This window comes from Cupressus sempervirens, chromosome 10 (assembly GCF_028749045.1).
Source record: "Cupressus sempervirens isolate cs-2001-9-10 chromosome 10, ASM2874904v1, whole genome shotgun sequence".
NCBI lineage: Eukaryota > Viridiplantae > Streptophyta > Pinopsida > Cupressales > Cupressaceae > Cupressus > Cupressus sempervirens.
The window spans coordinates 806436617-806508705 of record NC_143127.1 but is presented as its reverse complement, the minus strand read 5'-3'; the positions used below and the strand labels follow the sequence as shown (position 1 = coordinate 806508705).

At 34.9% G+C, this 72089-nt stretch overlaps 1 protein-coding gene across 1 annotated transcript; it reads left to right on the top strand.

Annotated features, from left to right (window-relative positions):
* Window positions 1-48647: 48647 nt before the first annotated feature.
* LOC149536377 (jacalin-related lectin 19-like) lies at window positions 48648-61676 on the top strand. The gene is made up of 4 exons (XM_089805611.1): window positions 48648-48734; window positions 60215-60255; window positions 60435-60909; window positions 61042-61676. Exons 3-4 carry the CDS (start codon window positions 60805-60807, stop codon window positions 61303-61305), a joined length of 369 nt encoding a protein of 122 aa, XP_089661737.1. The 5' UTR covers window positions 48648-48734; window positions 60215-60255; window positions 60435-60804; the 3' UTR covers window positions 61306-61676.
* The last annotated feature ends 10413 nt before the right edge of the window (window positions 61677-72089 follow it).

The window sequence follows — 72089 nt, the reverse complement described above, 5'->3', positions numbered from 1 at the left end:
GTATGTGAACCAAGTAAAGATTATAGTTTATCTTAGTTATGCTCATAAGTTAAGGTTATATATGCATGACCAAGTGTTTTTGCCACTCATGTCAAAGGGGGAGATTATTGATCTCATTTTGGTTTTGATGTATGAGTGACAATACACTTAAGTCATTTTCTTAATAGTACTTAGTGCATGCCGAGTAAGTAGTGTATGTTAAACATAAGTTGTCAGATAATATATAGTATGTGCTGAGTAGACAGTTAGTGCCAAGTCACTTCAATAATGAGCAAGTTAATACATGTTGAGTGATTCATATGTCGAGTGAATAGTGGATGTCAAGTCATTCAAAGGCCATGTTACAACATTGAAGATCTAGTGGATGTTGAGCATCAGATGATTCAAGTGCTGAGTAAATAATTTTGGACATAGTTGTTTGTAATGGGACAAACTCCTAAGTAAACCATTTTTGGGCCGACTTAAGATTTGTTTTGTGATTCTAGATGATAATTAAAAATCTATATTAAGATCCCTATTTATTGCATGTTGAAAATAGGTTGATACAAGTATGAGAATGTGTTTTAATCATTATTTTGTCACTGATGTCAAACCTGCTACTTGTTGGCAAGACAATTGTTTAGTTGATTTGAGTACTATCATTTATTTGATTGATGAAGAGGATTTGATCAAATGAGATAACAAAAGCACATAGAGAAAAGGTTGAGTTATGGTATGAAAAAGAAGTACACAAATTAGTTAAGATAGTATTGATATAGTGCATTGATTATCTACTTAAGGTTGCAAAGGATGGATACATTGACAAAGTCTAGAAAAACAAATAAGAAGAATTGAGTCTGCCAAGCTTGATTGAGTGTATAGTAGGTACCAAGAAAAGTCAAAGTTTAGTGTACGCTGAGTGATATAGTGTAATCTAAGTAAAGTTTAGTTGATGTCAAGACCTAGTAAACTTTAGTGTTTGCTGAGTTATCTAATGGATGATGAGTGGAAGAATAGTATGGAAGCTTAGTGAAACCATATTGATGTCGAGTGCCAGTATTCATGTTAAATCATGAATTTGACAAATCTAAGCCAACTATTTTGTTATCTTAAATTTTGTGAAGTGTTTGGAAGATAACTATGATAAGTTGGTGGCACAAAATTCATGGTAAACTATTTTGAGGTGAATTTAAAGAGGTTTGAAGGTGATCTTTCTAGAAGGGACTAAAAGAAAAAGATGGGTAGATTCATTCAATCCTACCTAACCCTAAAATGAATGATAGAGGATGAATAGAAAAAATCTTAATTTTCTATTTATAGAGATGGCTGGTTAGAAACAAGGTTGGTCAATGTTTGAGAACCTAAGCTAGAAAAGAGGTCTAAGGTATTACCTCATTTAGAGACCAAACATAAGAGATTAATATTGGCAAGCAAAGTAAGGAGGCTTAAGTGTATGAATTCTTGAAGGGTGAACAAGCTATCAAAGTTGAAGTGTGTGAAAGCCAAGTAGAATGGAGGACTGAGACACAGATCTATAATTTGCAAGTGAGTTGTAATTTGTTATCAGATCAATCCTTATTGTTACTTTCTAATCATTATACCAGTCTAGGGTAAATCCTTTGGATTAAGGTTGACCTAACAGTCATTTGTATATCCTTTAACTAGGTGACATTCCAAGTGAATGATCTAAAGTCCTCTAACAAGGCTCACTACTAATAGGGTGATTGAAATCCTTTAACTAGGTCACATTTAATAGTGTGTATTGTATCCTTTAATAGGGTTGGCCTTTCATAGGGAATCACTTTAGAATTGTGAGAATGAGTAGCATGTTATTGGTTGGTTTTTCTAAATTAGGTTTCCACATTGAATCATTGTGTCAAATGTGTTATTGAATATGTTATGTTTCATTCTTGCATTTCTGCAAAGTTGATTTGATAGTAACCTACAAAGTTTAAGTGATTGTATGATCTAATAGATGCATGCATGAATATGTTTTATGAATATTGGTTCACTAAACTATGAAAATTTTTATTTGTACATCTAGACCTTGGATAACTAATTCACCCACCTCTTAGTTATTCTAAATAATTCTAATAATTGGTATTTGAGCCATCTACTTAAAAGGACTAGTTTGAAGGTACTAGAAGCAAAAGATCAAGATGTTAGAAACGGAGGTACCCAAGCTTAATAGGGAAAACTTTCCTACATGGAAAAGTCTAATGAAGCTACACCTATGAGGTCTTGGAGACCATGCAAACTCTACCATCACCAATGAGCATGTTGATCCTGCTCGAGCCCTAACTATTGAAGATCTAAAAAATAAGAAAGAACATAATTAGGCAATGTTGGAGATTGCCTCTACCCTAAGCTATGCTAAGTTCGATGACATCAAGGGTTGTGATAGTGTAAAGAAGATATGGGATGATCTTCACACCATCCATGGAGGTGATGCAAATGTTTTGAGAGCCAAATCTAAAAGTCTTAGAGGTAAGTTTGATGATATGAGAATGCAAGAAGGTGAGAATGTTGCTCAATATTGGTCTAGGATAAAGGATGTTGTTAATGCTATAAGAGGATCTACTAGTATTAAGAAAATTTTTGAGAATATTATCTCTCATCTATGCTATTAGAGTTTCTACAATACAAGAACTATGATGTATACCATGTTCTAATCTAACTCTTGAAGGGTTGGTGGCTAGGCTCACTGCTTTCAAGCTATCTAATTTTGACAACTTCAAATGTGAAAATGTTGAATCTACTTTCAAAGCTAATTTGTCATTGAAGGAACCTAATGAGAAGAAGAAGAAGAAAAAGGAAAAATATGTTTCCAATGATAGTGGTATAGATGATGATGTAGAACAACTTCAAGCACTACTAGCAAGGATATTTCACAAAGATAAAGGAAAATTCAAAGGTAAGTTACCTATCATGTGTTTTAATTACAATGAGGTTGGTCATATTGTTGCTAGATGTCCACAGAAGAATAACTCTAGAGGTGAAGACAAGTACACAAGTAGAAGAGATGAAGACAATAAAGATTACAAAGACAAAGGAAATAAATCTTGCTACATTGCAGAAGAGGAAACCAAAGATGGATATGACTATCATGATGATGAAGTGGTGTATGTTACAATGAAGGATGATTTTCATGAGGATGAGGCAACTACTCTAGTGTCTTGTATAAACAAGAATGACAGATGGATCATTGATAGTGGGTGTTCACATCACATGAGTAGAGATAAAAGTAAGTTCATTACCTTGAATTATTATGATGGAAATAGTGTAAGGTTTGATAACAATGCACCTTTTCTGATAAAAGGAAAAGGTTCTATCAAACTCACAAAATATATTTTATGTGAAAATGCGTATTATGTTGAAGGACTTAACTACAACTTTTTGAGTGTGTCACAATTGAATAGTTCAGGTTGCAAGGTTGAGTTTGAGAACAAGAGATGAGATATATGATAATGATGGAAAACTAATGGGAAAAGGTGATCAAACTAGAGTTAATCTATTCTACCTTGATATGGATGATGCTACTTGTCTAGTTGTAGAATATGATGATGTACGGTAATGGAACAAGAGGTTGTGTCATGTTAATTTTCATAACTTGGTTAGTATCAGTAACATGAGAAGAGTTAGAGGTTTGCCTAAGTTGAAGAAACTTGACAATATAATTTGCAAACAATGTCAATTTGGAAAAATGAAAAAGTCTAGTTTTAAGAGTAACACTCATACCTCTAAAGGAATTTTGGAGATTGTTTATACTAACTTGTGTGGACCAATTGATGTGCAAAGATACAAAGGTGATAAGTACATTATGCTATTTGTTGATGGTTATTCTAGTACGATGACAATTATGTTTCTGAAATATAAATTTGATGCTTTCCAAATGTTTAAGTGGTACTTGGCAAGAGTTGAGAAGGAAATGGGTAAAACTATAAAATGTTTGAGAACTAATAGAGGAGGAGAATTTACAGCAAATGAGTTTTAAGATTTTTTGTAATGACAGGGGAATCAAAAGACAAACATCTACCCCTAGGAGCCCTCCACAAAATGGAATTGTTGAAAGGAGGACCATATCTATAATGGACATGCTAGGACACTCATGATGGAGAAGAATGTTGCTTTGAAATACTAGAGAGAGGATGTAAGTACAACTATCTATACCTTGAACTACGTGCAAGTCAAGAAAGGTACTCATTCAACACCTTTTGAATTGGTACGAATACTCACCCAATGTAAAATATTTTAAGGTATTTGGAAGAAAGTGTTATATTCTCCAAGATTTTAGGAATGGTAAATTAGATGAAAAAAGTGAAGAAGGCATATTCCTTGACTATTTGACAATAAATAAAGCTTATAAATGTTTAAATACTAACACTAACAAAGTTGTAAAAAGTGCAAATGCAAAATTTGATGAATATACAGAAGCACATGAGGCTAAACCTATGAAGGAACCAAAGGAATACAAATCTTTTGTATACTTTTATGAAGGTATGTCTGTTGATGAAGAAGTTGTAAATCAAGTTGTAAATCAACATCAAGTTTCAGTGACTACTGAGTCACATACAATGAATGTCGAGTTGCATTTAGGAACTGAGCTATAGTCAAGTGTTGAGTTACAAAATGAAGTTGAGGCACATTTTGATTATGATATTAGTGTACATGAAAGAGATGTTGAATTAAATGATAGAGAAGTACATAGTGATTCATAAGTTGATAGACCAAATGAGGAAAATAGAGCAGAACCAAGATTGTCAAAGTATGTCAAAAAACATCACCCTATTGCACAAATTATTGGAGACAAAGATGCAAGACCAATGACAAGAAATAAGTTTAGAATTGATACATGTTTTCTTAGAATATATGAACCTAAAATAGTGAAATATTCTTTAAACAATGTGGACTGGAGTAAAGCAATGAAAGAAGAGATTGAATAAATTGAGAAGAATAAGACATGAACTCTAGTTCCTAGACCAGAAGATAAAAATGTGATTGGCACCAAGTGGGTGTACAAAAATAAGTTAGATGAAAATGGTGAAGTCACAAGAAATAAGGCAAGATTATTTTGTGAGGGGTATGCACAAAAAGAAGGGATAGACTATGTAGAAACATTTGCTCCTAATGCAAGATTGAAAGGAGTAAGAACCCTCCCTGCTTACTCTACATACAAAGGTTTCAAAGTTTATCACATGGATATTAAATGTACATTTCTGAATGGTCTATTAGAAGAAGAGGTCTATATAGAACAACCATAAGGATTTGTTGATGCTAACAAAAAAAACATAGTATGTAGACTACATAAACTTTTATATGGTTTGAAGGCAAGCGCCAAGAGCATGTTATGAAAGGCTTCACAATTATCTTGTGAAGATTGGATTTGAGAGGATTGATGATAATAGCAATTTGTGATTAAAGATAGAAAAAGGAAAAGGTATTTTACTATCTAAATTATTTTTTATGATATCATATTTGAAGGTCGGGATACCTAATGTAAAGCTTTTACAAATGAAATGAAGAAAGAATTTGAGATGTTTATGTTTGGAGAGATCAAGTTCTTTGTGGGTATGTATGTACATCAAATGAAATATGGTATATACATCACCTAGTCAAAATATGTAAAGGAGATATTAAAAAAAATTAGATTGGAAGATTCCAAGCCAGTAAGCACACCTATGGTGATAGGACACAAATTGTCAAAGAATGATGATTCAGCTGAGGTGAATCAAACATTATACAGGTCTATGATTGACAAATTGCAATATGTAGTACATGACAGATCTAGTATTGCACTATATGTTGGGATAGTTGCAAGATTCTGTTGGAAAATGAAGATGGTGTAACTGAGAGGGGAGGGGTGAATCAGTTACCACAAAAACATTTTCAAAAGTCCCAAAGATGCCTTAAACTTAGTTGTTGCTGCTACAAAAATCACTGCTTAAAACTTGATAGGTGTTTAGTTAATTTATGAAGCATTTACTGAAATAAGCAACTATGCAAAAGAAAGTAATCATTAACACAGTAGACACCAGATTTACGTGAAAACCCAATATGAGAAAAACCACCAGCAACTAGTCACCAATTTTCACTCTTCTGAAGTGAGCCCTGTTAGGAGCCAACCCTGTTAAAGGTTACAAAACACACTGTTAGGTGTGACCTTGTTAGAGGATTTAATCACCCTGTTAGGAGTGGCCTTGTAAGAGGTCTTTTTGAACAATTCAACTGAATTGCCACCCTGTTAAAAGATTTATGAAATGGCTGTTAAACCAACTCTGTTAGGAGATTTTGGAATCACTATTACAATGGTTAGAAAGTAACAATGAATGATCTGAAAATACATGCAACTTATCTTGCTGAATACAGATCTCAGTTTAGCTCCACGAGATCCTTACTGATCAAATATATCTCTGCAGCTCCAAGATTTCCCTCTGCTCAATTCTGCTTAGGCACACGCAAGTCTCTTCCTTGCACTTCCTTGCACTTTTCATATCTTCATTCTCTCCTCTTCTTTTTTTCATCTTGAGCACCTCTTTATATATTATTCATAATACCAGGTCGGCCCAACCAACTTGTTAAAACAATTTCAAAGTCGGCTTTCCCAACCAACTTGACTAAACATATTCTAAAGTCGGCTTGAACTAAAAAAAAACTTTCACTGGCCGACGCTGCTCGGTCAATACAGAACAAAAACTTCCTTCCTATGTTAACCGGCAGAACTCGGTAAGAACTACAATTATCGAAAAACTCGATAATCCTGCCACTTCCTTTGGAAACTGACTGGACTCGGTAAAAGCTGTCTTCAACTACCGAGTAAGCTTGGTGAAAACTCAGTTTCTCTTAGCTTACCGTGCGAACTCGGTTGACACTTAACCGTTCGTTACAAAATCCTTTGATACCCGAGTGATCTCGGTAAGAACTAAACTTTCTTTAGCTTACCGAGTTAACTCGGTTAACACTAACTCACCGTGTGACATACCGGAATGCTCGGTATACACTGCAAAAGGCTTTTACTGACCAACTGAGCTCGGTAGGCTCTGTAAACTGTTTTCCTGGTTGATAGAACTCGGTAGACTCTGTCTAATAACTGATATGACATTTTTGTAACATCAAAGACAATACACAATTACTTAATTGTATCCAACAATCTCCCTCTTTGGCATTGATAGCAACACAACATGTCATAGCAGAAATGAAATTTGAAAGCAAGTCTATTGTAACATAACACAATTAACAATTCTCTACTGTAACATAACACAATTAACAATTCTCCCTCTAAGATAGAGGACTCTCCCTCTTACAGTAATCTCCCTCTGTGAAGAATTTACTTAATCAAATTTTGGATTTTGGAAAAGATATGACAGTAAAACTCTCCCTCTTTGACAACACATGCCAAAGACCATCTAATTTCAAATGAATTTCATTGTACCTTTAGTACTGATTCATATGTAATATTTCCTTGATTTGCTGCATCAACTGATGATTGTTCAATTTTGTAAGAGCTGATGCATCACTAAAACTTATTTTAGTGAACTTTAGATAGGGGAATAACCCCTAACTTACCTCTAAGATATAAAAATGCATCCTTAGGTAAAGGCTTTGTGAATATGTCAGCAATCTGTTCCTTTGTATGTACATATTCCAATCTGATTTCCTTGTCCTGCACCAATTCTCTGACAAAGTGATACTTGATTGCAATGTGCTTAGTCTTAGAATGCATTACTAGATTTTTAGATATATTGATTGCACTTGTGTTATCACAAAACATGACGACTGGTTTCTTGATTTCCATCTTCATGCCTTGTAGCAATTGTTTGAACCAAACAATATTAGAACAGTTTACTGCTGCAGCAACATACTCTGCCTCTGTTGTTGATTGAGCTGTACAGTTTTGCTTTTTGCTTATCCAAGAAACCAACCTCTTTCCAAGAAAGAATGCACCTCCACTTGTGCTTTTTCTGTCGTCAAGGTTTCCTGCCCAATCAGCATCAGTAAACACTTTTAAGTCTAGGTTTCCTCCAAGTTTATACCATAGTCCATAATCTTCAGTTCCTTTCAGATATCTCATTATTCTCTTGATTGCCATCATGTGATTTTCTCTTGGTTTGGCTGAAAATCTTGCCACAATTCCAACTGCAAGAGCAATATCTGGCCTAGTATGAACTACATATTGCAACTTTCCAATTATAGATCTGTACAATGTCTGATCTATTTCCTTTGAATCATCTTCTTTGGTAAGTTTTAGTCCAGTACACATGGGAGTTCCAACTGGTTTACAGTCTTCCATACCAAACTTTTTTAATATCTCTTTGATATATTTTGCTTGAGTGATGTAGATGCCATTCTTGTTCTGCTGAATTTGAAGTCCCGCAAAGAATTTGATTTCACTGAACATTGACATTTCAAATTCCTTGCTCATTTGTTCTGAAAATTCTTTGCAAAGATCATCATTCCCTGTAAAAATAGTATCATCTACAAATATTTCTGCCAGGACAATCTTATTTTTTGGTCCTTCCTTGATATACAAACTACTGTTATCATTATTTCTTTGAAATCCAATTTGAATAAGATAGCTATGCAATGTTTCATACCATGCTCTAGGGGCTTGTTTCAGACCATACAATGCCTTGTGCAATTTGCAAACCATGTTCCTTTTATCTGGATCAATAAAACCTTCAGGTTGTTCAATGTAGACCTCTTCATCCAGTATACCATTTAGAAATGCTGACTTGACATCCATCTGATAAACTTTAAATCCTTTATAGGCAGCATATGCTAGTAAGGTTCTAACACCTTCCAATCTAGCAACAGGAGTGAAAGTTTCTCCATAATCTATGCCTTCTTCTTGAGAATATCCTTTGCATACTAATCTAGCTTTGTTTCTTGATACTTTACCATTTTCATCCAACTTATTTCTGAAAACTCACTTTGTATCGATTACATTTTTGTCTTTAGGCCTGGGTATAAGAGTCCATGTTTTGTTTTTCTCTATCTGCTCTATTTCTTCATTCATTGCTTCAATCCAATTATCATTTTCTAATGCATCTTTGACAGTTCTAGGTTCAAAATCAGCAAGTAAACAAGTACCCTTCAACTTACTTCTTGTGATGGTTCCATCAGATTTATTTCCAATGATCTGATCTGTTGAATGATGTCTCCTGACATATTTGGCTAGAACAGGTTCTTTTTCTTTTGGATGATTTTTGTCGTTATCCTCTTGCATTTCTCCTCTTTGCTCGGTTTGGTCTGGCTCGGTATCAACTGGCACGGTATGTACCTGCTCGGTTACCTCAGGCTCGGTAATCTCTAACTCGGTATTTTTTGACTCGGTAGATGTTGGCTCGGTAGATGTTGGCTCGGTAGATGTTTCCTGCAACTCGGTTAGTGATGACTCGGTAGAAGAAGATTTTTGATTCTCAGATGCAGTTGATATTATATCCGAATCACTGAAGACGAATCTTTTTTAATCTTCTGGTTCTTTTCTGCTTTCTTCTTCAGTCTTTTCTGCAAATTCATCAACTTTCACATGTATACTTTCTATGACTTTGTGAGTAGATAAGTTTAAGCATCTATATGCTTTACTCTTACATGAGTATCCAAGAAATATACCTTCATCACCTTTTACATCAAATTTTCCTTTTCTAGATTCTTTCAAGATATAACATTTGCTTCCAAATACTTTCAGATAACTTACATTGGGTTTATAGCCATACCATATTTCGTAGGGAGTTTTGAATGAGTCCTTTTTTAACTGTACTCGGTTTAAGGTATGAACTGTTGTACTGATAGCCTCCTTCCAGTATTTGATAGCAACATTCTTTTCTATCATCAAGGTTCTTGCACAATCCATGATGGATCTGTTCCTTCTTTCAGCTATGCCATTTTGTTCAGGTGTACCTGGTGCTGAAACCTGTCTTTTGATTCCTCTTTCAATACAAAAGTTATTAAATTCATGTGAAATAAATTCACCACCTCTGTCTGACCTTAGGCATTTCAATCTTTTCCCTATTTCTTTTTCTACTCTTGCCAAATACCATTTGAACTTTTCAAATGCTTCTGATTTGTTCCTTAGGTACATGATGGTCATCATTCTTGAATAATCATCAACAAAAAGAATGAAATATTTTTCACCAGTATAGCTTTCAGTTTCAATAGGTCCACATAAGTCAGTATGCACAATTTCTAATAAATCTTCAGACTGATAATTTTTGCTTTTAAAACTAGACTTACCCATCTTTCCAATTTGACAATTCTTGCATAAACCGACCTCTGGTTTCTTTAAATCAGGAATGCCTCTCAATTTCTTGAATTTTCTTATTTTTACCAGATTGTCAAAATTCACATGACATAATCTTTTATGCCATAACCAACTCTCTTCTATTTGAACAATAAAACATGAATGTTCATCAAGTTCAAGATAGAACAAGTTACCTTTAGTTTGAATACCAGATCCAATTAGTTTTCCTTTACCGTTCAGCAGTCTTGCTTTGCCTTGGATGAATTCTACTTTGAGTCCATTGTTGAGTAACTGTGCCACACTCAATAAATTGTGCTTTAGTCCTTCTACCCAATAAGCATTATCACATACAAGTTCCTGGGTTAGAGTGATTCTTCCTTTTCCTTTGATGCAACAAGGTTCATTGTTTCCAAATCTTACACTGCCACCATCATACTCTTCAAATTGATCAAACTTTGTTTTATCTCCAGTCATATGATGTGAGCAGCCACTATCAATGATCCATGTATCATTCTTACTTATGTGAGAATGAGTGCCATTTCTTCATTGTCAGATTCATCTTTTATAGCAATGTAAACAATCTCATCCTCTTCTTCATCATTAGAATCATTAGAATTTTTAGCCATAAAACATGATTTCTTACTTTTATCTTTAAATGATTTGAAATCTTTCTTACTGTTCCATTTATTATCTTTCTTTTCATCTTTATCTTTCTTGTTTGGACACCTTGCAGCAATATGACCGACTTCTTCACATGAAAAATAGATTAGGGGTACTTTACCTCGGTATTTACCTCTTTCTCTTGAATATTTCTTTGCAAGTAGGGCTTCAATGACTTCAAGGTCGCTGTCAGAGCTCTGATCTGATTGATCTTCACTTTCTGACTGAGATTCCTTCTTCTTTTTGCCTTTGTCCTTGAGTGAGAGCTTGGCTTCAAATGCAGACTCAATGTTCTTTGCAGCTGGAACATAATTATCAAAATTATCTAATTCAAATGCTGTCAATCTTCCAACTATGGCCTCTAGGTTTATCTTGTGATTGGCCTCACACCTTCTTTCTTGAATGGCTGATACCCTGATGGCATAAATTGGAAGTAGAGTTCTAAGAACTTTACTTATGACTGTCTCTTCACTGATACTTCCTCCAGAAGCTTTGATAGCACTGACACATGCTTTAATTCTTTCAACATATTTGGCAATATTTTCATCTTCTTTCATTTTCATCTGATCAAACTGTCCTCTCAGACTTTCAGCTTTGGCTCTTCTGACATTGTCATCTCCACCATAGATCTCTTTCAGTCTTTCCCACATTTCATAGGCAGTAGTGCAGTCCTTGACATCATCAAACTCTTCATAACTCAAGGCAGATGCAATATCAATCATCATAATGTTATGAGTCTTCTTTATAGCAATGTCATTGACTGATAATGTACCTGATGGTTCTACATATTTCTCATCAAGATATTTCAGACCAGTGTCACCAATGGAAGCTAGATGAAGTCTCATTAATCCCTGCCATGCTGAGAAGTTGTTTCGGTTAAGCCTTGGGATTTCCCTCTTATAAGACATCTTGATCTTTGGCTTAGATCTTTGAAATATTCTCCTGCAAGCACCAAAAGCTCTGATACCAATTGTTGGAAAATGAAGATGGTGTAACTGAGAGGGGAGGGGTGAATCAGTTACCACAAAAACATTTTCAAAAGTCTCAAAGATGCCTTAAACTTAGTTGCTGCTGCTACAAAAATCACTGCTTAAAACTTGATAGGTGTTTAGTTAATTTATGAAGCATTTACTGAAATAAGCAACTATGCAAAAGAAAGTAATCATTAACACAGTAGACACCATCTTCATTTTCCAACAGATTCTCCACTAATCCTAGAAAGAATCATTTTATGGTTGTTAAGAAAATAATGAGAAATCTAAAAGGTATAGAAGACTATGGTCTATACTACAAGAAAAATGAGAATTTTGAGTTGAGAGCCTACACTGATGTTGATTGGGCTGAAAACATTGATGATAGAAAGAGCACTAGTGGAGGAGCACGTTTCTAGGAAAAAGGTTGGTTACATGGACTAGCAAGAAACAAAACTACATATCTCAATCTACTACTAAAGTTGAATATGTTGTTGTAGTAAATTGTACAAACATTGTATGGATCAAACAACTACTCAAAGGTATGAAGGAGGAAATCACTAAACCTATAATACTTTATTATGACAATACAAGAGCTAGAAATATATCAAAGAACCCTTTGATGCATACAAAGACTAAGCACATTACAATCAAGTAGCATTACTTGAGAGAGTTAGTTCATGACAAAGAGGTGAAGATAGAATATGTGAATGCAAAAGAGAAAATAGTTGATATCTTCATAAAATCATTACCTAAGGATGCTCATGAGTATCTAAGAGGTAAAATAGGGGTGATACCCCTATCCAAAGCTATTTAAGAAGCATGAGAAATGTCATGCATCAACTGAGATGATTGACATATGTTACACATTGATGCAGTGGATCTTACTTTAGGAGTTGCCTAAAGTAATCAAAGAGCTAGAGTTGTAGATCAATCACAAGTTAGGTGACAAAGGGAGAAACTAAAAATTTTCATATCTACATATTAAGATGACAAGTCTTTGGCATTGTTGTCAAAGAGGGAGAAATAGAAAGAAAAGAGGAAGAAATATAGAATACCAAACATAGTGATAACAAGGAAGAAATACGGAATATCTACTGATAGAGGGAGAGATTTCAATACAATTGCTGATAGAGGGAGAGATTTCAATACAAGGAATTATTTTCATTTTGGTATTATTGTTAGTTTGCCATCAATGCCAAAGAGGGAGATTGTTGAAAACAGATTGATACAAGTATGAGAATGTGTTTCAATCATTTTTTTATCACTGATGTCAAACCTACTACTTCCTAATAAGACAATTGTTCAGTTGATTTGAGTACATGATTTATTTAATTGATGAAGAGTATTTGATCAAATGAGATTTAAAAAATAAAAATAAAAAAAAGCACTTAGAGAAAATGTTGAGTTATGGTATGAAAAAGGAGTACCAAGATCAGTTAAGATAGCATTGATATAGTGTATTAATTATCTACTTAAGTTTGCAAAGGATGGATACACTGACAAAGTCTAGAAAAAAAAAATGAGTCTGCCAAGCTTGACTAGGTGGATAGTAGGTGTCATGCAAAGTTAGTGCAAGCCGAGCAAAAAATTAGTTGGAGCCAAGCAAGGTCAAAGTTCAGTGTATGTCAAGTGATACAATGTAAGCTGAGTAATGTTTAGTTGATGCCAAGCATTAGTAAAATTTAGTGTTTGCCAAGTTATCTAGTAGATGATGAGTGGAAGAACAATATGGAAGCCTAGTGACAACATATTGATATCAAGTGCCAGTATTCATGTTAAATCATGGATTTGGTGAATCTAATTTGACTATTTTATTTTCTTGAATTTTGTGAAGCATGTGGAAGATAACTATGATAAGTTGGTGGCACAAAATTCATGGTAAACCATTTTGAGAAAAATTAAAAGAGGTTTGAAGGAGAAGTTTCTAGAAGGGACTAAAATAAAAAGATGGGTAGATTCATTAAATCCTACCTAATCCTACCTAACCCTAAAATGAAGGATAGAGGATGAACGACAAATAATCTTAATTTTCTATTTATAGAGATTGTTGGTTAGAAGAAAGTTTGGTCAATGTTTGAGAACCTAAGCTAGACAAGAGATCTAAGGAATTGCTTAATTTAGAGACCGAATAGAAGAGACTGCTATGGGAAAGCAAAACAAGAAAGCTTAAGAGTATGAATGCTTGAAGGGTGAACAAGATATTAAAGTTAAAGTGTGTGAAAGCCAAGAAAAATGGAGGACTAAAACATAGATCTATAATCTGCAAGTGAGTTGTAATTTTTTATCAAATCAATCCTTTTTGTTACTTTCTAATCATTGTACTAGTCTGGGGTAAATCCTTTGGATTAAGATTGACCTAACAGTCATTTGTAAATCCTTTAACTGGGTGACATTCCAAGTGAATGATCTAAGGTCCTCTAACAAGGCTCACTCATAATAGGGTGATTGAAATCCTTTAACCGAGTGACATTCCAAGTGAATGATCTAAGGTCCTCTAACAAGGCTCACTCATAATAGGGTGATTGAAATCCTTTAACCATGTCACATTTAACAGTGTTTATTGTAACCTTTAACAGGGTTGGCCTTTCACAAGGCATCACTTCAAAAGAGTGAGAATGAGTAGCACGTTACTGGTGTTTTTTTCCAAATTGGGCTTCCATGTGAAATCATTATGTCAAATGTGTTATTGAATATATAATGTTTCATGCTTACATTTTTGCAAAGTTTAAGTGATTGTATGATCTAATGGATGCATGCATGAATATATTTTATGAATATGGGTTCACTAAGTTGTGAAAAGTTTTATTTGTACATCTAGACGTTGGATAACTAATTCACCCCCCTCTTAGTTATTCTAAAGAATTCCAACATTACATGCAACCAATAAGATAAAGGGATGAATTAAGCAACAAAATGGGTGAATCGCAATCATTGATTCATATGTAACCTTAGGTCACCTAATTCTTCTTAAAGAAAGAAAACCCTAAAGAGTTTATGTGTGAAGAGAGAAGTTTGTATGTGTAGACAAAGCTTTCATGGTTACTAAGGAGTTGTGAGAAAGGATATGAATTGCAGCATCAATTAAAGAGAACAAAAGAAAGTAGAAAGAGGGAAAAAGTGATACATCTAATAAAAAAGGATCAAGTATACATTAGGAAAGAGGTGATTTTTTGTCTAGTAGAGAGGCGCTAACCAAAGGATCAAGGTTGAAACATTGTAACAAGTGAATCAGTAATAATATCTTAATTAAGTAGTCCTAGTAGGCTTTTGCAAATCCTTTAACAAGGTGTTTACTTCATTGTAAGTTGAAGTCCTTTAACTAGGCACACTTCTAATATGGTGTTGAAATCATTTAACAAGGTAAGACCTAATAGTCTTTGTAATCCTTTAACGAGGACTTTCAAAGGGTAGATCATATTTTATGATCAATCAATTGTAAGCTTCATTAGATACACTTTACAACTGCAATAATGAAGATTTGTGGGTTTCATCCCCACCCATGTTTTACCTTCTCATTGGAGGGTTTCTAGGTAACAAATTATGAGATGGATATGTGGTGAATTTTTTAATGATTAGAATTTTGAAGTATTGATTCACCACCCCGCCCCCCCCCCCCCTCAAAGTTTACTTTCCCTGTTGTTATTTCCAAACATCACATCATCTAACCATATGCTATTAGATCATAATAAAGGAATGTGTTAAAAGAAAACTAACATCATCTAAACATGATATCCAAGCATTCCAATTAAAGCATAAATCATAAGGAACATACGCCAAAAACCTAAAATACTAAGTAAAACATCAAGCATCAGTCTCAACTGGAACTAGACCATCTTTGTACACTGGTCCCTAGCAGTCATATAGGTAGCTACACCTCCCAACCATGTGGAACCTATAGGCTGACTCCTATCATACTAATGGAGATAATGATCTAACCACATACACACATACCACATACACCCATGGCTAACTCATACAATAGACAGTAAAGAGGACTAAAACAAAGATCACAAGACAATGCAAATATAATAAGTCCTAGTCAGACACTCTATGGGTCAACTATGCAGAGAGTTTGGTTGAGAGTAAGTCACTTGGCATGGTGAAGCCCAAGCTAAATATTGTGTGGAATCAACTCCCCAAGAAGGCTATCACACCATTTCCTCGGATCAATGTTGGGTGCTCACATTTAATTATCTTAGACTTATTACCCAGTAATTTAGTTAGTTGTCGCTTATTTAGAAACTTCTTCAAGCTAACCCTATGGGAAATGGTCACCAAGGTTACGAGAGAAGCCCCTCCACTATCTACCCTATATACCCATGCTCATCACATGATGAGTTCTCGTAGGCAATGCATATTCCCAATCCAACCCCGATGAACATAACTCCATTGATGAAAACTAGGAGATCGGGCCTTGTAAGCACCCGACAAATGCACATTCTCGTGTGTGGGCACACCAACAACATGAAGATCATAATATACAAGGGTTGGATGAGAAACAAAAGACATAGGACAAAAAATCACTTAATCGACCTATATCTAGGAGTACAGATTCTACACGAATACCAATGAACAATAAATCCAAACATCATGACTCACTCCACTAGCCTAAATCTGAGAGTATGGATTCTACATGAATCCCAATGATGCAACCAAACCATACATCATGAACTCACTCAATTGGCTTAAATCCATGTGTATGGATTCTTCACAAATCCTAGCGTCCATGAAATAATAACAAGGGTTCGATCAGAAACAATAACACCAAGCAAAAAATAACTCAGCCGAACGCATATTTGAGAGTGTGGATTTGACACAAATCCTAATGCAAACATAAATAAGCAATAGTGGTTGGATAAAATCCTACAAATAATCTAGATCCACAACCAACACCATGACAAGAAAGCTTGATAAAATTGGGTGGCACGCAAATTGAGGTGAAAACCTTAAAACCCAATGTTGATGAAAATCAACAAAAATAAAGCCCATTCTACCCTTAGATAAATGAGCCACAAAAATCCAATAAAAAATGGATTCAAACCCTGTGTGCAAAAAAGGCCATCATAACATTGGAAAACCCCAAACCCCCATCCTAAAAAATAGGGAAATGATCATACCCACCCAACCGAGTAGAGCTAGCAATCAGAAACATATGGGAGCACTAGTTCTCAACCTCCTAATAAACAACTACCAAAACAAAAGTGAAAATAGAGCTAAAACCATAAAATAGGAGACCCCTTCCTAGCAACCAAAAGGGCAAATACAAAAACCTGACCAGCAAAATAAAAACCCCATAAAAATTGTTGAAAGTCACAGCAATCCAAGGTCTCCTCGAGCTAGATCCAACGAGACCAACCTCATGACGATCCCATTTTCGTAGCTACTCCAATGAACATAACAGTATTCCCTCCTGAAAAGGATTTGGATTTTCCTCTCAAACTTTGTAATTCAAAAGTGAGAAGTGAGGAATAAAATTTCTTTTTGGACATATATTCACTTTTTGAGTGGATAACTGATTAGGGTTATCACTAGATAACTTGGTTAATCCCTAAATCAACCCAAACGAAAATAAGCTATTTCAAGTAATTGGAATTCAACTACAACAAAGCTGTCAAGAATTGAATAAAATAATATAAAGCCCAAAATTCCCTTAACCCAAAAATCAAAGAATTCCTTAATAATTTTCACGACAATTATGAACCTCTAAATGCACAAACATGCTCATGGGTCTAATCACATAATGCAAATAAGTCTAGGTTTATTAAATCACCAGAGGGTTTAATTTAAATAATTAAATAGGATACATTGACCATATAGGGACGATACTGGCTAGATATGAATAACTAAATCACTAACTCCATGTGCCACTGTCGAGGATATAAATCTTGCACACTAAACAACATGATCAAATGCAATTGCATATAATAATATAGTCGAAGAAATAAATGCATTAAATCACATAAAATAACCATTTATTTAATCATATTAAAATTATTTATTTAAATAAACCATTTTGCATAAATCATCGAAGTAAAGAAGGTAAATATTTGTAGCACATAACCAATGAATCCAACATGGACAATTCATTTATAATTATTTAAGCATTTAATAATGGTTGTTTTAAACAACGTAAAAAGGAACTTAAAATGAATAAGTGAACATGGTCAAATACATGACTAACCACTACTACAAGAACCTAGTCAAATACAACAAGAAAATAATACATAGTGCAATCATGCACAAATCTCAAGGTAATCATGGAACAACATCATGATACCACATCAATCTTGGTAACCACTAGCACAAACCTTAGGGAAACCATCTGACACATCATAATCTCATAAATCAGCCATAAGCATAATCAAAGTAATTGATACAATAACATAAATCAAATCACCTAAAGGGTGTAGACCACTCATGGTCCCAATCATGATCACTCACCAAGCAAGATCATCAAGATTGCATCCATCGAGATGACTTGCAAAGATCAAATGGGAGAGGTGCTACATCACCCACCACCCCTCCCCCCAAAGACTAGGCTTACTACTAGAAACCTACAATCTGAGAATAGAAACCAAACACACAAGTGCAAAATCAAAATCAGAAACACTCAAGGAAACCTCATTGACTTCTCCACAAGTCAAACCAAAATCACTCCAACATTCAAAAATCTTCTTGTCAACCCCCAAATAGGTTACCACAAGAGAATAGGTTTCACACTGACACAAGGTCCTTCAACAAGAAACTTCATATGTGTTAGAAAAACCTATCTAGCCATAAATTCAACACTACAATTTTGGATTTAGGAAATGAGCATGATATTTTAAAAAATAAAATGAGTCTTTTTATATTTTTTTAGAGTTTAAATCCTAGTTAGAAAAGGAAAATGAATATTATAATGAAGTCTTAAAGTGATGCAGGAGCTTCTTGAGTACTTTGGCAATCCTACATCAACCAAAAAGATTTTCTTTCAGTTGTTCTTGTCCATTGTTTGAGGTATATTCATTGTTTTTTGAGCTTTCTCTTTCCACAAAGTTAGCTCCTTATTGAGGACCTATCATGGATCTTGTATCTAAGCCTGTAAAAACTAATTCATTCATTGTTGAAGTTATCCTTTCTATTTACTTATGGTGTGTTCTTTCCTGGCAGTTGGAGTGACATGTGGTTTGGCTTTGGCAAGGTTCTATGTGATATCAAGGGTTTTTGTAGCCTTGGGATTTTCTTCTTGGATCATCTGTGGACCTATATTTGTTATGAAAAAAGTTAATTTGCTTGTTTATAAGGTTGTTAGATTTTCCTTTAGGGCAGGACCTATATTTTTTAATAATTTTCTTGGCATAGAAACTTGAGGCTTTTTTACCTATATATTTGAGATCTTGAGTTAGGATAGGTAAGAATGATGTTAAATAGAGATAAAATACAAAGATTTGGCTCTATAAGCCCAAACTCTTAAGTTCATAGATTGAGTACATTGAATATTTATGGTTGCAACCAAGTATGCCTTGTGTCTGACGTGTTAATGGAACTTTGTCTCACATAATTGCATTAGAATTCTCCATAATATTGTGTGGCTTCTCTTGTAAAATTTCTTTCATGTGAAACTTTTAACAAATGCAACTTAGGATTCCCTTCCTAAGGCTTCTTAGCCTTGTATCAAGTGGTATAAGGGTGTAGTTTGTTTCCTTGCAAATTTTGGGATCATAAAGAACCTTGTTGAGGATTAGTTGTAGGTTGGCAGATCAAGTTTCTAACCTATAACTTGCAGAAGGTTACAATTCTTCTAGGAACTATTATCAAAATAGTTTTAGGTAGAGGAAATGTAGATAATTATTTTATGGACACACTGAGACAAATTGCAACTAGGCTTGAAGTCATTGAAACATCCCATAAAAGATTACATCTTGATGATGTTAGTGATGGAGAAGAAGAATTTGCACGTAATCTTGAATATGAGCTTAAAGATGGTGAAGAAAGACTCTTAAGAGCCTTGAGAAAAGTGAATTCTATACTTTCTTTTAAACTATTTTTCTATAGTGGAAAGTTGGATACTAATACCTTGTTGGATTGGATCTCTAAGATTGAAAAATTCTTTGATTATGAGAGTATTCTAAAGATAGGAAGGTGAGGATAATAACTACGAAGTTGAACGGTCATGTTTCTCTTTAGTGAGAATAGTTGCAAACTAGTAGATATAGAAGATTTTTTAAAAAGACCAATACTTGGGTAAAGATGGTTGGTAAGTTGAAAAATAAATTCTTTCCTATTGACTATCAAGTTAATTTATTGAGAAGAATGGAGAGTTTGAGACAAAAAAATATAACTATGAAATATTATACTAAGGAATTCTATAAGTTGGATATTAGATTTGGACATGTTCATGATGAGGTTGAGAAAGTTTCTAGATATTTGAATATTTTAAGGACTTTTATATACAAGATAAGTGTTGGAAATATAGGATAGGCAAGGTTTTTGAGAGGGGAGGGGTGAATCAGGAACCAATAAAACTTAATCTTATTTCACCAATTAATCCTTTGTATATATTCTGATCTAATTACATGCATGAATAACTAAAATCATTAAAATAGACATAACACTCTGACACAAGATAGGGTGATGTACAAACCTTCCAAATAGAAAGTAAAACTGGGGTGGGGATGATACCCTAAGGATTTAGTACTACAGTATAAAGTTGGTTGGTTAAGGCTTACAATTAATCACTTCTAATGATCTACCCTATTAGGAGCAATAAGGACTACTAGGTCCACCTTGCTAAAGGATTTACAAAACATACACTGAATTATGCACTTAGTAAAGAGATTTGCAAAATACTGTTAAGTTTACCTTGTGAAAGGATTTAATTGTTCTACCTGTTAAGATGAACCAATGGTTGATCTCTAATCTGCAACTCCATTTTTGTTCATTGAGATTCCTTTGGAGTGTAATGATCACCTTGTTATGATAGATAAATCTTTGTTGCTCCTTATACTACTTGTAGCCTTCTTACTTTGCACTTCTACTCTTAGTGTATCTCATATATCTTATTCTCATTTTTGGATGTGATACAATACATTACATATACATCAATCCAAAATACAATACATCAAAGTCAACTACAATACAAGTTTCACCAAAATACACAAAGTCAACTCAACTACTGGTACTCAAGTTCTAAAGATAAACTTGGTGAGGTTGTGATACTTGGGAACCATTGTCAACACTTGTCATCATCATGATCTCGATAGACATAGAAGCTCGGTTCATACTAATCACTTCCAAGTAGTCTAAACTCGGTTAGCACTAATGACTTGGTGAATACTACGAAACTCAACATATAAATTGAATCACTTGGTTGACACTTCTTGGCTCAGTCAACACTTGATCCACATTATTAATGTTGCAAACTCAGTAGACACTAGAGGTCGCAGTTTGCACTGTGCAACTTGGTAATCACTATGAAGCTTGGTTTGTACTAATATTCAACAACTCAAAAGATACTACTTGGTGTGAACTAAATATTGATTCTAGAAATCGATAGAACCTGAATTACTCAGTTACCACTATAATCTACAAGATAAACTTAGTAGCTGCTAACCATTTTGACTAAGTGTGAGTCACTAATAAGAAAACTTGACCATAATGTCAACAATAAGATTTGATTTTTAAAGATAGAAAGTGCTAAAGAAACATACTTGCATGCCTTAAGAGCCAAAGAAATTTTGATAAAGAAACATGACCAGAGATAGAGAGCAAGAAGTCAAAGATTTCAAAGAAGAAGATGTAGATCTTGTAGAGAACGTACTAGATCTGACAGTAGATTTCATGACAAAGGTAAATCTAAATAGAAATTACAATAATGGAAAGAGGGAATATAGATCTTGGTTTAAGGGAACCTGTTTGAGATATGGAGAAGAAGGACATAGATATTTTCAATGTGCATTTTCTAGAAAGAAGATAGGAGGTAGTAGTAGAAATTCTTTGATTCAAGAGAAAGCTATTGATCCTCCAAATGAACATGAGAAGGGAGAGAACCTGATGATGAGAAGAAATTTTTGGAATGAGCATTTGGATAATGAAACTATTTTGACAAAAAGACTCTTTCAAACAAGATGTAATGTTGAAGATAAATGTTACAAAATGGTCATTGATAATGGTAGTTATGATATCTTGGCATCTTATCTAATTTGACATTGCATAGAATGAATCACCTTAACCCTTATCACATTGCTTGGATAAGGGATGAAAAAAATTACTAGTAAGTGAGCAATGCCTTGTGAAATTTAAAATTGGGTACAATTTTGATGAAATTTTGTGTGATATTATGCTTATGGGTTGTTTTCATATACTTTTGGGAAGACCTTGGCAATACAATAGGAAAACTTTATGTGATGGTAGATTGAATCAGTATAGTATTTGGGCTAATGGGAAGAAACAAGTATTGTCATTTGATTGAGAAACCTAAAGAGAATCATTGTACTAGACATACTCAGAAGGGAATCAATGCCAAAACCTAAACATGGTAGTTTACAAATTGAAGAAACTCAAGAAAGATCCAAGCCATAGAATAAAACAACCCATAAAAAAATAGGGTCATTTAAAGAGAGAACAAAAAAAATTATGGCTCATTCACTTACAACAAATCATATTTATATCATTCAACATAGTTTTTTATTGAAACATAACATTATTTTAACCAAAATAATGAAATGTAGATCTTTAAAAATATATTTCTTTGCCAACTAAAGGAGAGATCAAATACTTTTCAACCATTAAATTGTATCTTTTCAACCATAATTTGTCTCAATTTTAGATTCCTCCTAGGATTCATCAAAGCTCCTCATAGAGTTAGATAAATTGAAAATTGGCTCTTATTAAAATCAAAGGCCAAAGAGGTATTAACCACCTTGGGAACCTAAAGTCAAACTAGTCTCCCAATTAAAGCATAAGAGGGATAAGAGCCCAGTCAATATAAAGAAATCTTAACATTTATGCAAGTTGAGCTCATCTTTAAGAGTGTCATACCTTTCCATAAATTTATCAAAATATTATAATTAGCTAGACCAAACTTGAAAATTTTAGGGAGAAATATTGAAAGTAGGAGATTAACTAGATTGAAATATATTATATCAATTTATGAAAATAAAGTATATTTAAGTTCTATCAACATTCAAAAAACTTGAAATGATTGTTTAAAGAAAATAAACCACGCATCTACATCAAGAGGTACATCTTCAAAAAGACACAACCATAAACACTAATTTTCCTTAAAAGCCTCATGAAGGTCTTCAATGTCCACCATCAAGATTCTCACATGAAGAATCCCGTCCTCTTCAAAGTAATGCTCTAGCAAGTCTAAATCAATGGGGTCCAAAATTGAAAAGAATAAGAGGATGAACCTTATGTTCCTTTGGTAGACTATCCTATCCTCCCATAATCCTCTCAGATCTTCAATGAAGATTATCAAATAGGTGAGGATTAGTTCCCTCTAATGTAAAGAATTATAGCTAGCTTCCAAAGGAATTGTAAGGCCCCCTCTAATGTTCATGAGAATAGTGTTAAGAAGTCCTAGTAGTTATTCATCAAAAAATTCATGAAAGAGACTGGATATGAGCTCATTATCAACATAGAAATGGTTGACAACTGCTATAAACATAGCCACAATATCTACATTAGAGAGGAACCCATTGGGATAATTAATGTATTGGGTTTACAAGAATTGGAGAATAAATCTCCATATTACTTTGTTCCTAATAGAGATAATCAGTATGATTTTTTCTATCTTAACGGGTTTATCAAAGGCCATGAGACGCGCTTGAGAAGTGAGCTTAATAGGTTTATCCATATTTTTGATTGAAAAAAGAAGCCAACATTCCATAATAAATAGAAGAAACAAATAATCTTAATTCCAGTGCTTTCTGGGAGAGATGAGTGTAAGTAAGACTTGCACATAGGGTGGAGTGTTACATGCACAGAGGGTTCCTTCCACCCAGTCCAAGCAATTAATCAACATGTTTAAAAGTACATCCAAGATTAAACTTTCATAAATGAAAAGGTTGCATAGGATTAACAACAAAAGACATAAATGGTTAATGGGTAATTTCCAAGAAGAAATTAAAGATACCCATTATCTAATGCTATTGAGGAGTCTACAAAAGTTGAAGCTTATAAATGATAAGCTAGATAAGAATTATGAAGGATTGGGTTCGTAACCCAACCGCATCAAGAAATATATTTTAGATTGTTGATTAGGATTATATATGATGTCACAAGTTTATATAATTAATTGGTAAAATATTTTAAAATGTTAACTTTGTTTTACCTAGAAAACCAAGAATCATAGTGGGTAGGGGTGAGGAAACACAATGGTTTCACTTTTCTTGTCTACTCCTTTGTTAGCCAATTTATCCACTAGGCTATTACCTTCTCTATAAATGTGATTGATAGTTAGTTTCTTAAATTTTTAGCTAATTCTAGGGCATTAGATAAGAGAGATTTTAATCTCCAATTAGGAAGAGATTTATTTATAAAGGCATTAATCACAATAGCATAATATCCTTCTATTTCTACTTGATTCAACTTTAGTTTCAACCAAAGCCATAATCCCTCAATAAGGGCTCTAAATTCTACTTCATTATTAGTGACCTTTCCAATTGGCTAAGAACATTTGGCAATGAGATCACTCTAGTGATTCCTAATGCACTATACAATGCCAACAGTGCCAGGTTTCCCCTTGAGGCACCATCAAAATTGAGTTTTACCCAATTCTTAGTTGGAGGAGACCAAATACAAAGGGATCTTTTCCCTTGTTGCCCATCCCACTTTGGTCATAAAAGGTAGCTAACTTGATCCCTAGTCATTTTTTTCTCATTTTGTAATACCATAGGGTCATAGGTTTGGTTGTCCCATTCATGCATAAAATTCCATAGTTAAGGGTCTCAATTATGGAGACTTCAATCTTTATAATAAGTTGATCCAAAGTCATGCTAGAATTTTTGAAGACTCTTATATTTCTCTCCTTCCATAATTCTAAACAAAATTATGGAAGGAGATCTTATCTATAAACCAAAGTAGATGTTACTAGAATTTAATGTAGGCCAAGAATGTAAATGGGATAATAAAGACTTAGGAAGAGTCGATCTGAAGTTCATTTTTTGCAAGAATCACTACCACACCTTTGAAGGATATGAGCATTTTATTAAAATGTGATTTGCATATTCCTCAGATGTTTCACATAGGAGGTAATTGGGAGGGCCTTCAAAACCAATTCTCCTAATTTTTTCATCCATTAGAATCCTTTTCTATAGGACAAGCCAAGAGAAGGCTCCAACTTTAGGTAAGTCTAATGAATTCCAACATAGGGAATAAGGTAGATATACCTTAGGATATAATCTAATGTTGAAGATATAGTTATAACCATCTTTTGTATTGTACTCACCATTCTTAGATCCATCCCATATAAGAATGTCTTCCTATCTTGAAATGTGATATTTTTGTCTATAATAATTTTGGTTAATACCTTCGCCTTTTGAGGGCGATGTTAAATATAGAGAAATATTTCTATCTTTATCCAATTGAGGTTTCCTTGTCTTCTTCAACATAGTTAATGAGAAATATGCCCAATTTCACTTCTAGAATGGCTTTGATAGTGTGAAGGTTAGCCATTTTAATGATGATTTGGTAGCCCCCCCCACCAAAGAATTTAATCAGAATCTTTCCTTTTCTCCCATACCGATTTTCCAAGTAACTTTTTAAAGGATGATGGATCTAAAATTTAATGTGAAATCCATAAGTTGGAACCTTTTGGAGGATTACTATTTTTGAGGATGTTAGGTGGGCCATTAGATTGTAGATATTATCAAATAGGGTCCTAGCCCACTTTAGGTGAGGGAACCTGATCATTCTCCAAATAAGCTTGGATCTGAGATCCATTGCTTGTTCCTTTAGGTTTTTTCTATCAAAACCTCCTTCTTCCCTTGGTCTACATACCTTGTCCTAGGCTAGAAGGGATATTTTCCTTTTATCTTCCAAGCCCTGCCAAAGATTATTTTTTAGAATTCTATTAATATTGTCCTTTCTTTGGATAGGCATGTCTAGAACTAATAGTTGATAAATAGGTACACTAGATAAAATAAACTTGAGCATGGTGATCCTTTTAGCTAAGGATAGCCACTTTCCTTTTCAAGATTGGATCCTTTCTTTGATTTTACCAATGAGAAAATCCTAAATAGCTAAGTTCCTCTTTCCCTATTCTATTTGTATTCCCAAATATTTACAAGGGAGGTTACCTTTCAGGACTTGACAAATATCTAATTCCAAAGACACCTCGATTTTGAAAAAGAAGATTTCTTATTTTGATAAATTAATTTCTTGACTAGAGGAAATCATGTAGGAATGAAGGGTGTTGTTCAAAGTTTATGCTTCCCTAATACTGGCTTTCCCATATAACATGACATAGTCTACAAATTTTTGATGGTTGGTGCAAACATCCTCTTCTCTAGAAAGGTGAATACCTCTGAGACATTTGTTGGATTTAAAATTACTCAAAGCTTTACCTAGAGCCTCAAACATAAAAATGAATAAGAAAGGGGAGATTGGATATCTCTGTCTTTGACCTCTAGAAGGTGAAAATAATCCCTCTTGAGTCCCATTAACCTGAATTGAATATTTTGGGGTTGAGATACATTCAAAGATTAGATTAATCCATCACCTTGAAAAGTCGAAGGCCTATAGACATCTGCATAGAAACATCTATTCAAACTTATCATGAGCCCTTCTTATATCTAATTTGATCACCATGATTGTGGATTTTTTGTAGTTAAGGGTATGGATAGCCTCTTGGGCTATACCAATCCCATCATAAATAGATTTGTTGGGGACAAAACCTGTTTTATTTTTACTCATCAAAGATGGAAGAAGATTAAGCATTCAGTTAGCCAATATTTTGGAGAGTAACTTTTAAAGAGTATTTGATTTGAATTTAGGAAGTGGGTTGCAAACACGATATATGGTGAATCAATTGCATACAATACCAATGTTCAAGTTCTAAAAAACTTTGCAAAACTCAAAAGAGTTGTATGAAAACCAAAAGCTATCTAATTAATTAAAACTGGAAGAATATATACAATGATGGAATATCAATAGCCACCATAGCCATGAATTCGAAATGTTTATGTGGCTAAAATAAAAAATAACAAAATTAAATTAAACTATTCAAAACTAGGTGTCTAATTACCCCAACTTGTCGGGACCATAACTTTTGACCTAGAGCTCAAAATTCAAAACCACTTACACCATTGGAAAGAAGAACTAAAAATCTAGTTTCAATCCCTAAAATAGTGAGCCTATGACTATCCAATACTAGGAATCAATTACCATTTCACCTTGAAATTTTGAGCAGAAGACCTCCAAAAAGGCCAAACAAAAAGACATAGAATTTTTTATTAAAAAAAAAATGATCACTATTACATAAATCAATTGGTTGAAAGTCTTTAAAGATCTCAACATAATCCTATTTTGGGATAAAATAAAGAAAATTATGGTTGATCTCTTTAAGGAGGCTCCCTAAAATTCTAAATCTTTCAAGTGCTTCAAAAATATCATCTCCCATGAAATACCAACATTTTTGGAAAAATATATGCAAGCCATCTAGTCAAGGATATTTATCTGGGGCCATCTAGAAGAGTGCCTTTGTCACCTCTTCCTTTGATATTTTCTATAGCAAAGCTTTGTTTTGATCTTTTGAAATAATTTTAGGAATACTGTCTAGGAATCAATTTTGAGAAGTAAGAGAGGACTCTTCCATATTTTTTAACATATTTTCAAAGTAAGAAATTGCTTCCTTGGAAATTTTAGAAGGATTGTCAATTATGATGTTATCATTATTTTTTATTCTAGCCACTAGATCGAGTGGCTCTTCTTAGTTTGGTACTATTGTGGAAGAATTTGGTATTTCTATCACATTCCCTTAACCAATTTTCTCTAGATTTTTGCTTCCAAAAGATTTCCTCCTTGGCTAGGACATCTTCTAGTTTAATTCTTGGGACTTTTTCCTTAAGGTACAATTTTTCATCCATGCCTTTTTTAATAACTTCTGAGTTAATGTTGGATAGTTCAAATTCAATATCTACTTTAATCAAAAAAATGTTTCCAAATTTAGTTTTACTCCAAAGTATTAGGTTTTGTTTGATTATCTTTAGTTTTTGTACTACTTTGTATAATCTAGATCCTTCCACTTCCAAGTTAATCCACCAATTTTCAAGTTAGTTAATCAAGGCTTCATCTTTAAACCCCATCATTTCAAATTTGAATGGTTTCTTAGTCAGAATACCTTCTAACTGAATGTTTAGAAAGAATGTGTAGTGATCATAACCAAAGAAGGGAAGAGTCTCAAAAAGAGAAAGAGATACCTCATTAGGAATCTTACCTGAGGTAAGAAATCTATCCAATTTTTTTGCTATTTGATTGAAACCTTCTCTCTAGTTATTCTAGGTGAAATAATTGCCTTTGGAATTAATCTCTAGTAGAGCAGAGTGATGAATCCAATTATTAAAATCTAATGATGCCTGAGAAAGTTTGGAAAGACCTCCTCTTTTTTAGAGGGGGTTGAAATTGCATTGAAATCTCCCCTCCCCCCATCCCCATAAATAGGAGGAAGCCACTAGATGCATGGCAATGACTAGTTCCATCCAAAGTCCTCTTTTCTTTGCAGATGGAGTTGGACCATATATATTGAACAAGTTAAATTGAAGATTACAGTAAACACTTTTAACATGAGAAAACATCCAATGTCTCTTCCCATTTAAGGGGGTAAGAAAGACAAAATAAGGATTCTAGATAATTTCCAAGCCACTACAAATCCCAATTTTTGGACTTCCATTGATAAATCTAAAACTAATTTCTTTCCAAAAAAAGTTAACTCCTCCTGATCCATTTTAGTTTCTTGTAAAATAATTATATCAAGTTTATATTTGGTGAGACAACACTTAAGTAACCATTGTTTGTTAGGGGTATTTATGCCCCTAACATTCCTTGTAATGACCTTCATTTCTCTGTAGTAAGGAGCTTCACCTTCCCTAAATCAAATAGTTCCATAAATTTTGTTTGGCCTTCAGCCTCAACATCTTGAGATCTAAGATCATTAAGAGATTATCTCCCTCTTTTCTTAGGATCCTACTTAGGTTTGGAGAAGTAGGAGGTTATTGGGATTGTTCCAAGCCTCTTAAACTATCCTCATGTTCTAAACTTATTAAATCATTCCTCAGACCCTAGTGAGTGTAACCATTTCCACCAAGTTCTAGGAGTATATGGCTAACTTTTTTTCCCCATAGTAAGGCCCTCTTTTATTGATTCCTCTATGAATATATTGATAAGTTCCTCATTAAGCTGAGAACAAAAGGCCTCTTTATCATCCTTACTCATACTCAAGCTAAGGAACCCTTACTATTTAGAGATAGTTCATCCTCTTCAACATAAGGATCCAATGGGACTAAAGGGGGAGGCTTCTCAGCACTGAGAATGTAAGAAGAAATGAGAGAGGATCCCCTACCAAGTTCATTTGTTGTCATTGGGTTCCCTCCAAGAGATGTGAGGATACTTGGGATAGATCTTAAGTCCTCACAATTTATTGCATGAGGAGTAGAGGAAGCCGCTTCCTCTTCCTCCAAATTTTCCATAATTTCACCTTCCTCTATAATGGGGTTTAGAAGATCACCAGCTAGACCTTTTGCAGGAGAGGGTGAGCTATTCAAAATAATAAAACCTCCTTCATAAGGGTTAAAGAAGATGTCCAAATTTGGAGAAGGGTTTGGAAGCCCTTGATATTGAAGAAGTTTAAGATTTTCTGAAATATTACATCTTGAGCAAGGAAGGGGTTTCCAAGTAATATTTTCAGAGATCTTACTAGAGAAGATTTTTGTGTTGGTCTCAAATTAGTTTTGACATTTGAGTGTCAAAACACTTAACCAAATTCTCAAGATGATGTGGAGTATAATATAGAAGCTGAGCTACAGTGTGTGCCAAGCTAGAGAATTCAATAGGTGTTGAGTGATCTTTAGGTACTGAGCAAAGTTCAAGTGCTAAGTCACTATAGATGTCGAGTCACTATAGGTGCCGAGCAGAGTATAGATGTTGAGTGAAACAAAATTTCTATATGTGTCAAGAATCATCAACTAGCAAGTGTCGAGTAACACAAAATCAACATATGAGTTTGTATCTTCACAAACTCATATGTAAACCATTTTTGGAGCTGACATAGGATGAATCTTGAAGATAAGATTGAATCTTTTGCATTACCTATGTAATCAACATACAACCAATAAGAAAAATGGAGAAGACATGCAACCAATTAGAAAGTGCATGAATTAAGAAGGAAATGAAGAATGAATATGGATCGTAGATTCATACCTAACCCTAAGTCTTTGAAATCTTTAAAAGAAGGACAATACCCCATTGTATATGCATGAGTGAGAAGTGTATGGGTGAATTATAGAAAAGTTCAGAAGGGTGTTTAAAGACTTAGTGAAGAACATAACAAAATTGCAAAACTTAGTTGATCAAGAACAGAGTATCAGAGTTACGAAAAGTGACATATCAGATCAAGCAAGGATCAGAGTAGATAGAGCTGAACAAGGATCTGGAATCAACAATTAAAGATAGCAAGTCATCAGGTCAAGACATTCTTCTATACCTTCTAACCATTGTATTATAAGAATGGAAATCCTATGTTGATAGGTTGGCTTAACAACTATATAGGTTTAACAGCCACATTGTAGATCCTTAACAAGATTGCAAATCCTTTAGTAGGGTAGCATTCCAAGAAAATGTTTGTAAATCCTTTTACTAGGTCGCTTTTAACAGGGTGTAAAGTCTTTAACAGGATAGGCCTTTCACAGGGTAGACCATTGGAAGTGGTCAAACTTTGTAACCTTGAACAGTTACAAATTGTCGTAGTGATACTTTGTGGGTGTCATCCTCACCCCAGTTTTACCTTCTCATTTTGGAGGGTTTTTGGGTTACCAAATCTTGTGTTCTCTATTTTCATGCATGTCTTTACTTTCATGTTTATTAGATGAATTAGATGCATGTGAATTTTTTCAGTTAAAAGGTTTTGAAAAGGTTAAAGTTAGTTACTTTTGATTCACTCCCCCTCTCAGAAGTAAATCTTCCCACCTATAAATTCAACATTCTGGTTCTAAATAATATAAAGAATTTTTTGTTATAATTCTTATCTTTCTAAAATCGACTTTTGAGGATTCCATTTTGACTAAGAGTTTAGCACAATTGGAAGATACAAAATCATCCTCCAACCCTCTAAAATCACCCAAAGAGTAGTTCCACTGGAACATCTTTAATCATTCCCATTTCATAACTTCAATATTATAAAAACCATACGGGTTAAAATTTGGTACCTATCTAATAAATTTAATTAAGTGATGATCTTTCAAAAAAATGGGATCACCATGTAGAAATTTTTTCCTTAATTTTAATGTAAAACAATATAAGAAAATGACATTATCCTTAAGGATGGAGGTTCTTAATTGGTCCCCTTACAAGGATTTGAGCCAATCCCAAACTAGGATTCCTAAGGGGTTGTGACAACTCCATTTGAGAAAAAGACCTCTAGATTTGTAGTAATTCCTAAGCCCATTGGTGTATGTCATTAATAATAAGGGTTTTAGGTTCATCAGGTGCCTTTCCTGAAACTGTAGTTGGGTGGGATTGATCCATAACTAGAGCAAAATTTTGAAGGTTCCTAGCCTTTTGGTGTTGGGAAGGAGCTGAAGGAGGACTCCGAAGAACTCTAGGAGGACCAAGCAAGATTGCATTGGCTCCTGATGCACAATTTGACAAGCTTATTGGGACAACCCAAATTCAAATGTTGATGAAAGACCTCATAGGGTTTTCCATACAATCGTCCAACCACTCAACTCTTCTCTATTTGATAGTAGGTATTAAGAGTCCCTGGCCAGTGAATCTAGAGGAAGGGTAGTGAAAGCTCACCTCTTCATTTAAGTCAAACAGTTCGAGCCATCAACACAAAAAATAGGTTCTTGGATTCAAGTATACTTGAGGATCAAGATTTAAAGCCAAAACCTTGGATGCAAGACAACTAGATGGAGGAACCGAAGAGGCAACCTTCCTAGCAGAAGCCCTTTAGAATTGTTTGTCGAACAGGCTTTTGCCAAGAAATTTTTTGCTTCATCCTATATTTGTTAAATGATAATTATTAGAACTAACTTACCAAAATAAGTTTAAAGTATAAAAATATTATTTATATTATAACTACAAAAAATTATGTAAAAACCAATATTTGTAATACTGATAATAAATATATGATTAAATTTACATATAAAATAAAAACTAGTAATAATTGCTATAATGAACACATTAATTCTTACTGCATCACATATTTTGAACACATCTTTTAATCTTTTTTCTAACGGCCATTTTTTTGGTTTTCTGGTTGTTCTCTTATTTAAATTTCTTTATATTCGATTCTTTGGTTGTGTGCTATTGTTTCTTTCTACACTAGTTATGGTAGGTTCTCTAGACATTATTTTTAATCCCATAAGTTGCAAGGGTTGTCTTTCTTCTTTCAAATACTACCGCAATGGTCAAATTTCCAAGCTCTAGTTTTTGGTCGAATAAATATCTTTATATATTAAAAGTATAGTGCAATTTTTTTTGTTGTTCCGCACATGTATCTGATATATTTGGGTCTGTGAAATAATCATGTTTGATGAGTAATAACAAAAAAATTAGTTACATGTGGTTCTAATTTTGTAACATCTGTTTCCATGATTTCTAATGAACATGTAGCTATTTTTAATTGTTATTTCACTTATGTTTCTATTTTGTTGAGTTCTATTATAGATCATAAAACCCTTCATGTTTTTCAATGAAATGCTTTAGAAGAATTAATATTCTGCAACTATTCTCCTTCTGAAACCAACACATGGATGAGTCCATAGCGATTGTAATTCTTGTACCAGAGCTTTCTCATATCTGTATTAAGCATTTATAATTTTCATAGTAGATACATAAGGGGATTATTTATCTATTTATATGAATATTGGTATAAATGTATATACTTTTATTGTATCATCCTAATAATTATAGGTCTTTCAGAGTGGATAATTTGAAGATAGCAAACTTTTAGTACTCTTTATTGATATTGAGATGTATTATTCTGGTAAATATATCTAATTTGATCACATGCTTGGGGATTTGTTGTAGTTAAGGGTATGGATAGCCTCTTGGGCTATAGCAATCCCATCATAAATAGAGCTTATAGAGACAAAGCCCATTTTCTTTTTACTTATCAAAGAGTGAAGAAGATTAATCATTCAATTAGCCAATATTTTGGAGAGTAACTTATAAAGAGTATTGCATAAAGCAATTGGCCAAAAGTCTTTAAAGCTCTCAGCAGAATCCTATTTTGGGATAAGAGAAAGAAAAGTATGATCAATCTCTTTAAGAAGGTCCCATGAAATTCTAAAGCTTTCAAGTGCTTCAAAAATATCATCTCCCATGAAATGCCAACATTTTTGGGAAAAAACATACAAGGAAGCCATACGACTGAGGAGATTTATCCGAGGCCATTTGGAAGAGTACCTTTGTCACCTCTTCCTTAGATATTTTCTATAGTAAAGCTTTGTTTTGATCTTTTGAAATAACTTTAGGAATATTGTCTGGGAATTGATTTTGAGAAGTAAGAGAGGACCCTTCCAAATATTATTTAACATATTTTCAAAGTAAGAAACTATGTCCTTGGAAATTTCAGAAGGACTGTCAGTTATGATGTTATCATTATTTTTTATTCTAGAGAATCTATTGGTGGCTTTGTTAGAACAGCATAGAATAACTAGGGGGGTGAATCAATTACTCAAGGTCAATATGTACCACTTGAACGATTGAATAATAAATACATCAGTACCCTTCTTATCCTATTGTTGCTCGATCTATATTGTAAAACTATCATAAACATAACTTGCATTGCATAACAAAAATATTATCAAATGTAAACATAAAGAATTCATCACATTTTTGACACTAGGATTTTTATGTGGAAACCCAATTTAGGAAAAACCACCAGCAACATGTTACTCTTTTTCACTCTTTCAATGTGAGCTCTATTAGGAGCCAACCTTGTAACAGGTTACAAAACACACTATGAAATGTGACCTGGTTAGAGGATTTAATCACCCTATTAGAAGTGGCCTTATAAGAGGACTTTGATCATTCCATTTAGAATGTCACCTAGTTAAAGGATTTACACGGTTTTTTAAGTCTTCAAATGACTATTAGGTCAACTTTTGTTAAAAGAATTTCAATACAAATTGTTTACAATGACTAGAAAGAAAATAGTAGGTTTTGATTTGTACGATTACAACTCACTTTTGTTGGTTTATATCTCTGTTTGGTCCTTGTGTTGACTGGTTAATAAGTTCTTCACTTTCATTTCTCATCTTGATTCACTTGGAGACCCTTCAAGAAATCAGTCCACTCCTCTAAATAACACTTAAGCCTTCAACTTAGATTCACTTATCAACATCAACACCATCTCTGCAAGCTTTCTCTATTAGCTTTGCAATCACCCACACTCATGTGTTACTGATCAACCTTACTCTGTATGTCTCTCTTCACATACAAGATCACACATACACACACAATACTAATTATTTCTCTATGTACTTCTTTAAATAGGAAATTCATGTTTTAACATTTCTACATCCATCGTAGATCTTAGGGTTTACGATCAAGTTCAACTCAATTCATTGTATTTGTCCATCTTCTTGATCTTCTTCTAGAAACTTTTTTAGAATTTGTCTGATAGGTCTTTACCTAATCCTTGCCTTGAATTTAATCATCCAACTCATCAATCTTATCTTCAATGTGGTTTATATCTCCCAAGAAATCAACTAAGTCAGCTTGATCTCACGATTTCCTTGAATTCATTCTCATACTATCACCTGACAATCTCTAAATTCTGGCACTCAGTCATCAGTGAAATACTTAGTCTTTATAAAGCTTTCTGACTCAGCATCAACTATCTTCCTCAATCAATACTAATGCTTAGTCAACACTAAATTTTATCGGCACTAACTATAACTCAGTTGACACTCACATTACTTGGCATTTCTTAGCATTTTTACTTTGTTGCTCAACTTGGCTTAGCTTTCTTGACATTAACAATCATTTTTCTTTATCAAAGTCTATCTAATCAAATGTCCATTGTAGTTTCCTTTTCATAACTCAACCTTTCTTTTAGGTGCTATCGTTATGAGAAACTTCTCAAATCCTCTTCATCAGTCAAATAGATATGATGTTTAGATTATGTAGCAATATGTTTTATCAATAGATCTAACATCAATGAAAAAACAATAGTTGTTCCAATTGTAAGTTTGCAATGGGTTCTTCTTAGTTTGGTACTATTGTGGAAGAGTTTGGTATTTCTATAACCTTCCCTTAACTAAATTTCTCTAGATTTTTCACTTCTAAAAGATTTCCTCCATGACTAGGACATCTTCTAGTTTAAGTCTTAGGACTTTTTCCTTAAGGTACACTTTTTCATCCATACCTTTCTTAATAACTTCTAAGTTAATATTAGCTAGTTTAGATTTAATATATGCTTTAATCTAAAAAATGTTTCCAAATTTAGTTTTACTCCAAAAGATAAGGTTTTTTTGTTATCTTTAGTTTTTGTACTACTTTGCATAATCTTGATCCTTCCAATTCCAAGTTTCAGTGGGTTCCTAACTGGGGTACCTTCTAACTCAATGTTTAGGACCAGGTAGTGATTGGAATAAGAGAAGGGAAGAGTCTCAAAAAGCATAAGAGATACCTCATTAGGAATCTTACCTGAGATAAGAAATCTATCCATTTTTCCTCTATTTGATTGAAACCTTGTCTCTAGTTATTCTAGGTGAAAGAATTGTCTTTGGAATTGATCTCTAGTAGAGCATGTTAGATTCTAGTGACTGGTCAGGGAAGTACTATACATACTACATACTTCTATATCAACATTTTATGGCCTGCAAGTTGTAACTAATTTTAACCCTAAAGCAACAAAAATACTTGTATAAAAGGGCTTAGGGTTAGGGGTTATTTCATTGTGGCTGATGCAAAAATTGCTTCTTGCAATGGCATTGAGTTGTAAGGGATTACAGATTGCAATCAAGTTGTAATCACTAGATTGTAATAATATTGGACTTTCTGTTTGGTGGACGTAGCCCAAGGTTTGGGTGAACCATGTTAAATCTTGGTGTCTTGTGTTCTCTTATGTGCAATTCAATATTTTCTGATATTGTTTATATTTGCATGTAATTGTTATTTATGTCTGTGGTTTTATCCTAACAGAGCAGTGTGGTGAATCCAATTATTAAAATCCAGTAGTGCCTGAGAAAGTTTGCAAAGACCTCCTCTCTTTTTGGTGGGGGTTGAAATTGCATTAAGATCCCCCTCTCCTCCCAAAAAAAATTTATAGGGGGAAGACACTAGATGCACTGCAATGCCTGGTTCCATCCAAAGTGCTCTTTTGCCCGTAGATGGAGTTAGACCATATATATTGAACAAGTTACATTGAAGATTATAGTGAACACTTTTAACATGAGCAGACTTCCAATGTCTTTCCCCATTTAAGGGGGTGAGAAAGAAAATTTGAGGATTCTAGATCATTACCAAGCCACTAGAAGCCCCAATTGTAGGACTTCCATAGATATTTCTAAAACCCAGTTTCTTGTGATATTGCTATCAGGATTTAACTATGTGATTTTGAGTCAAACTCATTGACCCATGTTTCATGAGTAGTGATTCAACATGAATCCATCTCTCATGAGAATAAATGGAACATTTAGCACTCATTAGATCTAGGTGATGCTCATAGGGGTGAAGCACTTGGATTTCCTGAGAGGTCACTCATCCCAGTACTACTCCAGCCTAAGCGCGTTAACTACAGAGTTTCCTCCATGGTTAATCCCAAAGCTTGCAACCCCATTTGAAAAACCTCCAACAAGTGTTGTGCCTTATGAACCATTCATTAGAAAGCCCCTTAAACTCATCAATTGATAAGTAGGAGATAATTTCCACAGCAAGTCAAATTGTGCTATTACTATGAGGATTTAACTGTGTGATTTTTAGTCAAACTCATTGACCCATGTTTCATGAGTAGTGATTCAACATGAATCCATCTCTCATGAGAATAAATGGAACACTTGGCACTCATTGGATCTAGGTGATGCTCACAGGGGTGAAGCACATGGACTTCTCGGGAGGTCACCCATCCCAGTAGTTACTCTAGCCTAAGTGTGCTTAACTACAACGTTTCCTCCATGGTTAAACCCAAAGCTTGCAACCCCATTATCTCCTACTTATCAATTGATGAGCTTAAGGGGATTTCTAATGAATGGTTCATAAGGCACAACACTTAGTGAAGGTTTTTCAAATGGGGTTGCAAGCTTTGGGTTTAACCATGGAGGAAACTTTTTAGTTAAGCGCGCTCAGGTTGGAGTAGTGCTGGGATGGGTGACCTCCTGGGAAGTCCCGGTGCTTCACCCCTGTGAGCATCACCTAAATCCAATGAGTGCTAAGTGTTCCATTTGTTCTCATGAGAGATGGATTCATGTTAAATCACTACTCATGAAACATGGGTCAATGAGTTTGACTCAAAATCATATAGTTAAATCCTGATAGCAATATCACAATTTGTCTTGCTGTGGAAATTATCTCCTACTTACCACCCAATTTCTTTCCAAAGGAAGTTGACTCCTCCTAATTCATTTTAGTTTCTTGTAACCTAATTATATCAAGTTTATATTGGGTGAGATAATACTTAAGTAAGCATTGTTTGTCAAGGGCATTGAAGCCCCTAACATTCCATGTAATGACCTTCATTTCTCTATGGGAAGGAACTTCCCCTTCCCTACATCAAATAGTTCAAAAGTTTCATTTGGCCTTCAGCCTCAACATCTTGAGATCTAAGCTTATTCAAAGATTTTCTTCCTCTTTTCTTAGGGATTCTACTTAGTGTGGGAGAAGCATGAGATTCCTAGGATTGTTCTAGGCCTCTTAAACTATTCTCATGTTCCAAACCTATTAAATCATTCCTCAGATCCTCGTGAGTGTAACCATTTCCACCAAGTTCTAGGAGTTTATTAATATTTTTTTATTTTCCACAGTAAGGCCCTCTTTTATTGATTCCTATGATCATAAATTAATAAGTTCCTTTGTAAGTTGAGCACAAAATGCCTCTTTATCATCCTTAATCATACTCAAGATAAAGGAACCTTACTATTTAGAGATAGCTCATCATCTTCAACAAAAGGATCCAATGGGGCTAAAGGAGGAGGCTTCTCAGCAATGAGAATGCAAGAAGAAATAGGAGAGGAACACCTACTAAGTTCATTTGTAATCATTGTGTTCCCCCCAAGAGTTTTATGGATAGTTAGGATGGATCTTAAGTCCTCACAATTTATTGCATGAGGAGTAGAGGGAGCCACTTCCTCTTCCTCCAAATCTTCCACAATTTCCCCTTCCTCTATAATATGGTCTAGAGGAGCACTTGCTAGATCTTCTGTTGGAGAGAGTGAGCTATTTGAAATAATAAAACCTCCTTCATAAGGGTTAAAGGAGATTTAAGAGTTTCTTGAATATTACATTTTGAGCAAGGAGGGGGTTTCCAAGTAATATTAACAGAGATCTTACTAGAGAAGATTTCTGGTTCTAAATAATATAAAGAATTGTTTGTTATAATTCTTATCTTTTTAAAATTGACTTTTGTGGATATTGAATAAGAGTTTCACATGGTTGTAAGATATAAAATCATCCTCCAACCCTCTCAAATCACCCAAAGAGTTTCCTATTCAATTGAAATAGAGCTTTGGAGTAATCCATTGAAAAATATTTCATCATTACCCATTTCATAACTTCAATATTATCAAAAGCACATGGGTCAAAATTTGCTACCCATCTAATAAATTTTAAGTGACAACCTTTCAAAAAAATGAGATCACCATACATTAATTTTTTTCCTTAATTCTAATGTTGAACAATCTAAGAAAATGACATTATCCTTAAGGATAGAGATTCTTACTTGGTCTCCTTAGGAGGATTTGAGCCAATCCCGAACTAGGTTTTGGAATTACAAATAGGGAAGGTGAACTTCTGAGGGGGGGGGGGTGGTGAATCAGTAGTTCAAACTTCTAAAACTTTCACCATTCATTCTACATATGTATTAATAAGTAAATTGAAATATCATTTAAAGTATATGCATCAATCATGTAAACATCTAATAAAACACACACATAACACCATATATGATTACCCAGAAACCCTCCAAGTGAGAAGGTAAAACTGGGGTGTGGATGACACCCACAAATCTTCACTACTGTAGTAATAAAGTGTAGCCAATTAAGGTTACAATAGTTTGACCATGAATCATGGTCTACCCTGTGAAAGGCCTACCCCATTAAAGGCTTACAAAGACTGTTAGAAGTGTGCCTGGTTAGAGGACTTTTAACTTACAAATAAGTAAGCACCCTATTAAAGGATTTAATATAGCTTGTTAGGACTACTCTGTTAAGAGTTAATTGAAATCACCTGTTAGAATGTCTTAGCATAGATCTTGCGATTAAAACTTGCTTTCCTAATAAAAGATCACCTCTGCACAATCTGTGATTAATCCTTCACGATCTTATGTATCAATGTTGTATCCTTCTCTATCATTTGTTATTCTCTAACTAATTCTGCAATATACTCTTACTTCTAAGTCACCTTGAATGATTTTGCAAACTTATCTTATTCGCTCCTTTAATTCTCTCTCTCACCCCTTGTTACACCATTAATAAGTTTAGGGCTTTTTCCTCCTTAAGAAGACTCTAGTGGCTTAGGGTTAAGTATGAATCTACGGCTAAGATTCATCCATATTGCTGCTTAAACCTTCCTACTTTTTGATTGGCTACATGCAATTACATAGGGAATTCAAAAATAGATTTGTCCTTATCTTCAAAAGATCAAAATCTATCCTTAAGACGATTTTAAAATGGTTTACATAGTTGTTTGTGCAATTACAAACAAATATGTCAAAACTATGTCACTCGGCATATGAAGTCATTGATGCTCGACATGCATTATATTTTGACTTCTGACTCGACACCTGCATTACTCGGCATCCACTATTTATTGGACACTTGAATCACTTGGCATCGTCTATCTACTTGGCACCTGAGTGACTCGGCACATGAGTGACTTGACACATGAGTGACTCGACACTCATTGCAACTCGGCATGGTCTAATATTTGCATTTTGTGCTCAGCATGTATTACTAGTTTGGCATGAACTTAGTAAATGTTTTAAGTGTGTTGACACTCACTTGTCAAAACCAATCTAAGATCAACAACCTCACCCTTTGACATGAGTGTCAAAAACACATAAATATACATAATCAATCTTGGTTTCCTTGAGCATAATATATCCATGACTAGGCTTATATACAAAACTTCAAAATTTTCAAAATTGTGAAATAACCTATATGCCTCAAAATTGATAACTCCACCTGAGTTGATGTGTCTATTTTGTATCCCAAATCTATGCTCCTCTCTGACTTCAATGTGTTGATACTCTTTCATCTGATATGCTCTGTCATAGCAGATATCTGTATCTGTTTACTACTTGTGCTTTCCAAAAATGAATCTCAAAAATGTATATCACCCCAATGATATAACTTTATCACTAGGCTTCCCCTTTGTTATTTCTTCCTTTCTCTACTCCTCCTTTTTTCATACTCCCTCTTTCTTTATCTTTCTCTTGTTTTTATTCTCTGCTACTTTCTTTATTCTCTCCCCCTTTTTTGACACATATGTCAAATGGGCTATACATGTATATTATGTTTGTCCAAAAAAGATTTATGAACTTCCATTATGATTTTAAGACCTGCATCCCAGTTATCACATGCAACATCCAAGGACTTGATCTGGATAGCAAGCTTGGCAACAAGGTGTACTAGGCCATCTAGAGTAGAAAGATTGGGGCCTTTCTTTAGTAAAGCCTCTGCATAACCTAGTTCCTTGTGCAATATTTCCATGTGTGGGGTGAGGGATGCCTGTATACTTGTCAATTTGGCTCTTATTTTGCTATTAACACAACTAGTTGACTCTGTGATTGAAGCAATGTATGAAAATGCTTCTTACTTCGAGCTAGATTTTGAGGTAGCTGGGTACATGATATGTTTAGGTTTCTCTCCAAGCTTAGAATACGATGTTTGGTCCCTTGGGTGAAGAGTGTAGGGTCACACAATTTGGTGTACAATAAGAATATATTCTCAAGTAACTTCTTCACCTCTTCAATTTTAGTTTCCAATGCAACTTGAGTTAGTGCTATCTCACCAAATATCTTTTCATTCACTTTTCCTTGAAACTTTTTCTCAGACCATTCTAAAAGTTTTGCAATAGTATCAAGGTCTTCATTACTGACCTTTTCCACTATATCTATGAGTTTCTCTATCAGTGGCTTGGTCTCTTTAGGAGTTGGTAGACTAAATGCATCTAAAAAGATGTCTTTAATGTCTTGAGGAGCTTGCTTTTGCCTATGTTCTCTCCTAAGCATTTCCTGATGCTTTTTATTTTCTAAGGCTTGTTGTAAAATGCCTATTTGCTCTATTGTCATTGTGTCATAGTCATATTTAGGTATAATTATCTCTTCATCAAGAGTGATATCTCCATATTGAATTAACTTTTCAAATTTTAATGACCTAGATCCAGGCACTGAGATTTACAATGGTATTGCTTCCGTGCTCAGCTTCTAAAGAACTTTTTTAGGTGGAGCCCCAAATGTTGGTAGAGTTACTAATGCTTGGATGGCTTCCTGCTCCTTTACCTTAGGTGTTTGCTCATGTTCTTCAGGCTTGTCCTGATCTATTACAATGACATGACTAGCACCTTGTTCTTGTGCTTCAAGTACAAATGAATCTATCTGTCATGCTTCTTGTTGTCCTGTAGTTGTATCTTTTTCTTCTTCTACAGTATGCTTCTACTCAATTGTGTCAATTTTACCAAGTGTATCAACCTTAGGAGATTTACTACTAGTGTTTGAGTCAAAGGTTGTACATTTGTAACTAAAGAGATGATAGAAGGTGGTTATTGTGGATTCACTTGTCCCTTGTGACCTCAGTTACTCCCTTTTGAAGTTCTTCGACACTGACCAAAATTGGATTATTGCATAGCTTGTCTTGCAATGTAGATTGGTATAGAATCTTCTTCAAATCATCTGTAGTCATTGGATTGATGTTCTGAGCTGATGCATCAGAAACATCCTTGATAGTTATGGTCTTTGTAGTTACACTTGTGTCATGAGGGGGACTGACACTCGGCATCTATGTGTCTTGCACACTCTGTTCAGTTGTTGTCATGTCATCATCTTTCCTTTTAGTTTCCTCCTCAACTGTATTTTCTTCTTCCTAGTCATCTTCCTTGTCATCATCATCATTCTTACCCTCTAAAGGGTCCACTTCTCCTTGTTTCACAGTGGTCATCCCATAAATAAGTTTCCACATTTGTGTTGACTTTTTTACCACATCTTCAATGTTGTTTTGAAGAATGTTGAAGGTTCTATATTTTAGTGTGAAACTTCCTCCATATTTCTTATTTGCCTTAGCAATTTGCCCTTTTGTTAGCTCTGGCATTACTTGGGCTAAAGTTGTTTCTCTAATCTATTTTTCCAAATTTAAATAGTAATGCCACTTTTTCTCAACAATATCATATAGACCTTTTGGTAAAGTGTTGACAAACTCAAGTAGAGTGTTCCTAAATTTAGACATCATAGCATACAATGCCTCGTCTACTAGATTCTTCTCTTCTTTCCCAAGTTTCTCAAAATCAATATACTTTAAATTGGATAAATTTGCATTGTTCTTGACATTTTCACACAAATTTTCAAGATCAGAGAGTGGTTTGTGACTTACCACTTTGAATAGGCTTATATCATCTGACTCAATCCTTTCTTCATCTAAGTCAGGCTGTGCAACATATTTTCTTCTTTATTTTTTTTGCACTTGGCCACCTTGCTCATTTTTCTTGGTTTTCTCCTTGGCCTTCTATGTTGTGGCTCGTGTGGTTGCTCTAGTGGTAGGTGCACTTGGTTTGGCTGGGCTTGGTTTAATATTTTTCTTTACCTTAGTCATTGGCTATGCCTTAGCCTTTTTCTTCTTTGGCTCAGCTTGAGTAGGTGCTTCCTCGACTTCTTCTCCCTCGACACCTTCTGCTTCCTCTTCTTCCTTATCTTCTCCCATGCCATGAGTCAATGCAAGAGGTTCTTGAGTTTGTTCTTGTTCTTCCTCTTCATCTTCTTCATCTTCTTCCTCTTAACCTCATCTACACCTTCACCAAATTTAGCTTTAAGCTTCTTCACCAGCTTATCCTTCTTCTTGAGTGTAAAGGTTGTCTCCAATTCCATTTCAACCTTTGATTTCATCACATCATAGTTCCTAAAGATTTTTGCATTTTTGTCAACTTCCTCTGCAAGGAGTGTTGTGATGGCTATTAAAGCTTCATCAACATTGATCTCATATCTTAAGGGTCTTACCCATCTTACCCTTGGTGTGGCAGATTGCACATATGTATAATCAATGTCAATAAGAAAATATATGTCATTATAATATCTTTCAACTAGGGAAACAAGTATCTTGATTCATTCTCTGTTTCATTGATTTCTTGAAGTCTTCAAAATAACTTGTCATCAATGTCTCAAAGTTTTCTCCCATCTATTCAATAAACTCATTGATTTGCACTATAATTGACCTATTGGTCTTCCATCCTACAATACCAAAAGAAGGAAATGTATTTTGTACATAGAAGAATATGCAAAATAGAATTGAACCAAATTTGCATTGAGCACTCTTGGTTTTCCTGATTGCTCCAAGATTTTCCATTAATTGTTGTAGTTGAAGCTCATCCAAATCATAATTATGATCTTTCTTCACAATCTTGTAGCCAACATCCACAACAATATAGGGTACACTATTCAATCTACTAGATTGATAGAATTTATGAGAAATTATCCTCACAACAAAGTTTAGCAATGGATCAACAATAGTATCTATTGTCATGCATCTTTTGTTCCATTTTGGTCCAGTGTTTTTCTCTATTACTTCCTTGGAATCACTCCTCAGAGTCTTGGGCCAATCTAGGGTTGGGTAACCAATAACCCAATGAATTATACTTTTGGTAATCTTAATCGGTCCTCCCTCCATCCATAAAGAACCATCATGTATTCTACTTGGAACAATTCTAATCCACTAAGTTTTAAACATACTGGAAAAATCTAGGGCACACGTTAAACCCTTCTTCTCAATGATTTTGTATTCTTCCTTCAGAACACCATTTTCACATAACCTATCATATGCTTCTTTGATTTCCATGTCTCCTATTCCTCCTATTTTGCAATTATAACATGTCCTAACATCTTGTACCATAATAAATTTTGGCAGGATCATTGACAAAGCACCAAAAAGATCTTGTTTGTAGGCTATGTCAGGAATGACATTAAATATTGGTTGTTTTACTTCATTACTAACAAGTTGACTGTTGGAAACCTCTTTCCCTTATACATTTTTTGAGCTAGATGCCATTTTGTCAAACTAGGGTTTATGTAAAAGTAAATAGTGTAGCTCAACTTGGGATAAATACCTTGTGAAATTTGAAGAACTGGTGTGAGATCACTGTCAAATTCTCCACAAATGCCTCGAACAAGTTTCTAAATTGCCTTTTTCTTCACTTGCTCTTGCTTGAATTTGAAATGATGAATAATGAGCATAAATCAATCAAATAATTAAAAAACCTTGCATTTAATGCTTAGTGGTTGCACAACTATAAGCTTGGCATCAACCATTTTCAGATTTATTCGACATCTATTGATATTTCCATCACTCAACAACTACTACAAGTTCAGAATCAACTAACTAGTCTGGCAGCATGACATCAACTAGCATTTCAGTCGGCATACACAAGAAACATTTCATGCTCGACAACAACATGAAAGACTTAAAGATTTAACTTGAATTTTCAACAACATCTTGCATCTTTATTCATGCTAATGTAGTCTTTTTAGTACTATCTCCTTTGGAACTAATGTATTATATAACACTTAAATATCAATTGTACATACCTCTTGTTTTCTTAGTTTGATGAGGTGTGATCACTTGACCTATTAGGTGAAGTGATCCCTTCTCCATTTGATGTGTTGCAACCATCTTTCTTTTTCCATGTCTTGTTCATCTCACCTCTGATGTGTTCAACATCTGCCTTGCCTTTTCCTTTGTTGAATTCACAACTTGGTGCTTTGACCTAGTTGGACAATACTTACTGATGTGACCAGTCTTCAAGCAGGTAAAACATGTAGTTTGACTTAACAATTTTTTGTAATTGCCATTGAAGCGTGTCCTAATACAATTCTTAGGAATATGCCCATATTCTTGACAATAATGGCAACTATGTCTTGTGCTATAATTCCAATTATAAAATTTTCCATAGCTTTTTACGTTTGCTAACTTGTTTGATGACCACATGGATTTGGATCTACATTGAAAGGCTTTATGTCCATACTTATGGCAGTTGTAGTAATATCCTTCAAATCTTGGTGCTTACATGATCCTGGTTCTGCATTCATGTGCCTGATGACCTTGCTTGTTGCACTTATGACAATGAGTTGTGTTCTTAGGTTTGACATTCTGGTTTGTGAACTTGCTCTTGCACACATTAGTAGCATGTCCTTGCTTACCAGAAAAATGACAAGTAGGTTTGGAGTTCTTACCTTAGATTCCTTTCTTCAGCAACTTTGGATGATTCTCCTTCTTCAGTGCTTATGTAGCCTAATCCTAATGTATCATTGTTGGATCTAGGAGATCTCAGTAATTGCTCAAAGTACTTGATGGCTTCGTTTGGCTTGTTGAGGCTTTCAACAATTTCTTTTTCTCTTTTTAGATTATTCTATAGTTGTTCATTCTACAACTTCAATGTAGTTATCTCAATGTCTTTGATATTCAACTCATGATGAGCATTCATCATTTGGCTTAGAGTATCCAATTGCATGTTGGAGATCTTGGTTAACTATGTTGACTTCTCTTCCAGTCTGTTGGCCAGAATTCTTTTGTCTTCTTCCATCATGGCCTTGTCTTCCATGGCTTTCTTCTTTTGTTCAGTTACTTCACATAGCATCATTGCTTGAGATTCTTGCTCTAGCTTGAAATTTCTGATTTCCTCATCTTGTACTCTATTCTTTTCCATTGGATCTACAATTGCTGCATCAAATTCATTGGATTCACCATTGGAAAATAGCTTGGTAGCATTGATTTCTCTGTATTGTGTGTCATTCTCTGCAATGACAATTTCTTTCCTTCTCTTTAAGAATTTCCTTAATTCTTCTTTGGCTTCATCTAGTTGATGTAGAATGAGTTGTATCTTAATTCCTTGATTCTCAATAATCTTTCCCAATTTGTAGACTTCTATTTCAAGATCTTTTCCTCAAAGCTACAAAGCTTTTTTCTTCTGAGAACTTAGCTCTGATACCAATTGTTGGAATTACAAATAGGGAAGGTGAACTTCTGAGAGGGGGGGTCAATCAGTAGTTCAAACTTCTAAAACTTTCACCATTAATTCATCATATGCATTAATAAGTAAATTGAAATAGCATTTAAAGCATATGCATCAATCATGTAAACATGTAATCAAACACACACATAACACTAGATATGATTACCCAGAAACCCTCCAAGTGAGAAGGTAAAACTGGGGTGGGGATGAAACCCACAAAGCTTCACTACTGCAACAATAAAGTGTAGCCAATTAAGGTTACAATGGTTTGACCATGAATCATGCTCTGCCCTGTGAAAGACTTGCCCTGTTAAAGGCTTACAAAGATTGTTAAGTCTCACCTTGTTAAAGGATTTCAATACCCTATTAGAAGTGTGTTTGGTTAGAGGACTTTAACTTACAATTAAATAAGCACCTTGTTAAAGGATTTAATACAGCGTGTTAGGACTACTCTGTTAAGAGATTTAATTGAAATCACATGTTAGAATGTCTCAGCATAGATCCTGCAATTGGCACTTGCTTGCCTGATAATATATCACCTCTGCACAATCTATGATTGATCCTTTACAATTTGATGTATCAATGTTGTATCCTTCTCTATCCTCTATTCTTCTCTAACTGATTCTACAATACACTCTTACTTCTAAGTCACCTTGAATGCTTTTGCAAACTTATCTTGTTTGCTCCTTCAATTCTGGCTCTCACCCCTTATGACACCATTAAAAAGTTTAGGGCTTCATCCTCCTTAACAAGACTCTAGTGGCTTAGGATTAGGTATGAATCTAAGACTAAGATTCATCCATATTGCCACTTAAACCTTCATATTTTCTAATTGGCTGCATGCAATTACATAGGGAATTCAAACATAGATTCGTCCTTATCTTCAAAAGATCGAAATCTATCCTTAAGTCAGTTTAAAAATGGTTTACATAGTTGTTTGTGCACTTACAAACAAATATGTCTAAATTGTGTCACTCGGCATATGAAGTCACTGATGCTCGACATGCATTGTATTTCTGCTTCTGACTCGACACCTGCATTACTTGGCATCCACTGTTTACTTGGCACTTGAATCACTCAGCATGGCCTATCTGCTCGGCACATGAGTGACTCGGCACATGAGTGACTCGACATCATTGTAACTCAACATGGTCTAATATTTACATTTTGTGCTCGACATGTATTACTAGTTCGGCATGAACTGAGTAAATGTCTTAAGTGTGTTGACATTCACTTGTCAAAACCAATATGAGATCAACACTAGGGTTCCTGAGGGGTCATGACCACTCCATTTGACAAAATGACCTCTGGAGTTGTAGTAATTCCAAAGCACATTGTTGTATGTCATTAATAATAAGGGTTTCATGTTCATCGGGTGCCCTTCCTCAAACCCTAGTTTGGTGGGATTGATCCCTAACTGGGGCAAGATTTTGAAGGTTCCCACCCTTTTGCTATTGGGAGGGAGCCGCGGAAGGACTCCTATGAACCCTAAGAGGATCAAGTAGGATTGCATTGGCTTCCGAGGTGCAATTTGACAAACTTATTGGGACAACCCGAATTCGAGTGTTGGTAGAAGATCTCCTAGGGTTTTCCATGTGGTTGTCCAGCCGCTCAACTCTTCTCCATTTGGCATTAGGTATTTGAGAGTCCTTGGCTAGTGGAAGGGTAGTGAAAGCTCGCCTCTTCATTGAAGCCGAATGACTCTCATCAACACAAAGAATGAGTTCTTGGATTTAAAGTAGACTTGAGGGTCAAAAATTAAAGCTGAAGCCCTAGATGGAAGACGACTAGATGAAGCAGCTGAAGAGACAACTTTCCTAGCAGAAGCCCTTCAAAATTGTTCGCTAAACAAACTTTTGCCAAGCAAATTTTCACGCCACCTTATATTTGTTAAATGATAATTATTAGAACTAACTTACCAAAATAAGTTTACAATAATTTAATTTTATAAGGATATACATATTATTTATATTATAACTACAAAAAATTATGTAAAACTAATATTTTTAATACTTATAATAAATATATAATTAAATTTACATATAAAATAAAAACTAATAATAATTGTTATAATGAACGCATTAATTCTTACTGCATCACATATTTTGAACACGTCTTTTAATCTTTTTTTCTAACGGCCATTATTTCGCTTTTCCCGCTGTTCTCTCATTTAAATTTCTTTATATTCGATTCTTTGGTTATATGCCACTGTTGCTCTTTACGCAGGTTCTGGTAGGATTCTCTGGACGCTGTTTTAAATCCCAGAAGCTGCAAGGGTCATCTTTCTTCTTTCAGATACTACTGCACTGGTCAGATTTCGAAGCTCCATTTTTTGGTCGGATAAATGTCTTTATATATTAAGAGTGTAGTGCAATTATTTCGTTGTTCCACACATGTATCTGATATATTTGGGTCTGTCAAACAATCGGGTTTGATTGAGTTATAGCGAAACAACTGGTTGCTTGTCGTTCTAAGTTTTGTAATATCTGTTTCCATGATTTCCAATGAACATGTAGCTGTTTTTAATTGCTGTAGCAGTTCTGTTTCTATTCTGTTCAGTTCTTTTACAGATCATAAAACCCTATTTTTCAATGAAATGCTTCAGAAGAACTAATATTCTGCAACTGTTCTCCTTCTGAAAGCAACACATGTCCGGGTCCATAGTGATTGGAATTCTTGTACTGGAGCTTTCTCATATCTGTTTTAAGCGTATGTAATTTGCACAGCTAGATAGTTAAGGGGATTATTTATCTATTTACATAAATATTGGTATAAATCTATATACTTTCACTGTATTATCCTGATAATTATAGGTCTTTTGGAGTGGATAATTTGAAGATAGCAAACTTTTAGTACTCTTTATTGCTATTGAGATGCATTATTCTGACTGCTAAGTTTTCTTCCTTTCAGTTTTTCTAAATTTTGTTTATGTTTGAGACATCCTTCATTATTGTGACCAGTTTTATTCTAGCCACTGACTACAGAATTATAGTCAAACAGTTGATGGTCATCGACACTAAATTATTTACGGTATTTATATTGAGCAAAACGAACCCGTACTATTAAATGGAATAAATTGACAGTTGAGATTTCAGAGCTGATTAAACAACATCAAAGAGACAGAACTAAAAAAGAGGCAAAAGATGAAATACATAACATAAGAATCTATGTCGTTCCAGATTCACTGTTACACACAAATACATAGTCTGCAGTCATCTGTTTATACAGTCGGTTTTACCCTTCAGGCAGCCAGAAAACTGTTCTACTCTCACAATTGTTGGACACTTTGCCAACAAATAAAATGCTAAACAAAATAAAATCCTAAAGTAAACTAAGATAAGATAAATTTATGGACATTTATATTGTTTAGAGTTCCGTGGGGTTACAAGAGGCAGGTTTAGTGCAGGTATTTTGGAGGACAAAGGCGAGGATGATGCAGATGGAGAAGATGAGAGAATTGTTTGACTCCAGCTGTTGCATTTCAAATTTTTGCCTTTTTTTTTGAGGTTCTCATGGTCGGTTTGTTAGCTTTGGCTGATTTTTCTATTTTTTGTCTTCCTCGAGGTGTCCCCTCTCGGAGATAGTTGGATGTGATTTTGATTCCCACTTTGGCGGTTTTGTGGTTAGCTTTGATCCCAGTCTTATTGAGATGGACTATTTGGTGAGGTTTGTTGTTCCTGAAGCTATTTCAGGTGGTTTCAGTTGCAGAGTTTGCTTGTCCCTCATCTCGGTCTTGAAGCCTTCTCCTTGGAGTGGTGGGTTTATTTCTAAGCTTCTTTGTCTGATTAGGAGTGGTGGTGGTTATTTGATTCTTCTTGGTTAGCTCCCCCGTTCTGTCCCTGTTCTGCTCTTTCTCTCTATTGGTAGGTGACGCTCACTCTCACTACACTTCCAACTCACATTAATTCCTTTGCATCTAATGTTCAATGCCATTCTACGTGTGCTTTCATATGCATATATAACAATCAGTTGAGATTTATTTTGCAGTAGTATATATTTAGAACTACCAATTAATTGAACTGTTTGAATAGTGCATGCTCTGTTATGTGTTGTGCATGTCTTATTTTTGGGAGCTACGAACTGAGGTTGCAACCTGTATAAAATACTGTGTGGTTCTGATGTCTTAAATAACCTGCAAAATATAATCGTTACTGCAATTTTATTAAAAAAATTATGGTTTTGTATTTAAATGATTCTCTATTTTCTGCCGCCATGCTTCTTTGTGTTTCTGTTTATTCCCCTCCTTTCAGAGTCCATATTAGATTGATTTTCTTGATCATGCAATTATGGAGATCTGATTGAATATAAAGATTTATTAGCTTCTAGAGCACTCTATGTGTCTGTTTCTCAATTCTTGAATTAGCATCAGAGCTGTTTAAATAGTTTCTTCACTTTCTTGTGATGGTTGTTGGTTTCTGGCTATCCTATTCTGGGAGATCGCCATTTCCTACCTTTTCTTTTGCAAACTCTTATTAATTTGTTTCCGTGTGATCTTCATGATGAAGCAATCTTAGACTTTGAGCAAATTTTAGTGCATGTGGGTACTTCTTCAATGTCTGTGGCTTTGGATAGTTTCCAGGGAATATACTGATCGGCCACTCTTGATGCCATAGTTGCAGAGCCTCCTCTTTGCATGGAGTATCTTTCTGATCGTGCCAGAGTGGGATGCATCAAAATGAAGTATGGGCATTTATTGAAGGTGTTTGACACCAATTCCACAACCTCTGCCAATGTCCAGGAAAAGTAATGGCAGAGTGTAAGTATGGCAGCAGCCAAGTGGAAAGAAAAACGAGTCAGAAGCTAAAGAAAAATAAAATGCCCCAGTATAAAGAAGAGATGACTCCATTCTCAAGTTGAAGGAGAATAAGGAGCTGACAGGAATATAAATAAGGGGTTTTATATGAGTTGAGGGTGGCTGCCCATTAAGAAAGAAAATAAATGAACTTATGGGCTTTCAAACATGAGAAATGGGGGAGTCTCTTTGAAATCTGAACAACAAATAAAGTGATGCGTACATGATAAGGAGACGGTTGCATGGAGGGATGGGTCACATCAATTGAGACGGCAGAATATGAATGAAGTTGCAAATATAAAACAAGTAGAGAAACAAAAAATGAAAAGGAAAAATTAGACAAGATTTATAGTGAATTGGCAATTGCCTACATTTACTCTTTTAAGTGCGGAATCAATCTATTAATGCAATCTACCATTTATACATTCACAACGGCCTTTTAGCGAAGAGCCATGAGAAACTGAACAGTCAGTGTGATTGTTGGGCTTCATTCCCAACAATCTCCCTCGTAACGTCTAACAGACACAACCATGCACTCAGACATCCCCTGTTTGAAATCTCTAAGAGCAACAATGCCTTGATAAGATTTAAATTTTACCAAACTCTGTTCACATACACTCCGAATGAGTGTTTTCCAAATTAAATCATAGTCTAAAATATCTTCTCCTACAACAACCTTAGGCATAATCTGGCCCATCGGCCCATAATAAAATTTACTGCTTTCTGCAGACACCAAATGCGTTTCTCCATCCACAGAGTAGTCCTTCAAATAACTCTCCATGTGCTCCCTTTCTGTACAACAGTAAGTAGATCATGAATAAAGTCTCGTTATGGTGAAGTCTCCTCGCATTCATTAGGTTCCATGTGTATCAAAAAAACAAGGTGGCTTTGGTAGTAGAACAGTTCCTAATGCCTTGAGCTGCTCAGTTGCCAGTGATCCAGATATTGGAAAATCTATACTAAAGTGAACGTATAATCAACCTCTCATAAATGGCTTATGATATTCGGGCATGCCTTCATCATTTATGGCTTTATATTGACCAGGTTTGACAATCTTCTTTTTAGGACAGGACTTGAGGAGCAATTGCCTGTCATCAAGTGCAACTATGCTGCCAACACTCTTCACAAAAGCCACGCCTTCAGCATCCTTCTCAGCAGCTGCTTGCAACTCAACAATCCCAATTTCTGGAAGTCAAAAGCCTCTACATTGAGCTTGCAAATAGGTTCAGCAAATGCCACTTTGGCAGTTCTATTATTTCCAAAAATAACACGGAGCTTTTGAGGTCGTTTGGATGTATTCATTGCATTGATACGAGTGCTAATTTCTAGGAAGGCAAACCCACATCTTGATCTTTCATTCTGAGGATCAGCACACCTGCTGTCATCGTCTTCTTCCACTGCATGTGAATGTTATGTTATTTATCCTTACGAAGCTGAAGTTCTCCAAAATCCCTTCCTAAAAGGCTATCATTGTCCATGTACTGCTCCACATCACAAACCACACTGTTAGAGGACTTTTCTTTATTTTGCCACTCCATGTCACCTTTTATGGCTGCTAGAGGCAGAGAATGAACTTTTTTACCTCAAACATGGGTTGTCTACCACCTTGAAGGTCTACGATAGGATCAATTTCTTGATTTGAAGGTTTTCCTTCACCTACAGCAGGAACAAGCAAAACACATTCTCATCCACTACATAGATCACGCTCTTGATTTGAAGGCTCTTCTGCCCCACATGCATTGCTAGACTGCCCGGCTTCCAGAAGACTATTAGAGGGAGACGCCTTTCAGAAGATTTTTAGGGGAGAAGGATGAAATAAGGACCTTGATTTGAAGGTTGTGATCCCCTGCTCAGATTGCTAAACTGCTTGTGTTTGCCTTCCTGAAGATTTTGAGGGAGAAAGAGAGCATGATTCGTCCTAAACTCTGCATAGTTAACGGTTCCATCACCAGCGATGTTAACCTGGTGAATCATATTCTCATAGTCCCCACCTGTCGATCCTTTCTTCAACTCTAACTAACACATAACAGGCTGCAACTCCTTGTCTCCAGGATGAGCAGCAACTTGGGCTTCTTGACCCTCGTCTTGGCCAATACGCAGGCCTCCTCTTCAGCCTTTTCCATTACTCTGTGATCATAAACTGCATCCCCCTCAACTCAAGAGGCACACTCTACGGCAGACACATTGACCAGACCTTTTTCATTCTTAGAAATAGAAGTCATCTCTGCCTTCTGCATGCAGACATTAAGTTTGAAACTCATCTCTTCTTGTTGTGAATATATGTCATACCTGCATCGATACTGGGGAAAGGAATAATGAATAAGCCCATGATGCTCCTCTTCTTCAGGCGAGTCCTGCTTATTTTTCCAGCCATCCCACCAGCATGCATGTCATTTCTTTTCAACTTTTAGATAGGCAACATTTTTTCTAAATTACCAAGAAATTCATCCGTGACAAAATCAATCATCTTCTTCTACCTCTTCTCAACCTCACCTAGCTTCTGACACCAATTGTAAATATAAAACAAGCAGAGAAACAAAAATGGAAACAAAAATGAAAATATAAAACCAAGACACAAGAATTATAGTGGTTCTGCAATTGCCTACATCCACTCTCTCAAGTAGAGAATCAATCTATTAATCTAATCCACGATACAATTACATTACATGACTGCACACATCCATTTATACATTCACAACAGCCTTCAAGACAAGAGCCACGAGAAACTGAACAGTTAGTGTGACCGGTGGGCTTCATATCCCAACAAAAGGAAGTTTGTGTAGAAGGCATGGGGAAATTTTCTTTTAGAAATTGTAGATATTAGTGGATAAAAGAAAGCATAGAATTAGATTGAGACAGGGTACATCAGGGATGTATGATGAACTTTAATGAAGCCTGTAATTTTTGTAGTTAGTGTGTTTCACTATTTCAATTGTGAAATTAATAAGATTGAGATGAGTTCGGTTTCTTAATGAAATCAATTGGCTTCTTGTGTGATTGGTTATAGTCTCAATTCATTTTGCATCACCCCCTTCTCGCAGTGGTAGGAATTGGATTGTGATGTGAATATCAGGATTTAACTGTGTGATTTTGAGTCAAACTCGATGACCCATGTTTCATGAGTAGTGATTCAACATGAATCCATCTCTCATGAGAATAAATGGAACACTTAGCACTCATTGGATCTAGGTGATGCTCACAGGGGTGAAGCACCGGGACTTCCCGGGAGGTCACCCATCCCAGTACTACTCCAGCCTGAGCGCGCTTAACTACGGAGTTTCCTCCATAGTTAAACCCAAAGCTTGCAACCCCATTTGATCCAATGAGTGCTAAGTGTTCCATTTATTCTCATGAGAGATGGATTCATGTTGAATCACTACTCATGAAACATGGGTCATCGAGTTTGACTCAAAATCACACAGTTAAATCCTGATATTCACATCACAATTTGACTTGCTGTGGAAATCATGTCCTACTTAGGAATTGGATTCCCAAGACTGATCTCTTCATCCTTTGTTTGGAGCAAATATTTTGATCTGAAGGCAACATTCTGATCTCTGATCTTCTGCAGGGGCGTAAGCCCCTCCCAGAATCTTCAGGTGCTAGTTTCTTGACAGATAGCTCTATCATCAAGCTTTCCTTATTCTCAGGAGGTCAATTCTAGTTGGCTTTTGTGTATTTCTATGTTTCATCTCGCCCTATTGTCCCCGCTGGGCTGCAAGACTGTGTAAATCTTTATTCAGGCGGGCTTGCGTCTTGTGACAAACTCTCCATTCTTTAACATTTCTATACAAGGTTTTTTTTTTTGTGTGGGCTCTCTCGGTTATATAATTTCTGATGTATTTATGTTAATATTAAAAAGCAGAGAAATGAAACAAAACAGTAAACAATGAAGATGAACACAATAGACAGGTATTTATCGCGGTTCGGCAAAACTTGCCTACGTCCACACTCCAGCAGGGGATTCTTGTATTAGTTAAATGATACATTACATGGGCTGCACACAGCCTTTATAAAGAACTTTATGAATATGAAGAGTCAAGGGAGAATGAACAGTCAGTGACGGTTGGACTTCATATTCCAACAAACTCCCCTGTGAAGTCCAACCGGTACAGCTATGTAGTGTGACATCCCTTGCATCCCATTTGATTTCAGAGAAGAAAGAATCCTTGAGACTATCTCAAAGCCACCAGACTTTGCTCCAGCACACTCCGAATGAGTCATCTCCACATTAGATTGGAGTTATACACATCTCCTCTGTACTGCAACCCATGCTCACATAAATTGCATCATTTTTATGGTCGTTCTCATTTAAAACACCTCCTGAGGTAGTCTGGTTGTTCTTTGCCTGTAGGATATTATCCTTACCACTAATCAATCCTGCTGCTGCTAATTTTTCTGTAGCTGGAAACCTGAATGTAGCTCCTCCATCAACGGCTCTGAATAGCTGGACATACCATGTTTCTATATCTTTCTCTCTGGTCAGTGGAAAATGTCTATCGTGACTTGCAGCGGTTGAAGTTTTTCCCTTACCACCGTGGTTTTTGTTATGTGGAAGTTGTAATGTATTGACTGTAAGGTTTGTTTGATAATGTGGACATTGTTCACCATGGTTTGTGTATGACTGGGTGGACAGTGACCAACAGTCCAATTTTGAACCAAAGAAATACTTTTCTGTGTAAATTCTACCGACCTCTTTTCCAAGATACATGTCCACCTATAAAAGAACATTTAAAAAATATGCTTGCCCAAAACCAAGCTTGAGGGCCGTTTGCAGAACCTGACCAAATGATGACTTCTGCATAGGTGTTTCTGCCCTTTGCCAAACTAGTGACTGGGCCTCTACATCTCCCCAGCATTCCAAACAACAGCGATAGGGTGTTTGGAGCATAATCATCACCATCAGCTCACCATATCTGTCAGACCATGGGCTGAATGGGAGACCTTGGTGAGGTGGACTCGACGTAGGAGCCCGACTGGGGGTCTTTTTCTACCCCTCCTCATCCTGACCATCTTCCTACCACCACCATTTACAGTTGTAATATGGTTGAACTCCTCTCTGGTACCCATGTGGTCCATACATCTGCAAATTCTTTGCAGGATTCTCGTTTCTCAATCCATCATTTGACCAAAGACCTATGTGCATAAGAGAATACTCCTAATAACACCTGTGGATGTGAAGTCATCACCAAGCTGGACCAATTCATCCGCTAGAGTTTGTATTTGTGTGGCTGTAGTGATTTTGTTAAGAGATTCCATATTTGGTAGGGATATCCATGGCACATCATCTGCAACATAATGTCGAACATCCTGCATACCATTTGTATGCGCATTCAGGGATTTCTCTTCGCCTTCCTCTGTACTTTCACCTTCTTCCAAAGGGAACTCCATGTTTCCACTTTCATCTTCTTATACATCGAATCTCTCCCATTGCCCTTTATCTTCTTTCATAACAGACTTCTCATCTACTGGAAACTTCTCACGCTCTTCAAAGTATTCTAGTTGCAGTATCCTATAAACTTTGGATGCAAAATTATTTGTCTTTGAGGTCTGAATGAGAGATAGGAGAAGCCATTTTATAATATGCTAACACCACGCATTTTACAGACTTGCCAGTCTTATCTTCTCATGTTTGCTTCTGCAATTGTTCCATGTCAACTTTCTTCTTTTGGGCCTTAAAATCTTCTTCTGCTTCTGCTTGCGGCTTATCTTCCCAGCCATCCCACCAGTGCACACGGTGGATTCTTCTGCTCTTACTAGGCATAACTTCAACCTCTACCAAACCCAAATTTCCAAGAAATTCATTGATGATAAGATCAACTTCACTGTCTTATATCTTTGCTCTAGCCTCACCTTGTCTCTGATACCAATTGTAAATATTAAAGAAGCAGAAAAATGAAACAAAACAATAAACAACGAAAACGAACACAATAGATAGGTATTTATCGTGGTTTGACAAAATTTGCCTACGTCCACACTCCAGCATTGAATTCTTTTATTAGTTAAACGATACATTACATAAGGTGCACACAAACTTTATAAAGAACTTTATGAATATGAAGAGTCAAGGGAGAATGAACAGTCAGTGACAGTTGGGCCTCATATCCCAACAAACTCCCCAGTCAAGTCTAACCAGTACAGCGATGCAGTGCAGCATCCCTTGCATCCCATTTGATTTCAGAGAAGATTGAATCCTTGAGATGATGTCAAGGCCGCCAGACTTTGCTCCACCTCACTTTGAATGAGTCTTCTCCACATTAGATTGGAGTTATAAATATCTCCTCTGTACTGCAATCCACTGCTCACATAAATTGTATCATTTTTACGGTTGTTTTCATTTAAACACCTGCTTAGGCAATCTGTTTGTTCTTTGCCTATAGGATATTATCCTTACCACTAATCAATCCTGCCGCTGCTAACTTTTCTGTAGCTGGAAACCTGAATGCGGCTCCTCCATCAATCGATTTGAATAGTTGGACATGCCATGTTTCTATATCTTTCTCACCGGTTAGTGGAAAATGTCTATCATGATTTGCAGCGGTTGAAGTTTTTCCCTTACAACCGCAGTTTCTGTTATGTGGAAGTTGTGATGTATTGACTGTAAGGTGTGTATGATAATGTGGACATTGTACACCACAGTTTGTGTATGATTGGGTGGACATTGACCAACAATCCAATTTTGAACCAAAGAAATGCTTTTCTATGTAAATTCTACCGACCTCTTTTCCAAGCTCAAACATGTCCACCCATAAAAGAAGAGCATTTTTTAAATATGCTTGCCCAAAACTAAGCTTGAGGGCCGTTTGCAGAACTTGACCATCAAATGATGACTTCTACATAGGTGTTTCTTCCCTTTGCCAAACTAGTGACTAGGCCTCTACATCTCCCCAACATTCCAAACAACAGTGATAGGGTGTTTGGATCAGCTCACCATATCTGTCAGGCCATGGGCCGAATGGGAGACCTTCCAAGTCTAGGTGAGGTGGACTTAATGTAGGAGCCTGATTGGGGGTCTTTTTCTGCCCCTCCTCATCCCATCTGTCTTCATACCACCACCATTTATAGTTTTAATATGGTTGAACTCTACTTTGGTACCCACGTGGTCCATACATCGGCACATTCTTTGCAGGATTCTCGTTTCTCAATCCATCATTTGACCATAAGAGAATCCTTTTTACTCCTAATCACACTCGTGGATGCCAAGTCATCACCAAACTGGACCTATTTCATCCTCTAGAGTTTGTATTTGTGCTGCTGTAATGATTTTGTTGAGAGATTCCATGTTCAGTAGGGATATCCATGGCCCATCATCTGCCACATAATGTCGAACATCCTGCATACCATTTGTATGCGCATTCAGGGATTTCTCTTCCCCTTCCTCTGTACTTTCACCTTCTTCCAAAAGGAACTCCTTGTTTCCACTTTCATGTTCTTCTACGGCAAATCTCTCTCCCATTCTCATGTATCTTCTTTCATAACAAACTTCTCGTCTGCCCTTTCCTCTTTTTCTACTAGAAACTTCCCATGCTCTTCAAAGTATTCTATATGGAGCATCCTATAAACGTTGGATGCAAAATTATTTGTCTTTGCGGTTTGAACCAGAGATAAGAGAAGTCATTTTATAATATGCTAACACCATGCATTTTACAAACTGGCCAGTCTTATCTTCTCTTGTTCGCTTCTGCAATTCTTCTATGACAACTTTCTTATTTTGCGCATCACCATTACCCGTGCGCTCAAGAATTGCATTAAGCTCAAATTTAAGAGCCTTAAAATCTTCTTCTGCTTCTGCTTGTGGCTCATCTTCCCAGCCATCCCACCAGTGCACATGGCGGATTCTTCTGCTCTTACAGGTATAACCTCTACCTCTACCAAACAAATGATAAGATCAACTTCATCGTCTTCCATCTCTGCTCTAGCCTCACCTTGGCTCTGATACCAATTGGAAATATTAAAGAAGCAGAGAAATGAAACAAAACAGTAAACAACGAAGATGAACACAATAGACAGGTATTTATCGTGGTTCGGCAAAACTTGCCTACGTCCACACTCCAGCAAAGAATTCTTGTATTAGCTGAACAATACATTACATGGGCTGCACACAGCTTTTATAAAGAGCTTTATGAATATGAAGAATCAAGGGAGAATGAACAGTCAGTGACGGTTGGGCTTCATATCCCAACAATTTAGGTGGCATCACATGAACAAATCTGTAATTACTTGTTAATAGTTTTTCTGTAATCTCTTTTGCTTTTACTAATTTCATTACAATTTATTTAGTGGTCTAGTCCACTTTATTTTGGAAAAACATCATTGAATTTTTAGTATATTTATTAATTTATGCCATCACTTCTTCTGTGTGTGATGAGGATTAACATTTCTGCTAGTCATGGGCTGTGTTATGCGTGGTGAATCTTAATATTTACCTGCTGGTACAGACATTCCACCAATGGAAAAGTGCCAAACAAAAATTTATCGCTGAAGTGACAGGATAGCGTGCATACATAAACCAGCACAATTGCTTACAGATCCTACAAGCTATGAAGCAGAATAAATTTTTGATGAAAAGTTTGAAATATATATGTCTGGCACAGGCTAATTTCCAGACAAAATGCACTAAAGACAAAACAAGGTTAAACTTTTTTTTTTCCAGATTCATAAAAACGTAGTGATTTTTTCCCAATTTCTTTGTTGTTTTCAACTACAAACTGATCAAATGCTGAAATTTTCGGAGTCCTATATGTCTAGCTTTCAGCTACTCAATTTCACGCTAGTCAACATTTCTAGTTTTATTATTATACTAGTTTGTTTGTTTTTGAGTGTTGCCAAAATCATACTTATGTCAAAATTAATTAGCTTGTGTAAACATTTTTCTTGCTACTCACTCAAGTAATTATGTTGATAAGATGTGTGTTAAATACAGATTCATATTTCATGAGAAAATGCTTAAGCAAAAGTGCTGATTTTGACAAGTTTGCAATACAATTTGAATGTCAGATTTAATTGGAAGCTGAAAGATGTCAATCAAAGTAGTAAAGGTAATGGATTAGTCCCAGATCTTCCGAGACCAATCAGATTAGTATTTTTTGAAGCTTCTAGTTAATTCATATTAAGTTTTGATGTTTTTTGCGGTTTATTGTTCGTTATTTCTTAGATGGTCTTGTGGCAATGCTGTTTTATTTCTTGCCCTCATTAATGTCATGGCGATATTTCTCAGGTGAAATATGAAGACATGATGACACGGCTTAAGATAACCTGTCGGTACGGAGTACCACATGTATCTTTGCGTGATCTGAAATACAAGATTTTTGAACTTTTCAAGTTGAAGGGGGTTGCCGATGAGCTTAGTTTAAGTTATACAGACGAAGACGGTGATGTGATTGCTTTATTAGATGAACGTGGTTATTCAGAGGCATTCAACCAGAACCTCAGCCCTGTTTATATTGAAGCATCATTTAGTAGGAGCAAAGGAAGTAGTTTAAAAATGCAGTGAAAATAGCTTTCGTAATTTGGGGCCATTCGGTGGAGGAGGGGGCTTAAACTGGGACGACGGAAATTTTGAAGGAATAAATGGAATCACTGTAACCATGAGCTCAGAATCTTTGCTCTCCATTCAGGTTTATTATGCTACTGGAAATGGCAAAACTCATATGGGAGCTCGACACGGCGGAGCAGGGGAGACAATTTGTACGGTAATATTCAATTAATTAACATACTACTAATTGTGGTGATTTCATTTCCAGCGTTGTTTTTTGCAAACATTCTCTGCTGTTTCTTACAGAAACATTTGTTGTGTTTGTTTCAAAAATTGTATGGGTGTGCAGAGATTTAAGTACCCAAGTGAAAAGCTTCAAAAGATAAGTGGATATTGCGGACTTGTAGAAAATACATGGACAGTCATTAAAGGTTTGTCATTTGAAACCAACATTGCAAAATATGGTCCATTTGGTGTGGCAGATTGGGTTCCTTTTGAGTTTGATTTGAGAACAAAGAATGTAGTTGGTGTTTATGGCCGAGCTTGTAATAGATATTTGGGCTCTATTGGCATGCGCACTTCTCAATGCCAACCTAAGTTGGAAAAGGAGTAGAGCTTATTCAGATGATGGTATGGTGCCGCGTCTTTGGATGCAAACGAGAATTTACGGTTGGCTGTATATTTTACAAAGCGGTGAAGGCTGTGAGGTTTGAATTCATAATTTTCTTTCTGCATTGCCATGAAGTATCTTTTTTGTTTCCAAAACAGAAAATGTAGCCATAAATGCTGTTAAGGAAACTTCCTCATCGATTTTGTTCTCTTTCTCATCTTCCTGTGCTTGGTAATACTCGTCCACCAAGAGCAAGTAGATTTGATTTTGTCTAATGGCAGCAACTTCATCCGTTGCTATCATCAATCAATTATTTGTTTATTTTTATAGTAAATTTATTTTCTATTTTTCAATATATATCCGTTCTTGTATAATTCGTAATGTAATTCTCTAATATTTTATTTTATTATTTGGAAGGGCATGAAATTGTGAGAAACATTACTTCTCTAAATATACATTGGTAATTAAACTCAAATTCTATCAACTTTAATCTTATGCAATGCGAATTTTGGAAGGGTGTTATCAATTATTTGTCATTTTAATGAGTGAGGACCATAATTTGAGTAAACCCTAGCTAGCATACAATTATTTTAGTGGTAACTAGAATACAAATATCTACATATTATAGTGGTAATGGTGCATTCTAACATTATTAAGGGATGAAGTGCAAGGGATAGCCCAACTCTTTAAAGATGAGAACATTGACTTCAGATTTTCTTTAAAACATCATTGAGGGATGAAGTGCAAGGGATAGCACAACTATTTAAAATGAGAACATTGACTTAGATATTTTCTTTAATCTTGATATATTCATATTTTCAAATAATTTCTTTTATTATTTATGATTAAATTTTGACAAAGTATCTTTACTAGATGGTGTTTGTTTTTAGGGTAAGTTTCTTTTTATTTAAAATCTTATTGATTAAATGTGAATTTGGGAAGCAAGTGCATGATTTTTTTAGGGGACGTGGATATATATATATATATATATATATATCTTACTAATTATATCTTACTGGTTTTTTAAAATCATGCACTTGCTTCCCAAATTCACATTTAATCAGTAATATATATATATATATATATATATATATATATATATATATATATATGTCCACGTCCCCCAAAAAAATCATGCACTTACTTCCCAAATTCACATTTAATTAGTAAGATTATATATATATATATATATATATGCAAAGAAATGAAAGAAATATATACAAAATTTAATCATTTGATAATATGATACTTGTAACATCCCTAATACATACTCAAATTGAAATTCAAATATTCAATAAGATTACAATAATATAAACCATATCATATACACATCTATATCCATTATTCAAATGAAAATCAACAACTCGTCACTATTACAAAATTTTGACATTTATTTTTTGATTGAAATGAGGGACACTGCCCCATGGGTATTTGCTAACCAATGCACCATATGAAGCCAAGAAGTTAGAGTTGGATTATTATAAAACAAATTGCTTACTAAGTTGTAATGTGTTTTGATTCTAAACGGGCTATAGGCCTTGGTGTTATAGATGTTGCCTTGCCTTCATAATACTTGAACCATATACTTGATTACCATCCAATACTAAAGACACTTGTATTGTTTAGAACATCAATCTAAATCTTGTAGTTTCTCGTTGTTTAATGGTTTTTGTGTTTGCATATTTGGCCAATAAATTTGACAAGTGGACTTTGCATTTTTTGGTCTTTATAAGTTTATAGTTCCTGATTGAGACTCAATATTTCTTACCTATAAGTTGTGCTTGAATTTGATCAAGTGATTCTTAGACATGTGAAGTTGGCTGGAAGCCATTACCAACCAATCGTAGGTGGGTGGAAGCCATTGAAATGACTTCAACCTACCTCCAACTGGTTGGGAGTGTGGCTTTTGACCAACTTTCATCTGCATATACTCGAGCATTTGCATCTGTTTACTTCCATTTATGTTTCCACCTCTACAGCTTGGAAGCCCAAATAGAGTTCTGATTTTAAAACCCAAGTTTTTGAGATTTGTTTTGGTTGATGATTGTTTGGGTTCATGCACATTATTTTTCTTTGTATTTCTAGATTGACTCAAATCTAGAGGCCATTAGCAATGAATTAAGTAGGTTTAAAGTTGTATCTAGTTATACATTATCATCCTTGCATAACTTATTTACTCATATATCAAAGATACTTATCTTTATAAGTTTTTTTTTTTTAAAACTTGAAGAAATATGGTTGTAAGTGGGTAAGACTAAATAGAAGCAACTATTAAATTGTTAGCAATGGAATATTTAGGTTTTATCAAAGCTAGGCTTTTTAGTTAGTTATTTGAGCTATATCTAGTCATACACCATCATGCTTACATGCCTTTAGTCATATATTAAAGATATGAATCTTTATAACGACGCATCACTTTCATGCTTACATGTTGTTTACTATATATCTAAGATATGGATCTTTATAAGTAGTTTTTTTCCTCTTCTTTTTTAAAGAAATATGTTTGCAAATGGGTTGAGACAATAGAAAAACTATTGGACCATTAGCAATGGACTAGGCAAGCTTTATTAAGGGTAGGCTTTTATCTATTTTAGTTATGCACTATTTTTCTTACACCTTATTTACTCGTATATCAAACATATTGATCTTTACTAGTGTGTACTTCACTTTCATTTACATACCTTGCTCACTCATATATCAAAGTTATGGATCTTTATAAGTACTTTTTACACGTGGTTACTAGTGGATAAGACTAAATACAAACAATTATTAGATAGTGAAAAAAACAACATTTTTTTTCCAAACATAACAAGTCTAACATGTGTGTAATCTATACCTTTTTTTAAAAATGCTAGCCTTGACCCATGGGAGTAATACATGGTTGAGAATATTTAACATGCTGATATTTTTGAGCCTTGACCTTTTAATATTTATGTTGGTGACGCTACAAGGAAGTTTCATTAACTAAAGAGGGAATTTTGAACATGTTAATTTTTTTGAGCCTTGATATTTTAATACTAATGTTGATGCTACTATAAGGATGGAAGTTTGTTGAGCTAAGGACTAGGAATTTGTAAAATGTTGAATATTTTTAGCCTTAATCTTTTAATATCAATTTTAATGATGCTATAATGAAGGATGTTGGTTTGATTAATGAGATAGAGCTAGACAATTTTTTTAATATTAAATCAACAAAATATAGGGTGTTGTCTCATTTTTGGTAGGATTTAGTTTTGGAGGCTATAGGGGATGCTCTTAGGGATTTCATATTGGTTGATTCGGTTTCTTCCAATGTCTATAGGACAACATATGCTCGCATCTTGGTGGAGACGAATACCTCCAAGGGGCTTCCAGAAATATTGAAGTTGGCTTCTCCAACTGGTTCTTGGATTTAGTTGCTTGATTATGAGGGTATTCCTTTCAGATGCAGGAAATGCCATAAGATCGAACATCTTGCTGTGAGTTGCTCCTTTGACAAGGCTAGATCGAAGAAATCACCTTCTTGGTGATCGGGGGTTTCAGATGATCACTATACCGTTCATAAGGTTTCTATGGAGGTGGATGGTTCAGATAGCTCTTCGCATATTGATCTCTCTTTGGGCGAGGATTCTGTTGCTATTTCTGGTGATTCAAAGGTTGTCTCTACAATGGTTTTGAATCAGAATGTTGTTGCTGACTCGTCGCCTGCTGTTGTCTCTATGATGGTTTTGAATCAGAATGTTTTTTCTGACTCGTTGTCTGTTGTTGTCTCTGTTGATTCGACTATTATCCCTTTGATGGCTTTGGATCATAATGTTGTTGTTGTCCCTTTTTCTGTTGTTGACTCTGTCAATGAGGGGTTGTTGGGGGTCAATTGGGACTGGCAGAAGGATGTTGGGAAGGTAGAGGATGGTTGGACATCGGTCAAAGGAAAAAAAGGCAAATCCTCTGTTCCTTCTTTTGATATGTCTTTACGTTCTCAAAAGACTGGACCAAAATGTAAATCTTGATGGTCTATAACTTCTTGGGCTGTTTGCCCTCTTGTTGGGAACTTTGGTGTGTCCCTCTGTTTTGCCAGGTGGTTTCCCACAATTGTATTTTGATCCTCATTGTTATATCTCTCTTGCCTTTTGTTAAAAGGTTTCAGGTCCTTTCAAAACCTGTTTTTACTTAATCAAAACAATTTAGAAGGTATATAGTTCAACAATTTAGAAGGCATGTAGTCAAGAAATTGACGCTAGTAGCACAATAATTGTAAATTACAAACATTAAAAATATTGATAAGTAGGAGATTTTTTCTATATTAAGTCAAATTGTGATTTTGTTATCAAAATTCAATTGTTAGTTTTTGAGTCAAACTCATTGGCCCGTGTTTCATGAGTAGTGGTTCACACAAACCCATTTCTCATGTCTTAACACTCATTGAATCTAAGTAATTCTTAAAGCAGTGAAGCATCGAGACTTCCTAAGAGGTTACCCATCCTAGTGTTGCTCTAGCTTGAGCATGCTTAACTACATTTTTTTTCTCCATAGTTAAACTAACTCTACTTGCAACCCCATTTGTAGAGCCTTCAAAAAGTGTTGTTCCTTATGAAACATTCATTATAAAGCCCTTAAGCTAATCCATTGATAAGTATGATTCTATAGTAAGTCCAATTGTGATACTGCTATTAGGATTCAACTATGTATTTTTGAGTCAAACTCATTGACCTACGGTTCATGAGTAGTAGTACACACAAACCCATCTCTCATGATAATGAATGGAATACTTATAAATCATTGCATCTAGGTGAATTATTGAGACTTCTTGGGAGATCACCCATCCTAGTGCTACTCTAGCTTGAGTGCGCGTAACTAAAGAGTTTTCCCATTGGTTAAAGCCACTCTGTTTGTAATCCCATATGCAAAACCTTCAACCAATGTTGTGTCTTATGAACCACTCATTAGAAGGCCCCTTAAGCTCATCAATTGATAAGTAGGATATATTTTCCACAACATGTCAATTTGTGATATTGTTATCAAAATTTGCCTATGTGTTTTTTTAAGCCAAATCATTGACCCATGTTTCATGAGTAGTTGTTCATATGAACCCATCTCTCATGATAATGAATGAAACACTTAACACTCATTGCATCTAGGTGATGCTCACAGAGGTGAAGAACGAAGACTTCTTGGGAGGTCATCCATCCCAATACTACTACAGTTCAGGTGCGCTCAACTACAAAGTTCTCTTCATGGTTTCACCCACTCTCCTTGCAAGTCCCTTTGCAAAACCTTCAACAAGTGTTTTCTCTTATAATCCATTCATTATAAATCCCCTTAAGCTCATCAATTCATAAGTAGGAGATATTTTCCACAAGTCAAATTGTGATATTGTTATCAGGATTCAATTATGTGGTTTTATGAGTCAAACTAATTGACCCATATTTCATGAGTAGTGTTTCACATGAAACCATCTCTCATGATAATGAATGGAATGTTAGAGTAAATAATTAATTTACTAATTATTTATTCTATTTACTTAAGCTTACTTAGGTAAATGCATTTCATTTATTAGTTGTAGTCTAGGAGTTAGTTATAAGTTGTTGACAATACGGGAGTTTGTTCTCTCTTAAGTCATACTTATCCTCTCACCTTGTTCGAGGACTTTCCACCTCATGTGGATGTATGTTTAGTTGTCACACTTATCTCCCAACGTCTTCTACCTTGTTCTAGGAGATTCCTGGAGCTCTTTTTATTCGGGCTCCCTCATTGTATTTTCATCACATCACATTCTTGCATATTGTAAATACATATTTTCTTATGTTGCAATATCTTGTGGTCTCTCACATCCATTTAGGGTTTTTCCCTTGCTCCACGCTCTTCTCTCCTTGGCTTCCCTTTGACAGGTTTTTGCATGCATGTGATCTTGGGCATCTTTGGAGTTGGATTTCATCAACTCCAACATGGAACACTTATCACTCATTACATCTAGGTGACGCCCATAAAGGTGAAGCACCGAGACTTCCTAGGAGGTCGCCCATCCCAACTTTACTCTAACTCGAGTGGGCTTAACTATAGTGTTTTCTCCATGGTTAAACACACTCTAATTGCAACCTCATTTGCAAAACCTTCAACAAGTGTTGTGCCTTATGAACCTTTCATTAGAAATCCTGCTAAGCTCGTCAACTGATAATTTATGATGGCCACCTTAGTGACATTATACTTGAGATTGAACAAGAGTGATATATTTGATTATTATGGACTCTGTGTCTTCCTTATTAGAGTAAATGTTGAAACACTTTCATATTTTGTTTATCTTTATGTTAGTTTATACATGATTTATAATGTTATTTGATTGATTATTATCTAAAAAGACTATATTAATAATGATAATGTTTAACTTATTTTTATTGCATTATATGATTATGACTATTTTGGCACAATGATACTAACCCAAGCATGATTTTATATGGATACTATCTCATGTGTTTGTAGGATGAGGGGAGGTAGTCGTAGTCACTCCTACGTAAAATAAAACGAGAAACTGGTGACAATAAAATCCAAAAATGCAAAGAAATGAAGCTAGAAATTTGGTTCAAGCCCTAGGGTGGGTGCGGAAACTATGTGCTAAAAATGTGAGCACACTTCAATAAACCCTTCTATCCAAGATATCCAATGAAAATAGATTTTTGAATGGTGGTTTATAGATCTCTATCCATTATGTGCAAGAATCCAAATGGCATGATGGTGGCTCTCAAATGAACCTAAGGATGGACAACCTTGCAAGGTGTACCATAGAAAGAGATATTCAAAGAGTACAAGGAATAGAAGATGCAAGTGTCCAAGAATCAAGTGATTATGAAATTAAAACTAACTAGAATGAAAATGCAAAGATTTAAACTACTATGAAGTGCAAGAAGAAGGAAAGTAAACTAGACTAACAAGATAAAGATTACTATCCCCTAGTTAAGCTATGCGAGTTAACTAAATGCAATGAAAGGAAATACTAATATAGTATGCAAGTATGTGTAAGTTCAAGTGAGTGCTCAAGAATTTAAAATGATAGTATAACATTAGCATGAACTCTACAGATATGAGAGAGTGGGGAGAAAGCCTTCTTTTAGAGAGAGTTGGATGGTCAAGATTAAGAGGCAAAAAGCAAATGTAGAGATTTGTTCTTGATTGATACAAGCACTTAAGAGATTCTCAAGAGACAAAAGGGATGGATGAGATTAAGAGGCAAAAGAATGAGTGGTAGAGATAAAAAGGGAAAAGCCTTTTGAAAATTCAAGATTCTACTCACCTTGGAAAGTGCAAATTTAAGGTGCAGATAAATTCTTTTTATTTTTATTTTTAAAGTAGAAAATGTTTTTTCATGTGCGCATAGAATAAAGGGAAAAAATTATTTTAATTAAATAAAACTTAGGATAAGGTGGTCAAACTATAGTATATAACTAAATAAATGATGATTTTATCAAGGATAAGTAATTCATTAATTATGAAAAATTGTTTAGGTTCATAATGTGGTCTAGCATAGAGATTAAAAAATGTTGAAAACGGGTCTTATAGTTTACTAGAGTAATTTTCGGTGATTACAGTAAGGTTTGATTAGGTAATATTGGGTGTTAAATTACTATATGACACATTATGACCCCTTATGATACATTACTAGGTACATAGGATTGATATGTGTCTAAAGGGGGCCGAATGAATTCTTCTAGGTCCTAACATGTGTTAACAAGTTCTATTAGGTCTTATTAGGTAATAACGAGTATTAAGTTACTATATGGTACATTAGGACCATGTATGATACATTACTAGGTACATAGGATCCATATGTGTCATAAGGGGACCTAAAGAGTCCTACTAGGTTCTAACACATGTTAATAGGTTCTATTAGGTATGAATACATCATGTTAGGTCTTATTAGGTAATAATGAGTATTAAATTGATACATGACACATTAAGAGCCCTTATGATACATTACTAGGTACATAGGATTGATATGTGTCTTAAGGGGACCTAAGAAGTACTACTAGCTCCTAATGTGTGTCAATAGGTTCTATTAGGTACTGATACATCATATTAGTTATTATTAGGTAATAATGGGCATTAAATTAATGGACGACACATTAGGAGCAGTTATGAAAAATTACTAGCTACATAGGATCAATATGTGTCTTAAGAGGACCTAAGGAGTTTCACTAGGTCCTAACACATGTTAATAGGTTCTATTAGGTAATAATGGGTATTAAATTATCGGATGACACATTAGGAGTCATTGTGATATACTACTAGGTATGTAGGATCAATGTGTCTTAAGGGGACCAAAGGAATCCTACTAGGTCCTAATGTATGTTAATAGGTTATATTAAGTCTTAATATATCATATTAGCTCTTATTAGGTAACAGTGGGTGTTAAATTAATGGACTAAACATTAGGAGCCCTTATGATACATTACTAGGTACATAGGATCGACATATGTCTTAAGGGGACCTAAGGAGTCCTAATAGGTCCTCACACATGTAATTGGGTTCTATTAGGTCCTACGAGGTTTTGTTAGGTCATATTGGATGATAATGGGCATTAAATTACTATACAACACATTAGGACCCTTTATGATACATTACTAGGTACATCCAGATCGATATGTGTCTTAAGGGGACCTAAGGAGTCCTACTAGGTCCTAACACATGTTAATAGGTCGTGTTAGGTCTTATTAAGTAATAATGGGCATTAAATTAATGGATGACACAATAGGAGCCCTTATGATACATTACTAGGTACATTAAGTCAATATGTGTCTTAAGGGGGTCTAAGGAGTCCTAATAGGTCCTAACATGTGTTAATAGGTTATATTATGTCTTAATACATCATGTTAGGTCTTATTACAAAATAATAGGTATTAAATTAATGGACAACACATTAGGAGCCCTTATGATACATTACTAGGTACATAGGATTAATATGTGTCTTAAGGGGGCCTAAGGAGTCCTACTAGGTTGTAACACATGTTAATAGGTTTTATTAGGTCTTAATACATTATGTTAGGTCTTTGTAGGTAATAATGGGTATTAAATTATAGGATGACACATTAGGAGCCCATATGATACATTGTTATGTACATAGAATCGATATGTATCCTAAGGGGACATTAGGAGTCCTACTAGGTCCTAATGTGTACTAATAGGTTCTATTAGGTTGTAATACATCATGTTAGGTTTTATTAGGTAATAATGGGTGTTAAATTATTGGATGACACATTAGAATTCCTGAGGATACATTACTAGGTACATATGATCAATATGTGTCTTAAGGGGACCTAGGGAGTCCTACTAGGTCCTAACACATGTTAATAGGTTCTATTAGGTCTTAATACATCATGTTAGGTCTTATTAGGTAATAATGGGCATTAAATTATTGGATGAACACATTAGGATCCCTTATGATACAATACTATGTACATAGGATTGATGTGTATATGAAGGGGACGTAAGGACTCCCACTAGGTCCTAACACATGTTAATAGGTTCTATTAGATCTTAATACATCATGTTAGGTTTTATTAGGTAATAATGGGTACTAAATTACTGGGTGATACATTAGGAGCTCTTATGGTTCATGTACTCGGTACATAGGATCAACATGTTTCATTAGTGGCCCTAATAAGTCCTACTAGTTCCTAACGCATGTTAATAGGTTCTCTTAGATCTTAATACACCATGTTAGGTATTATTAGTTAATAATGGGTATTAAATTATTGGACCTATTAATGGGTTATCAATGGATCGTGATATAGGTTAAGAGATCCTAGTATATCATGCTACCTATCTTAAGGGTCCTAAGAGATCATATTAGGTTACATTAAGTCTATTAGGTATGTTATGTTGCGTTTTGTCAGATCATGTTATTTTGTATGTCATATGCGGTCTCACTAGGTCATGTTAAATCATTTTAAAATATTTTCTAACATTATTTACAAAAAGTTTTAAACATTTTCTAGAGTCTTTAGGCATTTTAAAACAAATTTCATACACATTTTCCTAAGATTTTCAAAGATTTTTGTAACATTATTTTAAATAAAAATGAAAAGCATATTTGCATACATTTTCAAATTAAAAAACATTTTCTAGTATTTTCTATTAATTTTTTTAAATTAAAGTTTTCCAATGTTTTCTAACATTAATTCTAATATTTTGTTTTGTCATTTTTTTCAAAAGTTTTCTAATAAAATATATTTTCAAAAGTTTTCTAATGTTTTCTAACATTAATTCTCCTAAAAAATAATCTACAATTATTTCTTATAAAAAAGACATATTTTTCCCACAATTATTTCTCATAAAAAATACACATTTTTCTACAATTAAATCTTTAAATTTTTTTTTAAAAATATGTTTCAAAACTATTAAGAAAGTACATTAACAAATGTATGTAAATATTGGAAAATTATGACAAACTATAAGAAAACTATGAAAAGCCATAATACATATTTAAAAATCTTAACATAAAACATTCAAATCACACAGACACACGCGCGCGCGCACACACACACACAGAGATGTGCTTACACGTAGATCCATACTTTCACCCTTAAGTTATCTTGACTTGATCCTTAATTCATTGTCATATTTCCTCATGGTTAGTATCATTGTCATTTTGCATTAATTAATTTTTAAATCCTTATCTAATTCCTATTATTATCATTGTCATTTATATCTTATCATTCATCATTACATTATATTTCATTAACATACATCAATTTTTTTCAATTCATTTAGGAACATATCAACCATATGCATTAAAAAGACATTTTAGATACCACGAA

What these genes read in the sequence shown, in the direction of transcription:
- LOC149536377 (XM_089805611.1), top strand. Translation starts at nt 60,805, where the DNA reads ATGAGCTCAGAATCTTTGCTCTCCATTCAGGTTTATTATGCTACTGGA. An exon ending in CAGGGGAGACAATTTGTACG is followed by an intron (nt 60,910 to 61,041) that starts GTAATATTCAAT and finishes ATGGGTGTGCAG; the next exon opens with AGATTTAAGTACCCAAGTGA.